Source organism: Mastigoproctus giganteus, chromosome 9, assembly GCF_048544385.1.
Source record: "Mastigoproctus giganteus isolate SK-2022 chromosome 9, ASM4854438v1, whole genome shotgun sequence".
Lineage (NCBI taxonomy): Eukaryota > Metazoa > Arthropoda > Arachnida > Uropygi > Thelyphonidae > Mastigoproctus > Mastigoproctus giganteus.
Genome location: NC_143583.1, coordinates 162,485,619 through 162,557,707, shown reverse-complemented (window position 1 = coordinate 162,557,707; position 72,089 = coordinate 162,485,619). Strand labels below are relative to the sequence as shown.

General features: G+C 38.7%; 1 protein-coding gene across 1 annotated transcript; it reads left to right on the top strand.

The window, feature by feature from the left end:
- The first annotated feature begins 46,512 nt into the window (after nucleotides 1–46,512).
- On the top strand, nucleotides 46,513–47,734 carry LOC150080852 (innexin inx2-like). The gene has a single exon (XM_090380972.1). It carries the CDS (start codon nucleotides 46,513–46,515, stop codon nucleotides 47,596–47,598), a length of 1,086 nt encoding a protein of 361 aa, XP_090237098.1. The 3' UTR covers nucleotides 47,599–47,734.
- The last annotated feature ends 24,355 nt before the right edge of the window (nucleotides 47,735–72,089 follow it).

The following is a 72,089-nucleotide window of genomic DNA, read 5'->3' as shown; positions in this document are numbered from 1 at the left end:
CACCAGAAGCCAGCAAGGAAATACCAGTTCACTAACGAAAGTGTACCGTACTACAAGTACGAACCCCAGGCAGTGCTAGAGACGCCAACCCACAAGCTGTACTGGGACCGCACCAAAATAACGGACAAAACAATCCCGCACAACAGACCGGACATAACCCTTGTGGACCAGAAAGAAAAGGCTAACTATATGATTGACATAGCAGTACCCAACACTGGCAACCAACATAAAACCCATGGGGAAAAAATCAGGAAGTACGCGAACCAAAGACAGGAGATCAAAGAAATGTGGCATATGCAACAATGACCAACCCGATCATTGTGTCAACCACCGGTATGGTGCAAAAGACCCTACATACTGAGCAATAGGTCTCCCAGTTTACCTACAAACAACTAGAAGGTGTCGCAAAACAAGTACAGGTCACTGTTGAACAAAAGCCGAGAATTAGGGTTGAATTTGAAAGTATCTGCAATTCTGCCCAGACAAGATAGGAGGGAGTATATGATGAGAGCCTTGTCGATCAATTCGGCCCTGGAAAGATTGTGCAAGGCTCAAGGGGTAGAATTTTTTTCAGCCTGGACTGTACTTGTTAACAGGAGAGATTGCTTCTACAGGGATGGGATACACTTAAATAGAAAGGGTGCAAGAATATTTGCTGATGCTATCGAGGCAGTGTTAGGTGGGTCGGAAAACTGCTAGCTTGGGGAGAGACAAAGACCAATAGATTGACAGTAGCCACTGGCAGAGGTAAAAGAGATTCTTGCACTGCTTCTATTAGAATGAGCAGAAGCCTGAAAAACAAGATGCATGGTATTTCAGAAACTGCTGGGAGCCATTGCGGTACAAGTAAACACATGGGTTGTGTTAGGGTAGCTAAGAATAGAAACAGGTGCAGGTATACTTGCGTGTACACCAATGCTAGGAGTTTAGTAAATAAATTTGATGAATTTGAGGTATTGCTCAAAACATCAAAGGCAGATATTGTTGATCAGAGACGTGGTGTCACACAGATATAAGGGATGCAGAACTGCAATTTGGGGAGTACAACGTCTACAGAAAGGATAGACAGGATAGGAAGAGGGGAGGGGTTATGCTATTAGTTAAGAAACACATAAAAACCAAGGAAGTGAAGCCAGTCGACATCGCCGGACAGTGCAGTGTTGAGTCAGTTTGGTGTGACATAAGCATTGGGAGATCAAAATTGAGAGTAGGAGTGTGCTATAGGCCTAATGACTCTGATGAGTATAATAAGGAACTGTACAGGGAAATAGAGTGGGCCAGTAAATCAGAGAGTCTTATAATGGGAGATTTTAATTTCCCAGATATTGACTGGAATTTGGGGGCTGGTTACTCACACACTAGCAGGGCTTTTGTGGATTTTTTGGATGATTGTTTTCTACATCAGCATGTTCGGGAGGCAACTAGAGGGAGTAATACTCTTGATTTAATTATCAGCAGTGATTCTTCATGCATTAAGAATCTGCAGATAAATGAACCACTAGGTGGCAGTGATCACAGTGTGCTGAAGTGGGATTTACTCAAAGAGGTAACTACCATTAGGGGTAAAGGGAAGGGTTATTGCTTCCGTAAAGGCGACTACGATGGACTGAGACAGTATTTAAATTATATACAGTGGGACCAACTGATGATGTTACCAACAGCAAATTCAAAATGGGAAGCATTCAAAGAACTTATCATGGAAGCTACTAGGCTTTACATACCAACTAAGAAATATTGTTCAAGGTTTAGGCCAAAATGGATGTCAGATGAACTAATGAGGCATATGGCAGAGAAGAAAAATGCATGGGATACTTACAAATTAACACATGACACAGAAGCCTATGATAGATACAAGTTGATATGCAACCAAGTTACAAAGGAGGTTAGGCAGGCGAAGGCAGGTTACGAGAAATCCTTGGCAAGGGATGCAAAGAAAAACAGCAAAGAGTTCTTTACTTATGTAAACTCTAGAAGGAAGGGGATGAATCAGATTGGTCCACTTGATATTGATGGGTCAACTGTTGATGATCCTGCTCAGGTAGCTAACAAACTAAATGAATATTTTGCATCGACATTCACTCATGAGGAATTATTCAGCAAGGGGAATGCCAGAGGTGTATTCAACTCTAGCAGTAAGCTACAGAATCTTGAAATAACTGGGAGTAAAGTGGAGGAGAAACTGTTGAAGATAAACACAAGAAAGGCACCCGGGGTGGATGGGATCTATCCAGTTATATTAAAGGAGGCAGCAAAGGAAGTAAGCAAACCCTTAGCCATAATTATGAGAGCTTCCTTGGACTCAGGGGAGGTACCCATAGACTGGAAATGTGCAAATGTGACCGCAATTCACAAAGGAGGATCAAAGGCTGACACAAGTAATTATAGACCTGTGAGCTTAACTTCTGTTCCAGGAAAATTAATGGAGGCACTGGTTAAAGAAGCACTGCAGGATCATTTAGACAAGACTTCAGTTATAGCTCAGACACAGCATGGTTTTGGTAAGGGGAAGTCTTGCCTGACCAACTTGATTGGATACTATGATGCAGTCAGAAAAGAACTGGATGCAGGGAATAACTTTGATATTATATACTTGGATCTTAGAAAGGCTTTTGATACTGTTGCACATGGAAGACTGCTACACAAATTGGAGCAGTGTGACATTGGAGGCAAATTGCTGCTATGGATAAAGGGGTGGTTGATGGGGAGAAGACAGAGAGTGGTAATCAATGGACACTGCTCATCGTGGACTAATGTTATTAGTGGAGTCCCTCATGGCTCAGTGTTGGGTCCATTATTGTTTTCTGTATTTATAAATGATATTGATGATGGTATATCAAGCTTAATGTCCAAGTTTGCAGATGATACAAAGGTTGGCAGGGTTGTCAAGGACACTACTGACACTATGCTGCTACAACAGGATCTGGAAAGGTTGAGCAGATGGGCTGAGAGGTGGCAAATGAAGTTTAACATTGACAAATGTAAAGTACTACACATGGGAAACAGCAACCCCAGAGCAACGTATCAACTCTGTGGTACTACACTGACAGTGGTAGAGAATGAAAGGGACTTGGGTGTGGTTGTGCAGGCAGATATGAAGTTCTCTGACAGTGCAGACGGGCTGCAAGAGTAGCTCATGGAGTATTGTCAATGATATACAGGAATTTTTCCAGCAGGGATAAGGAGGTGATTATTCCATTGTATAAGGCAATGGTCAGGCCACACCTAGAGTACTGTATACAGGTCTGGAGGCCTCATTTCAAGAAGGATGTAGAGCTGCTGGAACGAGTACAGAGAAGGGCAACAAGATTAGTGAATGGAACAAAGGGGTGCTCTTACGAAGAAAGGCTTAAGTTTTGCAAATTACAATGTCTGGAGACTAGGCACCAGCGAGGTGATCTGATAGAGGTGTATAAAGCCTTGAATGGTTTAAGCATGCTCAATGCTGATGGGATTCTTCCTCTAGCTCAGAAAAATCACCTGAGAGGGCATAAATTCAAATTGAGGAAAGACAGATGTAGGATAGACGTGCGGAAATTTGCCTTTAGCCAGCGGGTGGTTGGTTGGTGGAACAGACTGCCATCCCTTGTGGTGGAGGTTGATAGCCTAAATAAGTTTAAGGCTCAGCTGGACAGGTATTTTGAACCAACAGAGGGGTGAAGTGGAAGTGGGTTTTTTTTTTTTTTTTTTGGCTGATGCTGCATAAGCTTGCTTTCTTGCATCAAATGCCTCTACTAATACTAATGCTAAAAATGCAATCCTGAGCACCTGAAGAATAGTCAGAGAGTTCCTCGACCAACACCAGACATAACAACAACCACCCTGTGTACTTGGTAGCAATACCTGTCACGAGGTGGAACCCCAATCAGGGAGAAATAATATAGAAGAGCATTAATAATAATAATAATAGTAATACATACATACTTCTTTTAACAATAAAAAGAAGAGAAATTAAATAATATATTTTCCCCCTTAGTGAATTTTTCTTAAAATTTTATTTCTTCGTAAAATTCTTCACAAGAATTAGCAAAATTTCACTTAACTTCTAGTGTTGCTTTCAGGGTTTCTACGGTGAGCTTGTGTATTTGTTGACGTCCACAGCTTTTTTACTATGGAAAAAACTCTGTCCGTTGTACCATTGTTTCTCGGCGAACATAATACAAATAATTTGCATAATGTTTGCCATTATGAAAGCTACATGTCCAATCCGGGACATTTTCCGGGACAGTTTGGAATGTGGAGCAAGCGAGAGAAATCCGAGACGTCTGGTTACTTTAGTTATGAATAAATTTTGTTTATATCCCGGACATAAACAGAAAGTACAAGAATATTACCGAATATTGCGAATTGGAAATTTTTTTTTTTTTAAAGAAAATCCCAAACATTAGAGGTATTAGAACCTATAGTACTTAGTACCGTGCTTGGGTTGGAAGTTGAGAAGACGAAAGAAGATATTTGTTGACATTGGACTTGATCTTCTGTAGACTGTAATTTTCAGGAAATTCGTACGAAGGAAGGTTGTTCCCGAAAACGGCAGTTGAATGAATAAATGAGGAAGATGAAAAGTTGGTTCTGTGAGTTTGAAGTTGGACAGTAAATGGATGTTGGCTGGTGGCGGCACGTGTTCGGACTGTTTTGAAAGAGAGAGCGGGAATTATAGAAGCTAATTCAGAAGAACAGTGACCATGGAAGTATCTGTAGAAGAGGCATGCAGCAGAAACAGTACGTCTATGAGACAGCGAGTGAAGAGATTCTCTTATAGATGAGTCATTAATTAACCTAAGTGTCCTCTTCTTTACAGAATCAAGAAGCCTGAGAAAGCTTTTGGGGGCACCAACCCAGATGTGGGAACAATATTCCATGGTAGGGCGGATTTGCGATTTGTACAAAGTGACCAGCTGTTTGGAAGAAAAGTAACGCCGAGAACGAAAGAGAAAACCAAGTTTTTTAGATGCAGAGGAAGCAATATTTGTAATGTGCTTGTGCCAAGAGAGATTAGAAGTCAGGTTAATCCCCAAAAGAGATATATCATCTTACCTAGAAATCAGTGTGTCACCAAGCGATAAGAATAGGAGCAGAAGAATCCTTTTTGCGAGATATAAGACAAGACTGAGTTTTAGAAGTATTTAAATCAACTAAGTTGTCTTTGCCCGACTGGAGAATTACCTGGAGATCGGCATTTAAGGAATTGGTAGCGGATATTCGAGAAGTTGACGCTGATTGAGTAGGGCAAGGTTCGAAACATGGAAAATGGAATGCAATGTGCTATCAGCAGAACAATGAATAGGATTTCCAGTCAATGGAAGAAGTACATTAATATACAAGAAGAAAAGAGTGGGGGAAACAACTGAACCTTGGGAGATACTAGCATTATTGGAGAAGTTAGAAGATAGAGAGCTATCTACCATCACCCTCAGTGAGCAATCAGAGAGAAATCTGGATAACCAATTACAAAAAACAGTTGTCAAACCATAAGATGGAAGCTTGTTTAGAAGTACTTTATGCTAAACACTTTTCCATTGAATTAGTCCATAAATGGGTAACATTATCCAGAATATCACCAGTGGATCGACACTGACGGAATCCATACAGGTGATCGTTGATCAGACAGAAGGTTTCTGGGTAGTTTGAGTTGGCAGTTAATTGATTTCTCCATTACTTTAGAAAGAGTAGAAGTAATTGCAATGGGACGATAATTGGATGGGAGGGATTTGTCAGCCTTTTTAGGAACTGGCTGGATATGAGCAAATTTCCAAGCAGAAGGAAAAACACCTTTGGAATAAGAAAGTGAAAAAAGGCGGCAAAGAATAGGAGTAAGTTCAGGAGCACAGGTTTTGAGAACAAGTGGAGAAATACCATCAGGTCCTGGAGCTTTCTTAGCATCAAGATGCGTCAAAATCCTTCTGACATCCTTTTGCTCGAAGACCGCAGGAGGCATTGAATGGAGCGCGTTGGGAATGTTGGGAGGTGTTTTATCAAGATCATTAATACATGAGTTAGATGTAAAATGAGATGCTAGCAGGTCAGCATTCTCCTTGGCTGAAGTGACAACAGAACCATCTGGTTTGGACAGAGGTGGGAGCAGAGATGGGCAAAAGTTGCGGCCAATAGCTTTGGCAAGAGACCACAATGCTCGGCTACCATTAGGGCAAGAAGCAAGTTTTCTACTCTTAGCCGGTTCAAACTCTAGTTTCGACTGATTAACAACTGCTTTACAATTGTTGCGAGCTTTGTTGTAGGCAGAAAATGAAACTGAAGAATTGCACAAGCCAATTACGATACGCAACATTCTTCTCTTGAACAGCCTTAGTAAATTTATTGGAAAACCAAGGTTTAGATAAAAGACGAGATTTTAAAGTGAAGTGAGGGATAAAAGATTCCATTCCTACAAGAATAATTTTGCTGACACGATCTGAACAAATGTTGACATCAGAAGTTTTGAAACAGTAATTCTACCAAGGTAAAGAAGTAAAGAAGAAAAGAAATCTCGCAGGTCATCCCATTTTGCATTCTTGTAATGCCAAACAACACGCGGTTGGGAACAGACATGAGATAAATCGGTGCCTAAAGGACCTCTCACTTCGACCTTGTACTTAGAAGGGTTGTTTGTGAGAAAAAGATCAAGCGTATTGGCTGTATGGTTAAGATTGTCCAGTATTCTTGTAGGCAAATGAACAATCTGTGCAAGGTCATTAGTAATTGCAAAAGCCTCAGCATCACGACCAGCTGGGTCGATGTGACTAGAAAACGGAAGCCAGCTGGAGTTGTGAGCATTAAAATCACCAAGGAAATCACTTCACTGTTAGGAAAGTTGGACTGGAGAAAATCAAGCTGCAAAGAGAGGAAGTCAAAGAGCTCCAAGTGATTAGTGGAGTTGGAAGAACGGTAGAGACAACAGATGAGGTTGACAGAATGAGGTAGAGAGATTTTAAGCCAGAGAAGATCGAAAAGAGGACATTCCAAATTACCAAGTCTCTGACAGGGAATATCGGAATTGACATTTTCACTACTACCACCTCTGAGCCAAAAGGAATCATACAGTGAATAATTTGGGCAACTGAGATGAGCAGTGCTTGAATCAACCTATAACTGAGATTCTGGTAGAAAAAGTATATGAGGTTTGGTTTGGTTTGACTGCAAGTGGAAATGGACATCGTTGAGATTAGAATTGAGACCACGTATATTTGTAAAATGAAGTAGGAAGTGTTTAGGAGCTTTAGATCTTTTCGCAGATAAGATTACTTTATTAGTTTGAGAATTCGTGGTGTATTCAATAGTAAGAAAAAGTGGGGGAGACATGCTGTATGAAATAATGAAATTTTTCATATGTCGTACACATGTTAAGCATATACCCAGATCCTTGACATAACGTTGCCTCGACAATGCCCACCGCACACACACACTACTTGGACTCCCTCCCTCCCTCTCGTCACTATCTGGCAGAGTATAGGTAGCAAGATATACACTAGCTGATCCGGAAGCCTCTCGGTCCCTAGTTAGTACACCAGACCGAACCAATAGGTTCGGTCCGGTGTACTAACTAGTGGCCGGCCTGCGAACACCGTTTTAGAACTGTACCCTCGAAATGTAAGGAAGATTGGATCTCGCCATGATGTCCATCCTAACCTCAAAAGTCATTAGTCATACTGCATGATGGAAGAGGTGGGGAAGGGTTAACCAGAACTTAGCTCTCGTGACTAAACATGGGTTCCACCACTTCAAGCCTCCAATAAGCAAAGTGGTGGTATTGCACCGGTTGATGAGAGTCATCTACCACCTAGTATTGCCTGGTAACACAGAGGGGTAGCATTCCTCCATGGTGTGTGGGCGCCACACTTCGACCCCTGCTTACGTTGGTAAGCAGGGGTCGAATGTATGGGGATGCTTGTGCATGGGGTTTTACCCAGAATTACTAACAGTCCCACCATCGTGAAGGTGCAAGCTGTCACAAACCGTCCGTTCTTGTGCGAAATTGGGTCCATCTGACTTGAGTGTCACCCGAATACCAATTCCTTCAGATATGCCAGCTTGTCTGGCATATCTGAGAGAATCTCAAGGACCTAAAAGTGTGTAGCTATGTTAAAGAGTTCGTTATTATGTCTAACACAATAAGCTATCGGTCTGATTTTGAGAAAAAAAAAAAAAAATGTAATTAAACGACATCCGCAATACGTTTTATTCCCGACAAAAGTGCCAGATTTCAAACATGACTGTGAAGGAAAACGTAATGACTAAGGAAACGAGAGTATTCATGCACGCAAACAGCAGCGAGGCATATTTGATTCCTAACTTCATTGTTTCGGTTCTTAACCAATTTCATTGATTCGCTTACATTTTTGAATCCCAGGAGCTAAGAAACTATAACTCCAAATCTTTCTATCTTGCGGTTGTCACTGATGTTACCGTGTTTTCAGGACTATAAGACGCATATTTTTCCTAAAAAATGTAGTCTGAAATTCCGCTACATCTTATGGTCCCAGCGCACACGAGGTGCATGTTTTTTTATATTTAGTCGATCTAGAGACAGTATACTCAAAACGTGCACGCAGCCTTCTAAAAAATCTACCGGTATTTCTTTTATCATGTCAACATTATCTGAATTAAACACGGAGTTTAGCTATAATTACAGAAGTCCTGTAATTATAGCTAGTAAACTGCCGTCACATGACATCCCCTGTAAGAAACCTTTCTAAAGTGTTTATATGTGGTGGGACCAAATAGATATAGGCACCAAATCACGTTTTGACACCAATAGGACGCATGACCCAACTATTTCCAAAGTCTACTAATAATCAGTGGGAATTAGGGAAACATTAGATAGTTAAGTGTTTTAAGAAATAAAACACTTAACTATCTAATGGCTAACGGCACCAGGGGTTTCCCCATCTCCGCGTTGTATACCTCTGTTTGTGTATCTCAGTACTCTGTGGAGACCAGAGATTTAAAAGTGTGGGGAGTGGAATATCGTGTAGTGTTATGTTCGTTGTTCTTCTGACCATTTAGCCGTTGGGCCCCTAGTGGAACCAACCGTTGTCCACACTTTGCCACGAGAAGGCAGGTCAGGCTTCCAGTAGATTAAGTACACTGGCAGGCCCTGCCACCTATTTTCCGAAGATTTCAGTGGCGTGGGCCTATATAAAAAAAGGGGAGCATTGTGGTGAATTTGCAGCTGATTTGGGGTATAGGTTTTAGTGAGAGTGGTTGATCTTAGCCAAAAGGCCGAGAAGGGATATGAGAGAGTGGTTACTGTGGAATCTGCAATCTCCTCGATGGCCCTGAAGACGAAGTTCGGCGCATAAAGCCAATCATGCGCCGTCGCCGTTGTCATTACTGATGTTACACTGGCGACGGCGCATAATTGGCGTTATGCGATAAGTAAAAACTTCGTTTCTTAACTTAAGTTTCTTAAGTGTTTCTTTAGCACTTGTAAATTTGCGTTTCAAATAAATGAAATAATATATTTTTTCCTAAAATTATCCCTCTAAACATGGGTGTGTCTTATCGTCTGTAAAATACGGTATTTCGCTTTGAACGTATTGATGACTACTTTGCATATAAATGATATAATGATAGCTTTTTTTATTAGCTTTAAATTATTGTAAATAAATTATTTAAGAAACAACGCAGAGGTTAATTCTGAACTAAAACAACATTAAACCATTACTTTTACAAAATTTTCCCAATTTATAACGTTACTAGTAAAAAAATAAATAAATGACAAGATAAGTTAAAAGTTACCAAAAATAACTTTTGTAAACAGTTAACGCGTTATTACTTATCATATCTGATTAAAGTACAAGAGATTATATAGTTACCAGTGTCTTACTTTGAACAAAATGTACTACAAATTATGCAAGAGATATTTTTGCAATGCAAAATTAATTTATTCTTTAAAAGACACTGCATATTGAAATGCATTATCTCTATGTTTCTATATCCAATGACTCATGAGATTTTGTTATTGGCGGCTATAACGAACTTGCTAGCAGTAATTTTGCTATACCCACCTTTCATCGTAGAAGGCTGCAAAATACCTTACAATTTTACAAACTAAATATGCCTTGCCTACTTTTGCTAAGACCTATCATCCTATTGTCAAGGTGTCAAGGTCAAGGTGTGTTTGTTTCATTTGCGGTCTCCAGGGTTTCCCCTATATGCCGCTGTAGCATCTGAAAAGGTGAAGGCCGGCAAGTGTATGTATGTATGTAGGTGTGTAAGTATGTGTCTTGTTATGATGAGTGTTGAGTGCCGGCACTGGCGACTTTGCAGCCAGGAGGCAGGGGACACCTGGTCCCCTGCCCTCTGACTCCCAACCTTGGCCACGAGGAGGCGCGCCAGTTTCACTTTCTAGTTGAGACTCTTACTGGGGCTATCAGGCAAGCCTGGGAGCCCCAAGGGAAAGGAAGTGGGGGTAACAATTGAGGTATGGGGAGGTTGCATAGAAGATAAGGGAGAGATAGACCTCACATGAAATAGAAGAGAGAAGTTTACAATAGTGGATAGAGTTAAAAAAAAAAAAAAAAAAAAAAAATATATATATATATATATATAGATATATAAATAAAGTAAATAATAATAATAAAAAAAAAAAAAAAAAAAAAACTATATACAATGTTTACTATTAGCTAAGTGAGTACGATCACCACTCCTGGGGGACTTAATCAGACAACCAAAACTATGAATAACACTTCATTACATTAATTAACACCATTTGAAAAGTATTAGGCCACAGCAACCAGACACACTTGTTCAGTCGTTTTACAGGACTCAACCACTTTACCTCAACTTTTTTTTTTTTTTTCTGGCTGGTGCTATGATTATCTGATCCGACACTACCAGATTTCGCCGTTAAACTCAGAAGGCAAATAGCGAGGCGCTATCCATGGACATACATAAGTAGCACCCTGTCAGCGTTTTACAATTCAATATCATATATTTACAACATGCACAGCCAGTTTTTCCACTGTACACAAAATCGCTATTAATATCGTGGTAGTCTTTACAAGTCACAGTTTGACAGAAACCACACTCGGCTCAAGAACCACTAACACAACCAACAGACAACCTCTGTTAATTCTACTAAATCTAATTTTATATTTATGGCAAATAATCTGCAAAACACAACATTATTACCATCGTGGAATCAACATAATTACTTAAGAAAAGAGAACTAAGGACTTGTTTACAGAAAACATATTTTAAGGGAAAAAAAAAAAAAAAAAAAGTTCTTGTCCTTGAATACAGACTCTGGATTACTTGGCATCACTGTTTACAGATCGACTCCAATTAGTCTCTTCCTACGTGCAAACAATTTATCTGCAAAATTACAAAAAGCTAGGAAATTTTCTTTATCATTGACAAAACATGGTAGGTCATCTTCATTGTACACTTCTGTAAGAAGCTGTAGATTATTTCTTAAGTCTGTATAGAGATAGCAGTTAAATATTAAATGCTCCATGGTTTCAGGAGCACCACACTTACACAATGGAGAGGCAACCAACCCCAGAGAGAACAATTTGGAGTTCAAGCTGCCATGCCCTGTTAGAAGAAAAGATACATTCAGACCTGGGCAGAACCAGGCCAACCGTTGCTTGGTAAATTCTAATATGTTGGGAAAGTATCTAAAAGTAACTCTACCAACTTCTGCATTGGACCAAGTTAATTGCCAACTATTAACAAACTCTCTTCTAATTCTGCAATTATCATCCTTAGTTGGTATGTCTAGATTAATTGAATAGTTGCTCACCCTTGCAGGCAGAGCTTTCCGACGATAATATTGTAAGTAGTGATAAATAACTTCATATTGAATGGGAAGTTTTCCACTCAGTACTTGGAGTGCCATTGTTGACACTGTTCTGCAATTTCTTGTGATTGCAAGAAGAAAGAAACGTTGTGCTTGAGTCAAATACTTCGAGACTAAACAGTTATTAACACGATAACCCCATGCACCTGCAGCATAACAAATTATTGGTATAAAAATACACTCGTAGTATAACTTTAAAGTTGCGGGTTTAATTCCCCAGACATTTTTAGTTATTCTAATGATTTTACTAGTTAAGACTTTTATTTTGTTCAGCATATTTTTTGCGTGGGCTACGAAACTAAATCTATCGTCCATCGTTATTCCAAGATATTTATACGTTCTTACAATTTTAATGGATTGATTATTAATTTTTATACTGGGGGGCCTATTCAGGTTCAAATAACCTTTCAAAAGCATTTGTTTAGTTTTGTCAATAGAAATCTGTAGTTTGTGCATACTACACCAACCATCAAGGTCTTCCAAGATTTCGTTCGCACGTTCTTCAAGTTCCCTACGAGACTCTCCAAAAACCAAAATGGTCAAGTCATCTGCATATGCTGCCTTCAAAATTTTGTCGCGCTGTACCCCAAGCCACCCATCAAGAACCACATTCCAGCAGATCGGTCCTAGGACTGATCCCTGAGGGCAACCCCGAGTAACAGCACGAGTAAGCGAACAGACACCAGAATACACCACTAGGCTACGACCATGGAAATAATCAGAAACTAGTCAATAAAGGGGAGCAGACACCTCGGCCTCCCGGAACCTCGCCAGGACACTTTGCCACCATAAGGTGTCAAAGGCCCCTTGGAAGTCCACAAAAAGGCCGAGGACATACTTGGAATCCGCATTCGAGACCGAATCCATTACAAACTTTATAGCATCAACAGTTGAACAGCCTTTTGTAAAGCCAAATTGAGTGTTTACTTGTAGATTTTTAGCCTTATAATATTTCATAAATCTAGTTACAATAACCTTTTCTAAAACCTTGCCTAGCACTGGTAGTAATGCAATAGGACGATAGGTGGATGGAACATTGAGGGGTTTGTTAGGATTTTTAACCAGAATTTTAAGATTGGCTTGCTTCCAGGGAGTTGGAAAACACCCGTCAGCCAAACAGGAATTAAGAAGATTAACGATTAGTTGTGGTTTGATTGTCCAGATTCTTTTTAATATTGCAACTTCAAGTAAATCTAAGCCTGGACATTTGTTATCCTTCAAAGAGTCAATAGCTGCGCCAATTTCAAGATTAGTAAACGGGTCCTCATCAGTTAATCCAAAATACATCAAGTGCTCCATCCTTAAATTTGTTTGTTCCGTACTCTCTGGTACACAAATGTCTTGGCAAATAATGCCATCCAGTATTGCATTCATCGACTCTGTCCAAGAAAGAGTCTCTTGCCCATCAGCCACGATAGACGAAACGATCTCACCAGGGTGCAATTTCTCCGCCACAATTTTGTAAGCAAGTCCCCACGGTTCATCCTTTAGTGTCGATTTAACCAGTTGTTCCCAAGCATTCTTCTTTTCTCTATAAATTTGATTAAAGTAGGTCCGCCTGGCCAGCTTGTAAAGGTCGCCCAGACGGTCCACCTCAACCCTAGCCCTATTATTTCTCTTGGCACGCTGATAGTTACGCCGAGCACTTTTCAGTTCATTTCTCAGATTTGTGAGATCCTGAGACCACCAGGGCACATGATTCTGTTTTCTCTTTTTCTTTGCGAGAGAGGCATCACAGACCAACCTTATTAGGTCATTTACGGCTCCCACCTGCTCCATTGCCGGTAGTTGCCCAATTCTCTCAATGTTATCAGCCGTGGCTTCTGCGCACAGCCTGTTCTCAAAAGTTTCCCAATTTGCACCCTGAGTCCTGTACCTTGGGAAATCGTATGAGTTCCTTCTTGCCATACAGCCTGAGTCCATAACAACTTCAAACGTTATGGGGTTATGGTCACTTGCTGACCATGCAGTTCTGACTTGCCAGTTTCTTATGTTTTGTCCAAATGTAGAGTTGGACACCGTAATATCTATGAAGGATTGACCAGATGCTGAGACAAAAGTAGGGGGGTGCCCTACGGTGTTCCAAAGATGTAAGTTCTTAGTTAGGATTAACTCCTCTAATAACTCGCCTTTGTGATCTGTGAAGTGACTGTTCCATAATGTAGATGCAGCATTTGCATCCATACACATAATAACTCTTCTACCCGCCAATCTATGGAGAATATCCTCTACATAATTTAGGTAAGACTCGATCTGTTGATGTTGTTGAGAGCATTGAAAATACAATGAAACAAAATACACCTGCCCAAACGTACCCTCCAGACAGGCACAGGCAGAATGTGTGGAGCACAAGCTTGTTATCTTTGTGACAATAATGCCTGGATCAACTATAACTACGGCTGCCCAAACCCTGGCCACAGCGTTCCTGCCACTTCCAGTAGTTTCAGTATTAGATTGTACGATTTTTGATGATGATGGTAATCCTTTTACAACTCCTTTATATGAATACACTTCCTGAAGGGCTAAGATTTGGATATCGTGGTCAGAGATTATTCTAGTTAAGTCATTAGAGACAGCGATCGACCTTTGACAGTTCAATTGCAAAACTTTAATTGGTTCGCTAGTATTATGATTTATATTACGATTGAATGTAGTTAGTTCGCGACTTGGTCACCTCTTGCGCGCGTATATACTCAGGACATCCGTTGTCACGGTAGGAATGATCAGCTTTCTTCTTGCGCATTTTACAGTTGGAACAAGTTGCAGGAGAAGCCTTGTCAGGACAAGACTCAATCTGATGCCCCTGATTGCCACAGTGCCCACAAGTATATTCAGTTTGATGGCAATTACGTGCAGAGTGCCCGTAGCCGAGGCATTTGAAGCATCGTGATGCTATAATAAAATCCTTTACTCCATGTGATGCCCATCCAATGTATACACGATTACCAGTATTCAATAGAATTTTCCTAATGTTGGCAGGGGTTTCAATGACCCAATGAAAGTTATTCTTAATTTTAGACTTAATTTTAAATCTAACCTTGACACATTTTTTGAATTCGTCACCAGTTATACTGTAATCGGCAAGGTTCTTATCGTATAAATCCTCAAGAAGATCATTATCAGTGATCTCTTTATTAACATCATATATTATAAGAGTGGGATTCAATTTCTTAGGAAGGTCCACATTTAAATTGTGATCCTTAAACTTACTACACTTCTTTAGTTTCTCGAGATCATTGTTAGAGGCAGCCTCAATTACAATACCTCTATCTCTAACCTTTCTTATTGATTTTATCTTAATTCTCTTCAATTCTGATTTAAACTCCTTTGTCACCATTTGTTTTATCTCATCACTTGTTTTGAGTTCACTTTTGTCATCAGCACGCACTAATACCGCGTGTCTGGTTTGTGTCCCAGAGGGGATCGCACTCACATTAACCTGTTTGCCTACACCATAAGCAGCTACACCAACATAGCTAGCTGCTGAAATTTGAGCAGGCAATGTTTTACATGCAATTTCAGTTTTTAGCTTTCCATTCTCAATGGTTAGTTCAAGTAACATGCGTTCCATGGAATTCCATACTTTGCCAACCTCGGCAATCATGGAAGGGGTAACCTTAGTCCCATTCTTAAGAAAGTCAAATAAACTATTCTTCAGAGCAAAAACGTAATCAAGAACAGCAGAGTCATCTAAATGGACTGTCTCATTATTCTGACCATTTTCGGTTACTTTTGTCCTTTCTTGGACCAGTGCAAGTGGGGGAAAATGTTGCCCTAAAATATCAACAATATTGATAGAAGGGTCCTGGAGATCGGCCAGTCCAGCCTCCGCCAGTTCCGGGGCAACGGTCAAGTCCCCTTGCATGGAAGATGAGCAATTTTCGTCAGACATAATTACTAAAGTTATTGAGATATACAGTAATTATACATAAGTTATACAACTCTTAATACATCTTCAATAGACAGTAATATAGCTCATTCCAATTATGTATCATTTGAGACATTTATGCTATAATTATTGTATTTATGATGCCATTAGTTAGATCACAACAATATTGTATCCAATTGTTATTTGAGATTAGAGTTAGTAATAAAGTGGCTAACTGCATCAAGGCCGGTGTCGCCAATCAGAGACAGTCGCGGTGGTCACGTGATCGACGATGGCGAACAGAGGCTTTATTTACTACCACGGGGGAGAAGCAATGGCTGCCTCCATAGTTACATAATTATAGGACACTAAATTTACAGCTACGCAGAGACTAGTTTGTAGTGAGCCAATCATCTAAATAATAACATGAATCACTATTACTATTGAGGAATAGTTCACTGCACCACTCAGGTTTTAAAATAAGCAATATCAAGATGATACACAACAGCCAAACCAATATGGCATTTCAGCGCTGTGTCCTGTTGAAAGCAACGACACACAGCCCGAAGTTAAAATTACTCATATTTTCGAAATACCTTAGAAGTTGGGCACAAATAAAAACCATCAACTGACTCACCAACACCTAGAGAACTCGATGGGCACAATTTTAACCCGAAGAGAAGACTTTCAACCACTTTGAAGACAAAATATCAGCGCACCAAATTCATGCAACTGACCCGGAGGGACGCCACCCACGCGTCCCATCATCCTATTGTGCTGCTATTCAGCTTGAGTGTAAAACCCTTGAGCAACTTATTGCTGCCTGTCTAGATTGTTTTTTACTGAACACTTTAAAATCCGCTGAACAGTTTGGTTTTTGTCCAGGGCATGGAACTCAGGAGGCGTTTGTTGAACTTCTTTCTAGGATAAACAGCTGACTTTTAAAAATGCTATAGCTATTTTCGTAGATTTCTCAGGAGCCGCTGACTCCCTTTGGTGGGACAGCTTTTTAGATTGTCTGGTACTCAGAAATTTAGTTGTCCTGTTTCTAGTCGATGCCCAAAAGGTTCAGTGCGTGCTCGGCTTCTCCATTCAACTCCCAATGCTTCCAAAGTCGCATATGTTGATGACCTTACACTTCCAGTTTTTGAAATTCTCGTTCTTCTCTGGAAAGCACTGGCAATAACACCATGAATGAATCTGTGCTCTTGGTACGTTATTAATAAACTTCGTACCATTTCTCCTAACAAGGCTAAACTTCTCTATCTTAAAGGCAAGCTTAACAATTCCAGGCCTCAGACTGTTAAAAATTTTGATCACTCTTTCTCTCTCCATAGTTCACACATTAAATTTTGGGTATTTCTGAAAATTACAGTTTCAGAAACATTTCTTGCACCTTCATGACAAAACAGCTAACCATACGTCTATGCTTGTCCATCTGTTGCATCAATCCCGTGATTATAACCACCATACCTTTTGTCTTTTGTGCAAAGTAAAATAGTGGTGTTGTTCCGATTTGTACTTTTGGCGCTGGGGCCTGGTTTTGGTGTACTAAGAAAGTCGCTGTCCAAGAAAGTTGCTATGCTCTTAATATTGTCACACTATCCCGAAGCCCACACACTCTAACTTTTTTTTTTTACATTGGTCTCTGTCAGGAAGCTTAGGGGACCCTGGCAGAGACTAGCCAGTGAATAATGGGCAGCCTGGCTACCTCCTAGTGGTGTGTGCGGGCAACGTGGGGTCCCACCAGGGGCCCTACGGCCAAATGCCAAGACACCCAACGGAACCCAACACAAAACTACGTATTCAACATAGAAAAATTATCCGGCATTTACAGTAGTTCTGTATTTCTTCACAGTGTACATATGGCGCAGATGTGGGAAACCACAGGCGGCGCCTGACCCTAATTCTATGCACTATCTCGACAGCTGCGTTTCAGGTTTAAATGGCTGCCTACCTTTGGATCTCCAAATTGCTTATCGATATTTTTGCTTCTATCTTAGACATGCCATATCCGTTGACTTCCGGTGTCGACTTCCGTTGATATGCGTTGTTAATAACTTTTAACATCCACTGCGATTCTAAAAGTGAAAAGACTCGTTTCTGGAGCCACCAGGGTCGGACTGAACAGGCCAGATATTGAGAAATTTCTCGGTATCTCGCCTCTTCCTAGGCCCCAAGAGAACTTACTTAGAACTATTTCGATCAAATAAAATTAACATAAATATATATAAATATTAATTAAAAATTATTCTAAATATTTCATTCATATGCAAGTCGAGTATTTATTATTTTATTCTTTATTACTTCAACTTTTCGTGCTCTGCAAGGAAACTTTTGTGTGACAATGAAACAGCATTACTTGACACAGCCAACGTTTTTATGTGGAATCTGCTCAAAGCTGAGAACGTACTGCTAGCAGTTCCGCACGACTGAATCGTAAAGCAAGTACAGTACTGTACAGTATTACCTTTTTTTATTTAAGAACAAGTGGACCTAGCAACAATGCAAGTACCTAAAACTAAATGCCCATAGTTCAGAGAATATAACTATTGAAGGTGAATTATTTAACACGCAATAATTTGCAAATACATTAATAAACATAACCTTACAATATTTACTTGTAAAATTATTTAAAGAATGTAGGTAAAGTGATCTGTCCTTCTGTCGTGCATTTTAAATATTCATTATTTAAATATTCATTAGTGTGTACTGCCGGATAATTTAATATATTTAATGAACGCCATTAAAATTAATCATATATTAATAATAATGTAGGAATAGAATTAAAATATCAAATTTTATTTTCCTTTGGATGACTGGCCAACGCCAAGAAATTAGAAAAGATAAAGTAACGAAAAGAGTTAAATCAGGTAAAGGAAAAAATTATTAGAAATGGTTGCTGAAACAGCAAGGAAACCCATCCTTAATTGTACATTCATTGTACATTAATCTACTTCTACTCCCAGTCCCAGTTGTAGTTTCATAACTAAAGAAAAAGCAACCAATAAAGAAGATATTGTTTTTTTTTTTACTTAATATTTTTTTGTTTTAAAAAATTATTGTTTGGAATTATTTTTGTTTTAGAATTATTGTTTTTTTGGACTTCAAATTTGTTTCTTTATAGTTCCCTTCGCACTAAACTTGCTATGTTTAATCTGTTTGATTCGCCCCTCTGTAACTGTGGCAGCCCAGAAGACTGGCAGCATGTTCTTTTCACATGCTGCCAATTGTTGACATACAGCCTCTGTCTGCTGTATGTTAACTATTTTGAATAAATTTGAATCTTGAATCATCTCTCCTGGACTCCAAAGAAAAAAGTTTAATTTTCTGGAAGACTGTTCATAAAGCCTTCACCAAACGTAGACAAGTCTCTGAAGTGCAGGTTGTTGTTCTACAGTGTCTGTAAATTGCGTGTGTTCTGGGGTCGATTTTCTGTTTTCTGCAAGAAAAACCAGTTTTCGGGAGAGAAAAACTACGCTATCCTCGCCTGGGACCGACTAACTCAGCCACGTTGTGAAAAAGACCCATAAAAATTCCTCCTGCTATCGACGGGAGTCGAACTGAGGTCTTTTCTACCGGGTGGGGGGAGAACGGCGATTCTACCAACCGTGCTACCCATGAGGGCCTGACGTATGGCGGACCAGAAGGTATGGTAGATTCGCCACTCGTTCACATCCACAGTATTTACAGTAGTTCTTAGCGGAATTTCAGAATTGTTTTTGGAATTCTGTATTTAGGCTAACTAAACGAATATGAAGTAAATGAAATAACAATGGATTTCTTAATTTTTTTGAAAAATAATAATATAATAATAAAAAATAAAAACCGATAAAACATGCGAAGGATAAACTAAGAATATGACCGTTACCGCGTCACACTGGTTTTAGTGTATCGCTTTATTGTCGGATGTCCCTCTAAATGGAATCCTTAACTAGCAACTTGAGGATGGCTGCCAATCACAGCTAGTGACCATCCGCAAGTTACAACTACGACTTTCTGCGTACCCTACAAGCGAGGAAGAAAATATATATACTGTAATATTTTTACGCATCTACTCCAGTTGGTCATGAAAGGACTGTCAGGAAACAGGAAATGAATCAATCGAGAGCACGTAAGAAGCTACGCGTACTGATTCACGGTGGCCAGCGCAGATATTTGTGTTTATTCAGTCAACAGCAAGGAGTAATATTCAAGAAAAATATTTTACTGAAATATTCTCAGTTCATTAGATATAATTCATGGCTGGTTGTTTTGGGGATTTTTGACACATCCACTGCTTTGGTCAGTAGATTAATATCTCATGCTCTTTAACAAATAGATTTTCCAATAAATCACGATCGTCAGTTCATGTGAATTCTGAAAAATTCTCGAACTGGTGTTTTTAAATCAGTGGAAAAATATCCTTCTTATACCTTCATGCAGGAGTATAATTAGCAACCTAAACCACTTTAGAGCAATCCAAGGCTCACATATTACGATATTTACCTACTCACTGAAACCTGGCTCTCCACAGATATTGATGATCAGGAGATTATAGATGGACAATATACAATCCATAGAAAGGACAGAGGATCTCGTGGAGGCGGAGTAGCTATTATACATTCTAACCATATACTCTGTGAAATTGCATCAAATTTCACAAATATTGAATCACTATACTGCCTTCTTCATCTTGGCAAGTTAAAAGTTTTAATCGTATTACTTTATTTTCCACCTCCCTTAACTAACATTGACCTTCAGTACTTAGAAAGCTCACTGAAATATATTTTCCCGCTAATTCAATCTGCCGACATAGCAATGCTTTTGGGTGACTTTAACTGTCAACTGGACAATTTAGGATCTTCTTCTCCATCACTGCAGACTAGGGTTCTCTTTAATATGCTTCACAGCTATGGTCTTGAACAGGTTTGTAATTTTCCAACCAGAGAAAATGCTTACCTTGACCTAATATTCTCTTCTACTCATATAGAGGTTCACAATGACAACCCTATATTTCACCCGGATCATTCGCCAATTACTTTTGACATCACTGTAACTTCTCATAACTTCAAATGCAGCTCCCGTTCTCCACGATTCAATTTCAGAATGGCTGACTGGAGTCTGCTAAACCTAGCTCTCAGCATGATAGACAAGCAGCTATTTGACGCTATGGATGACATCAATGTGCTCACCAATAACCTGATCAACTGTGTCCACTCAGTTATATCTGACATTGTTCCTCAATCCCATCTGACCGCATGCTCTACCTACCCGCATTGGTATAACAGCGAACTAATACATAAAATTAAATCCAAAGAATTCTATAGAAACAAATGTAAGCAATCAGGTGACAGTCAATACCATGAAATATTCATCAACTCCGCAAAGAAGTGAAAACGCTCATATTAAACTCTTACAGTATGTATACAGAGTCAGTTCAGGATAGTCTGCTTACTCACAGAGATGTGAAACCATTCTGGAATTTCATGAAGCATAAGAATATAACCAGTAGAAAGTTACAACTCCATAACGCAGATGGAGTTGTAACTTCTCTTCTCTTCATTGTTTTCGTAAATGATCTTCCTTATTTCATCTATACCTCCAGTGTTCAAGTTGCTCTCTATGCAGATGATCTTAAGATCTATTCAGCAGTGAAGGAGATTACCAATTCTCAACAGCTTCAATGTGCTCTTAATAAATTCTCTCTGTGGCTATCTCTGAATGGCTTGTCTGCTAATCCCTCAAAGTGCAAAGTAATCTCTTTCTCATCCGCCAGATCTCCACAACTAATAAATACGGAATACAGTATTAACTCTGTGATCATCGAAAGGTGTGACCAAGTTAACGACTTGGGATTATCTTCTCCAGCAGTGCTAAATTCGATGCCCATGTCCTTAAAATCACCAGCAAAGCATTCAAAACACTGGGATTCATCAAACGGAACACTTACAAATTCAAAAACTACAGAGATGCGGTTATCCTTTATAAAACTATATATATTGTTCTGCCAATCTTTGAATTCAGTTCCCCCATCTGGAATCCTCACACAAAGACTCTAACCAACAAAATTGAAGCAGTCTAAAAAAATTTAGTCCGCTACCTTACGTACCGTAATCCCCTATTCTACCACTCAGTGTATTATGAATCGCTGTGTGATTACTTTCATGTGAGGCCTCTGTGCACTAGAAGAACTACTGCGGACATCACCCTTCTAGCCAAAGTACTCACTGGAACTTATGAAGCATCTGATATCCTTAGCAAAATCAACTTCAATGCTCCTTGTAGACAAGTCAGGAACCTTACACCGTTTCGCCTTGACTCTGTCACCACGGACTTTATGAAGTTCAGTCCACTGAACAGAATCAGCAAATGACTCTCTCATTGACTTCTTTGACAACTCCCAATCACTGATGAACTCCATCCACAAGTTTGCCTCTTCTCTTAAACTGCAAAGTGACTAGTTCCGATCTAATTATTGTAGTTTATTATTATTATTATGTGTTTTATTATTTTTCCATTCTCTAACTGATTAATTATTACTTATTTTACCGGTAACTTAACTTAAGGCAATCCTCTTTTGTACATATGATTTTAATGTTTGAATCTATATCAATGTTTATCTTCCTGTTGGATCTCTTATTATTGTTATTAATTGTGTTCATTGTTCTGCTCTCAGATACACATGTTAATGGTTACCTGATGTGTATCTTTCTGTTAATAAAATAAAATAAAAAAATAACTAATTTCCTCTTTCTCTCATTTCTCACATCATGTAACTAAACACTGGCAACAAGACTATTTATCGTGTAATCACTCACGTCGGCCGCACTGAATCGCCATCTGAAAAATCAAATTAGTTTGGTAAGGTACACAGCATTATATTTTGGTGCGTTCTGTTATTTCCTAGTTGGTTGGTTGTTAAAACATTTTAGACGCATCAGTAATTTAGGTTATACTGCACCGTATACAACACGTCTGTAAATTGCGTGTGTTCTGTGGTCGATTCGCTGTTTTTCTGGATGAAAACCAAGAGTTTCCGGGAATAAAACCATCCTATCCTCGCATGGGACCAACTAACTCAGACATGTGAAAAAGAATCATAAAAATTCCTCATATCACTGACGGGATTTGAACTAAGGTCTTTTCCACACGGCGAGCGGAGGATAGTGATTATGCTGTCCTCGTGGAAGTACCAACTGTGCTACCACCAAGAACGTATTATTATTATTATTACCTCAAGGGTTAAAAACTTCTATTCTGAACTCAAAATGAGTTACCAGGACCTTACTATGTAATGTTTTAGTGACAGGTACCTCGCCTGAGCTTCTTGAACGGAAGCTCAGGCGTGGGGTATAGCCAGAGATGGTTATCTCTACTCCCTTGCTCACTTCCCCGTGGTGGTGGCGGGTAATGTGGGTTACCGACTGGGGGGGGCTGAGTCCAAGTAGCCAAAAGAAAAACATTCTACACTACACAAACCACACATCACACACACTTCTGGCATTTACAGAGTTCTGTAATCTTCACAAGAGTACTGATGGCACAATTGTGGGAAATCACCAGTAGCGCCTTACCTTCAACATTATACCACCACTATGCTGGATACCTCTTTTTTTTTAGGGGGGGTGCACAGGATTCGTAGGTTAACCTATTGATATAGTATTTGATACAAAGGAAGGTCTAGAAATAAGTGCTGACATTTTGAAAGAGGATCAGTGCTGCTATTCCAGATTTAGCACAAGGGTTCCTTGAACAGAGACGCAACTAGAGTACTGTATAGCGAATGCGGCACTGGCCACAGGGGCAAAATGGAGTTGAAGAATTTGATAACGAATTTATAATTTATTTTAAAACTACAACTGTTACCCAAATGATTATCATAAAAGTGCCATTTCATGAATAATGATTTAATAACAATTATTTGTATAATTTAATTATAACTTCAATTATAAAAAAATAATTTAATTATAACTTAAAAATTATAAAAAATATTTAATTATAACTTAATATAATTCAAAAATGGGGACGAAATTGGGTCACTACGAAATTGGAAATGGTGCTTAAACCCATCATAAGCGGCAACTAAACACGTGATGAAAATTTTGTTCCTGTCCTAGTAATAGACAAACTCACGAAAAGTACTTCCATTTATCTACACAAAGAACCCGAAATTTTATAGAAAAACAAAATACAGTAAATTATTGCCGAATTTCTATTGGTCTGATTTTAATGAAATTTTGGGTGGCTCGACAAATCTTTCTAAAAGATCCAAATTAATAAGGTACAGTATATTGTCAAATTATATAATTAAGTAAACATAAAAAAATTTCTGCAAAAAAAAAATTATTGTCTCTCTGGAAATAATATTCTCTTCTCTTCCTGTGGAACAGGAGCTTGCCCAAGAAACTTTACAATAGCTACAAAAAGCATTTCTAAAAATACACTGAGTGGATAGAAATCATCATGAGATACTTAATCTGGTAACGGGTAGGCCCTAGAGGTCTGCCCGGGCTTGGGTCTGGCAACAAGAAGGATGTTCGGACTTGTTTCAGGTATAAATAATTGTAATGAATTGTTATTTCCAAACATTTCGGACTATTTCCTACATATATATATATATTTTTTAAATATTTTGTAATGCATTTAAATTCTTAAAGGTTTTCACTCCAAAATTCACCGAAATTTGTACTCTTTCGTGGAAATAACCCAGTCTGTATTTTTGCTCAGAGAAGTAGCCCCACCCTTAAGCGGGCATTAGGTTGCAATTTACGTTACATCAAGAGTATGATATGAGTCATTATGCCTCCCGGCAATGGGTTCCTCTTTAGTTGTATGTGTACAGTCACAGTATTTATTAAGTGTGATACTTACCGTTAATCCCTAGTTCTACTACATCCCAGATTTTGGGTTGACCTACTTTCAATCAGGCCGCCGTAGCCTACTGGTCAGGCTCGCGGGTGCATAAGTACACGTGTCTTGAGTGACCGGGGTTCAAACCCGTGGCTGCTGAATACGATGCTGTTTCTTGTATTCTGTCTATTTTGTGACCTCGTCTGGTCGTCCCAGAGTATAAACAGAAAATGTATTTATTTATAATTCTAAGAACATTCACTTGTAACACTTTCTAACCGCTTCTTTGTTATATTCAATACTGGCCAATACTAGAAATTCAGATGAATGCTTACCCATCATTCATACAATGAGAATTGCCAGTGACAGTCAGTTCTAATTTTTTAATTTAAGTAGAGGCGGATATCAACATTCGTTTTGGATATCAAATTCGTTATATTTAATATGGGTAAATTGAAAATTTATTACATTCTCTTTTTTATATAATTAATATTGACAATTATTATTGTATTTACTATAATTATTAATACTGAATTTTGAATCTGAAAGTAGTAGTAGTAGTGACACGTGATGCAAGAAAGCAAGTGTATGACCTTACGCAGCATCAGCTAAAAAAAAAAAAAAAAAAAATCCAAATATATGATATCAAAATTATTTTTTGCATCCAGTTCCTTTGTAACCACATCATAATATCCTATCAAATTTGTCAGACAAGACTTTCCCTTAACAAACCCATGCTGTGTCTGAATTATTGCTGCAGTCTTGTCTAGATGATCCTGCAATGCATCTTTATCCAGTGACTCCATTGTTTTACCCGGAACAGAAGTTAAACTAATTGGTCTGTAATTACTCGTGTCATTTATTATTTTTATTATTATGAAACTTCAAAGTAATGCTAGCGATTTTATTTGTATAAAAAGTTTCAATCAGGGTGGGATAAAAATCGGTTCTTTGGGGGGGGGGAATTCGGGCTCGGGTCTTGCCTGGCGGGACTGGCTAGACTTCCGGTTCGAGCCGGGTAAAAATAAAAAATTTAAGCTCGTGCAGACCTCTAGTAGGCCCAACTTTCGCCCGGATAAGAGCAGTCACATGGCAAGGAATTTAGTCCACTAGTTCACAGAAGCGTTCCACAGGTATTTTTTTTTTTTTTTTTGGTAGTTGTTGGCGCATCAGCTTCTGTGGCCATAATGCACCTCCCAAGGTTTTTGCAGTACTTTGATCCAAGCCCGAGGCGGGATTCGAACCCGCGACCTTTGGGTTGCTAGACAGGCACTTTACCCACCCGGCTAGCCCGGTCGGCCAGGTATCTCCATCCATCGCATTCTGAGGTGGAAAATCCAAAGCTCCAACGGACCTTTCCACAACCTACCAAATATGCTCCACAGGGTTCATGTTCGATGAACGGGGAGGCCATTCCACGATGGTACAATCTGCGGAATTCTCTTCGAACCATGTTCTAGTCACCACGGCTCTATGGGGGAAGGCGCTCTGTCCTGCTGGAAGAGTCCATTGCTTTGTGAGCTGAACGATGGCCATGAAGGGATGCAGATGGTCTGAAAGGATGGACACGTTACCTGGACCGTTCAAAGATGCGTCTAGATGTACCAGAGGTCCAAACATGTGCCAGCTGAACACGCCCCAGACCATTACCCACCATCTACCTGCCTCAACAGTTCCCTGTTGATATGACGGGTTGATGTGACGGGTGCATACCTTCAAGCGGTTTCCGTCAGATACGCACCCTCCTGTTCACTCGAAATAACTTGAAACGGGACTCATCGGACCAAGAGACCAGTCTCCAAACATCCAAGGTCCCGTTCCGATGTTCTTTCGCCCAGTTGAGGTGTAGAGTTCTGTGTCATGGTGTTAGCAATGGGAGTATGGTGGGTCGGCGGCTCCCATAACCTATTGCGGCAAATGATCGCCTGATGGTCTTGGTTGAGACGTTTCTGACACCTCCCTCGCTTCAGTCGGCGATGATTTGTCCCCCTTTCGCTCTCCGGTTGGCAAACAATGCGAGACAAACGTCGACGGCTACATTCATCCACCACCTTTCTTCTCCCCCCTCAAGATGAGATGTTAGTCCGGAAATGGCGTATTCCAGCACTCTTGATACTGTCGAACGGGGATAGTACAATTTCTGTATCACCTCCGCGATAGAATGCCCATGCGTCGGGCACCTACTATCATCCCTATTTCAAAGTAAGTTAATTCACGACGTTTATCCATACCGACATCGAATTACCACCTACGTGAATGCAGTGTACCCATATACCTGCCAAAGGGTTGTTTCGTCCACTAGCTAGAGGGGTGACAGCGTCGTGTTACCCAGGAACCAGGTATCCCACGAATTCTGTCCTTTCTGTGCACAACAAATATATTAAAGAAAAGAAGACGTAAAGCACACTACTTCCATTAGTCCGAACCAGGAAATGTTTTGTTCTCACAGAAGATCGATTAAGTTTGGTCTTATGTCCATCTTAGACAAATAGACCATTAGACACAGTTTTGCCTAAGTTTTGAAATCTTTTTAAATCTCATAACATTATCCAAATAAGCGAATCCGTTATGCATTTAAAAATCTCAGACACCAACAACACAGTTATTTCGAAGCGTAATGGCCTCCTATCAGCGCCAACAAAGGACTTAAATCAGCACCCATGAGCAGTAATACAGAAAGACAAATGATACTAAAACTGAAGAATAGTGATGATGTACTTATGAATAGCAGAGAAGGGGTAATTCAAATAGCAGAAGACTACTATAGAGAATTATACAAGGAGCAGGGGAATGATGCCAGCATTGGGGAAGATGGATTGCAAATTAGTGACACATACGACATACCCGATATTCTTCCTGATGAGGTAGAACATGCATTGAAGAAAATGAAGATTTAAAAGAATGCCCCGGGGGAAGATGAAGTTACTGTGGAGTTGCTAAAATTGGGAGGAAGAGACATGACACAAAAACTGACAAGACTCTTCACAAAATGCATTAGAAAAAGTGTGATGCCTAAGGAGTGGAATAATACAATCACAGTTTAGCTCCATTGGGTCCTTGAGGTTGTCACAGACATTCTCTCAGATATGCCAGACAAGCTGTACTTGCTACCTGGGAGTCTAAAACGCTGATGGAACTGATATTCGGGTGACACACAAGTCAAGTGGACCCAATTTCGGCGAAGTCCGGACGGTGTGTGACAGCCAAATACTCTGTTGCACCTTCACGATGGTGGGACTGTTAGTAATCCTGGGTATAACCTTCATGCACAAGTACATGGTGGGTGATCACCCAGGTGTGAACCAATGTAAGCAGGGGTCAAGGTGTGGCGCCCACACCACATGGAGGAACGCCGCACCTCTGTTACCAGGCAGTACTAGGTGGTAGATGACTCTCATCAACCGGTGAAATACCACCACTTTGCTTATTGGAGGCTTGAAGTGGTGGAACCCATGTTTAGTCTCTAGAGCTAAGTTCCGGTCAACCCTCCCCTATCTCTTCCATCATGCAGTATGATTGATGACTTTTGAGGTTATGATGAACGTCGTGGCGAGATCCAATATTCCTTATATTTCGAGGGTACAGCTCTAAAACGGTGTTCGCAGGCCGGCCGCTAGTTAGTACACTGGACCAAACCTATTGGTAACTCTCTAGGAGGCTTCCGGATCAGCTAGTGTATAATCTTGCTACCTCTACTCTGTCAGATAGTGACTGGAGGGGGGTCCGAATAGTGTGTATGCGGGAGGCATTGTCGAGGCCACGTTATGTCAAGGATCTGGGTATATTCTTACCACATGTACGCCATATCCAAAAATTTCATTACTTCATACAGCATGTCCCACCTACTTTTTCTTACTATTGAATACACCATGAATTGTCAAACTAAGAGAGCAAGCTTATCTGCGAAAAGATCTAAACCTCCCAAGGACTTCCTAATTCATTTCACAAATATACGTGGTCTCAATTCTAATCTCAACGATGTCCATTTCCACTTGCAGTGTGTGTGGGACTTGCAGTCTGCCAAACCCCATTTACTTTTTCTGACAGAGTCTCAGTTATCGGTTGATTCATCTACTGCTCATCTCAGATGCCCAAATTATTCGCTGTATGATTCCTTTCGCCTCAAAGGTGGTACTTGTGCATATGTCCGTTCTGATATTCCCTGTCAGAGACATGGCAATTTGGAATCTCCTCTCTTTGATCTTCTCTGGCTTAAAATCTCTCTACCTCATTGTGTCAAATTCTTCTGTTGTCTCTACCGTTCTCCCAACTCCACTAATCACTTGGAGCTCTTTGACCCTAGTCTCCAGGTTCTGAAATTTGCATAACTGAAGCCTTTCTAAAGGCTTTTCTTTTGGGGATTACCCTGACTTCTAATCTCTCTTGGCACTAGCACATTACAAATATTGCTTCCTCTGCATCTAAAAAACTTGGTTTTTCCTTTCGCTCTCGGCGTTACTTTTCTTCCAAACAGCTGCTCACTCTGTATAAATCGCAAATCCGCCCTGCAATGGAATATTGTTCCCACAACTGGGGTGGTGCCCCCAAAACCTCTCTCAGGCTTCTTGATTCCATTCAGAAGAGGGCAGTTAGGTTAATTAATTAATGATTAATCTCTAATAGAGTCTCTCCACTCGCTTTCTCATAGACGCACTGTTTCTGCTGCATGCCTCTTCTACAGATACTTCCATGGGCACTGTTCTTCCGAATTGGCTTCTATAATTCCCGCTCTCTCTTTCAAAACAGTCCGAACACGTGCCGTCACTAGCCAACATCCATTTACTGTCCAACTTCAAACCCACAGAACCAACTTTTCATCTTACTTCGTTTATTCATTAAACTGCCGTTTTCTGAAACAACCTTCCATCATACGTATTTCCTGAAAATTAGTCTACAGAAGTTCAAGTCTAATGTCAACAAATATCTTCTTTCGTCTTCTTAACCTCAAACCCAAGCACAGTACTAAGTACTATAGGTTCTAATACCTCTCGTGTTTGGGGTTCACATAAAAAAAATAGTAATAATAATAAGAAATGAGGTAAATCAGAAATCGGAAATTATAGACCAATTAGCTTGTTATCCCACAACTGCAAATTGTTCACAAGGGTCATTACTAACAGATTAGAAAGAATACTTGATGAGAATCAACCGAAAGAGCAAGCTTGCTTTAGGACAGGATTCTCAATCCTGTCCTAAAGTGGATCACCTTCACGTAATATCACAGCTAATGGAGAAAGCAAATGAATATAAAACACCATTACGCCTGGCATTTGTGGATTATGAAAAGGCATTTGACTCCATACAGCATAAGGCAATGTTTCGGGCACTGGAAAGACAAGACATAGATACCCCACATATTATGATTTTGAAGGAAATATATGAGAATGCTGCCTCCCCACCACCACCGCCTCAACACTGGCTCTCTGTACCTCCTTGTCGGGACAACTCCATCTTTGAAAATTGTTAAAAAAACTTCTCGTCGCAAAATTTGTAAATGACCTTTATAAAATTATTAACTAACTATTTAGCAACCTTTTTTGTCACCAAAAGGAGAGTGTCTTAGTACAAAGAATCGAAGTGCAATAAAAAAATGTTTTTTTAATTTTAACACAAAAATAACCGATAGATTTCAATCGGAATAGTTTTTCCTTGATAATGCATAGCAAATGTGATTTTTAAATTTTTAGCTCCATTAGCGACGGAAATAGGTTGGGACACGAAAATTACTCACATTTTCCTGTCTGACGCCGCCATTTTTAATTTTAAAAATATTTTTAAATTATATTTGAAACCTACACGTTGAGCTCTTTCCAACGCTGTATATGGGTTGTCGACATTTTTTGTCACCCCGCGTTTTACCCCTCCATTTCTCAGACAAATTTTTGTCAACAACGATCAATATGGCATTATGTCGGCCCACATGACTATACAAACACGTGCAAAATTTCGAGTCAATAGGTTGAGTGGTTCCAGAGGTACAATGCTGTGACAGACGGATGGACAGACAGACAACCGAATGACATTCTAAGGGTCCTTCGTTCGACTACGGACCCTAAAAATAATAAGTAAAAGTAAATAACAAGTAAAAATAATTTCATAATAAAGTTTTTGTAGAATATTCCAAATTTTTATTAGGTTTTCATCCGACAGGCACCCTATGCCGACTTCTTTTCTTCCACTTTGTGTGTCGGTTGCTTAATGACATTTCCGAAGCAGCCACGAATCGACATATTTTGCTGGATCGAAGCGGGTCAGCGGTGGGCCTGAAAGTTTAAGAAACAGTAGTGAACAAACTGTTTTTGTCATCGACGAAGTTCTGCTTGGCCTGGCGATCAGATTCATTTGTGAAAATCCTCGTTCAAATTCACTCGATGAAATTTCCGAAACCATCTTTTCAATTAGGTACCCCCGAAATCCACGAATTGTATCTCTTTTATTTAACTGTAATTTTCTAACTTTATTTTCACCAAATGCGAACAATTCATGTTTAGAAGGTTTAAAATGTCAGTGTCATTCGGATATTCAGGTACTGTGACCATGTAAACAGAGATAGGGAAAATTTACGGAAAATGTGGATAACACACTTCCGCGAAATAATTTTTCGGGGTACAAGAAAATCACTCTCTCCTAATTCTCGAACGGAGCGCTTACAGTTGATTCACAGCGGGGTCTAACCTACGGCCCGCCTGGAAAGTGAACTAAAACAGCATAAAGAAATCTAACTTTGAAATTTTTTTTTAATATGGGTCCTGTACGGGAAAAGTCTGGACACCACAGCAGTAGAAGGTGGGCCATTGGGAATACCCCTTGATCTGCTCACTGTTGACCAGCGCGATTTCTCCGTATGTGGGACAGGCGGTCGGATAACTTTTACTGGGTACCAATAAGTTGAAGAATGGTAATCCCTTTAGCTCTCTTCAGCACTATTTGCCTAAATTGCCTGAAGGCCAGAAATTCTCTGGCCTTCAGGAAATTTCCGAGTTAATTCTCTCCTAATCAGTTCGCTATATGAAAATTTTCTTCGCTCAATGGAAAGAATTTTAAAAATGTAACTTCCAAGGGAGATTCAAAATAATTCGCTATAAAAGGACTTCGTTAAACAGAGGACCGACTGAGTAATTTAGAATTATAAAAATGGTTATACAGTTTTATGTAGAAAATATCTTAACAAAAGACAGTGAAAAATGCAAATTTAGTTAAATAATTTTAAGCTTATTTGAATAGTAGATAAACATGTGAAAAAAAAATTTACGGAATATTACAAATTTCGACGTGCACTGCATCCAAATGTCACCGTTAATAAAGATGCCTGTACGCCGTACCGTTGCATGCCGTCCCAAAAAAAGCTGCTTATACTTATCTGGGACAAGTCATCGGCTGTAATAATGATAAATGACTGGAAGTCAAGAGAAGAATAAATTTTGGATGGATAGCATTCAGGAAATATAGTCACATACTGAAGAGAAATATCCCAGTTTGTCTGAAACGTAAAATAATGAATCAATGTATACTCCCCACCATGATTTACGGAAGTGAAACTTGGGCACTCACAAAAAGAATGGAAGAGAAGCTGAGAAATACACAGCGAAGAATGGAACGAATCATATTGGAAATCAGACTGTTAGATAAGAGAAACACATGGATTAAGCAGCAAACTCAAGTAAAGGACATTCTTATCAAAACTAAAGAACTAAAATAGTCTTGGGCAGGACACATAGCTCGAAGACATGATGACAGATGGACTAAGAAAATAACAGAATGGTACCCAAGAGGAGCTAGAAGGAAACCTGGAAGGCAATGGCGGAGATGGATAGATGAAATTCATGAGTTTGTGGGTAGTAAATGGATGGGCAGTGCTCAAAACAGAAGGAACTGGAAAGGCCTTCTTCATCCTGCAGTGGATTGAAAGTGGCTGATGATAATGATGATCAGCCGGCATGTGGTCTCTACTGGTACAGAACATTCCCCGTAAATTCGACTGATGTTTCTTAACATCTTATATTCATTCATTTAATTTCTGCATTAAATATTCCCGGAAATGTTATGTATATAACACAGATAGATTTATCATTACGATTTATATTTAAGAAAAATTGGTGATTACACAATGACCTATTTTTCTTAAATATAAATTCAGGATAATGATTCAGAGATCTTAGCGGCAAGCATTCTGGCCTCAGAGTAAACGAAACAGCCGATGCTGTTAAAAAGTCTAACGCTTTTCTGCGCCACACTATAAGCGAAGGTAAGGTGCATCACGAATACATATAAAAAAGTACATTTTATATGTATACCGTAATAGAAATGCGCAAGTTCGCGGTGAAGGGCTAAGACTTGATAAAATCAGCACACATTATACTGGCAATAGCAAAAAATCTTTAAAACCTGCTTTGGAAATGAGCAAACTGTAAGTCCCATGAAGGGCATCAGAGGGTATAAGCTATATTTGTATTTTCTTTCTGTTCTTAATTAATCGGGAACATGCAGTGTAGTTCCTGTAGGTGGCGCCATGTACCCCCTGAAAACAAATCCTTGTCCTTGTGTAATCAGTCAGCATAGCTCAAAGGGGATACAGTATCCGGTTTGTACAAGTGGTGCGCACCAGAATTTTCGTTTGGAGGCTCACAAGTTTCCCACTGGCTAATTTTTTTTTTTTTTTTTACAAGTGTCAACAGTTGTAATTATAATATAAAATACGTTATATATAAAAATAAAATATGAATATAAAATAAAAAATATGCAATATAATATAAAAATGTTCTTGGAGGGCCTTTACCCCATCCCTCCATGCAGGGCTAGGTACTTATTTTGCAGTTCATAATCATACAAGAAAATATGTCAATTATCGTATACAGGCCTTATAGGAACACAAAACTGAGCAGTTTAAAACTACAGTTAAAAAATATAATTATTGTTATATTTCTAATAATATATTTTAACTGTAGTTTTAAACTGCTTAGTTCTACGATAATTATCTTCAGGCTTCTTAAAAATATTAGCTAATTTTACATATTAGGTTTTACGATTATTTCGTAATGTAAATACCATACAAATATACCAATATTTAAACATTCTTTCATGAAGGGTGTACACAGTTGTTCTAAATATCAGCAAACAGCAAGACCTGGTGAAGAGCAAGTCCTAAGTAAGTTCCCTATATTCCGCATGTCAAATCAGAAGCTGTGTTTTATGATATTCAGTTGTTGTATGGTAACCATTCACGTTGTGTATATGTAGCCGAGTGGTCAGAACGAGGGTGCATCGCACGCGTTCCTTGAGTGGACCGGGGTTCAAACCCGTGACTACTAAATACGATAAATATTTGTATTGACGATTTATTGTAAATTCTACTGACTTGGTTGTCGTGCCGGAGTATAAACAGAAAATTTATATTAAGACTGGTTAAAAATTTAGATAAATTCGACCTAAATTTTCAATTATCATCAATCGCACATATCATTATCGTTATAAGAGTACTGCCCCCTCTCCAAGAAAAACAGTCCTGAGCCAGGATTTATAATATTATTATGTTATATGATTTCGTATTATTATTAGAGCTGACTGTGGCCGAGCCTGGGCCAAAATTTAGGACATGTGGGCCCTAGGCAAAAGATTTTTGGGGCCCCTCAGGGACTATCTTTGGAGCATTTGGTCCCTAGGCTCTACTTTAATACTTAAAAAAATAGGGCATGGGGCCCTCAGAAAATTAGGCTTAGTGAACAATAGTCCAAAATTTACAGGCAATAAAATGAGGATTACACAGTCAATATAAAAATGTAAAACAAATAAATTTGCATTATTGCTAAGGAAATATATACAAATATGAATATACAGCGGCACGCGCATTTTGACTAGAAGCTACATTACAATTTGAAAGTATATTTTATTTCCAAATTTTATAAGGAACACGAACACTCATGCATTTATGTGCCACTCAAAGTACGGGCCCTAGGCACTTGCGTAGGCCTAAGAAGGCCCTGGGCCCAAGGGTAGCGGACACTAGCACGCACGATTGGCCTATTGCGATAAAATTGTTACAATGAAATGGGTATAAACTCCTCTGGCCTTACAGAGTTTAAGCGGAATTTTTTTTACAATTTTTCATATTTATCCATTTAAGGTACCTCAGCCAGTGGGCACCCAAAAATTTTGTTTGGGGGTCTCTACATTCCATACCGATAGCTTTTACAAGTCTCAACGCGTCACGGCATAATTATATAATACAAAAGAAAGAGTTCTGGGATAGGGCGCGCGCCTACGCTTTGTACTGAATGAAATTCATATCATTAGCTTCGAAATTTAATGTTTTATCTATTAAATACAGTATAAGAAACTGTGCTATTTATTCTTTTATTTTAGACAATTAGAGGCTTTTAAAGGTATTTACATATTATTGATTTCAACGAGATGCGTGGGGGTATTTTCGCATTTTGAAAGATTGAAGCGCTCTGTGGAAATTTAAACGGCCAATAGAGCACGTATATTTCTTACCAAGAACGACGGTAATGCTTCCACTTTTGCTTTTTTGTAGGGAGAATATAACTTGGACTACTGAAACGATTCAATTAAAGTGTAAATAGTAAAAAAAAATAATAATAATAAATAAATAATAACTTTCCGCTTTTCACAGGCATCCGGATTTTATATTTACAAAAGCTGGGCACCGCGTTACAACGGGACCACGCTATAATGAGGTGATCTGCTATAAAGACACCACACAACAATCACAAAACTTTTTTCTTTCGCAAGCGGTTGAAGCTAGAGGACATACACAGTAAATTGAGGAAGAACTTGAAATAAGAAAATTTAAAAATATATGACTTTTTTCTTTTTCGTTTTATTTATTATTATTCTTTTTTATTTTAATAGTCATGCTGAATAAGCCTCGATTCTTAACATCGATCTGCCTGTACTAAAGCTAATGCTTTATAGTATAGACAGCATAGACTCAATCGAAAAGCTGTGAATAGGATGATCGGTGGCATATGTTCGCCCCCCCCCCTACAAAGAGCCAACGAATATAACTGTTGAAAGGAGTCTAGCGTGGACAATTCGTGCAACAGCGTTCTCTAGGGATGTTGTGATTTCTCGTGGTGTCAGGTGACATTCAAGGACGCCAGTACGACCTTAGGTGGCCCCTGATAACACTGAAAAGCATCTGGTTGGAGCGTTTCGTCACGTGGTCTAACTTCCCGGCAGTAAACAGGAGGAGCTGATTCCACCGAAGGTCACCGATCGTCCTTTAACCTTCTAACATTGGTGATTACTACGAAAAGCAAAACGCCACCAAAATAACATTACTATTGATACGAAGTTCGTTTTTTTTTTTAAAATTAACAACGTCATCAATATGTTTTTACATAATCAGTAGTCCGATAAGTTACCTTTCTGTAAAACAAAATTATATAGTCATAAACCATGCACTTCGTTAGTGCAAATGCATCATTTTAACACAGCTATCTACCAAAGTAGTTAAATTAATTAATTAAATTGGCATCGTTTTGATTATATCTCACATTGTGAATGCCTTCACAACGAGTTGCCACGGTATTGTACTACATCGAATAAATAACACTTCACCAGTGGAGAAGACTATTGTTATTCATTCTCAGCAGATACCACCACCCAATTATAAATGAGGCCTTTGCCCTTAAATACTTTATATTTTGTAAAATATTAAATAACTGTGTACCATCTCTGTAACAGCTCAGTAATACTACAACTATTGACAACATAAAATGATTATTTGCACAATTGATGATTAAGAATCAGTTCGTAATCATGTAAGAACGTACATCAATAATCACACAGGTTTAGTGTGGTATGCACTGTAGTACAGGCAAGGGTGGGCTGCCAATCGTTAAAGCGGCTCGATCGAGAAGGGCCATTCCCGTTTCAAACAGGCTATTAAATTTTATCAAATCATTTTTCTTAACAGGGACTCACGCCGATCCCTTGTTTCAGCGCACAACTGGTTTTTTTTTTTTTTTTTCATGTAGAGCAAACAAAGAAACTGAAACATTATTTGTAGGAGAATGAACCCCGAGTACCACTTCCAATTTCCATTACAACAGAACCAAAAGGTGCATTTTCACAATAAATCATAATCATACACTAAATCAAATAATAAGGTATAAAAATGATATTCACACTGCGCCAAATAACTAATTATAATGAACGGTTCCCATTGATATTACTGTGAACTACGAGGGTAGGTTGAAAGTAATGCTTATTAGTTCATAACCTCAGCGCCAAATGGTGCAGATACCTATGGCATCAAGCTTTGGGGTACAGCTAGAAATTCAAACTACAATGCTTTCAATCAAAGATGCTGAGAACCGTTACCAACTCGCCCTGGTACCATGACACCAATAAAATGATACATAGAGACATGAACATGCCAACGGTAAAAGAAGAAATACGCAATTACAGAGAGAAATGCCAACAACGACTAGAAGTGCATCAAAATTACCTGGCGATGAACCTTTTGGATAACAGCGAAGTTACCAGAAGACTAAAACGCCAACATCCGCTGGACTTAGTGTAGTGCTTAAATGTTTTAATTAAACTAATCCATTCAGTGTGAATGCAGTCGCCAGTGATTAAGTAAACTCAACAGAAGTGTCGTTGCTGGACGTCTCCTTCATTCAAGAAAATTCTACTGACATTTGTCATACATCAGATTTACTTAATGTTTGTTATCTCGAACAAATTGTAAATAAGCATTATAGTAAAAAAAAAAGGGGGGGGGGAGAAAGTTTCAGCAAAGTTCTCCATGACTCCAGGAGCTCGCATCTGGTGAGAATGGGCTTGGAACCCCCCGCAGTATATCAGCATTCTTCTCTTTCTTGGCGATTTCCTTCTACTTCTCTCTCTCTCTCTCTCTCTCTCTCTCTCTCTCTCTCTCTCTCTCTCTCTTTCACAGGATTTTTTTTTACCTGAAACAGTAGACAAGCTCAATCGATTTAATCAAGCAGACAAGCTCAAAAATAAATAAATAAATTGTTAATAATAAAGTATCAAACGATTAATGCATGGCAGTACTGCTTCAAAACGACCACGCGCGACTTCATTGCAGCCGTACACGGCAAGAATTTCGTTGCTGAGATTTGAAGTTGTTCTGCATCCTCCCTGTACTTCACACTTAGCACGAAGCGACTTTTTTAGTTGTGTGTGTGTGTGTGTGTGTGTTCCTGAAACTTAAAGAACATTTCTGAGGTAACAAACATTGACTTCGATGAAGAAGTTGAAAGCAATCGGGAAGAGATGGTTTGCCTCTCAACCTAAAGAATTTTACTTGGATGACATAAAAGCATATTTAGGAGTCGAAGAAATGTCTCGAGTTATTCAAAAATATCTCGACATAAGCAGAAAAATTATACATCAAATAAAGGATAAAGTTTTTATCTGCTAGTGCGTTTTTTTTTCTTTTTTCTGTTTAATTTATCTACATTCCTTCAAATGTTATGCAATAAGAAACATTAATTTTCAATAAAACCTCATTTAAATCACATATTAATGTTTCTTAAAATATCAAATCACTACCTAAAGTCCATTAATCTAAAAAAACAATGTGTGCTTGAAGGTCAGAAACGGATACCATGTACTCTCTCTTTCTCAGTCACATTAATACTGTACTGTATGTGCAGTATTGCGTAAAACACAGAATACGCTGTATATTATACACTAATATATACATTTGGCTTATAGACAGATCCTAGTTCTGTGTGTTGAGATGATTCTTTGGAACAAGCGAAAAAATAAATTAAAAAATCAGAGAACATAAGGTACCTGGGTGGGAGACAAATTTATATCGCGCCCGTAGTGACCTTATTTCTTGAGCATCGTGGGAACTTAGGGGTTAAACACCCCGTGGGTCTACATCTGCCAGCTTTTTTCGCGTTTTTTTTTAATACTGCAAAAAGAAAATTTGCTCCAGGTGTACAGCGAACCACCTGGAACTGGTGCGAACAAAAGCCATCTACATCCGTCAGGAAGAGTAAGGGGACGAGCGACGGAGGGCCTACGGAGAACTCCTTGTTCTGATGTAACACGTCGAGAACCACCTGTCTTGCTGTTTTCAGAACTCAGCTAGTTGCCTCCATTGAACAAAACAAGCCATTCGGCCATTGCTGCCTTAAAATATGGCGGCTTTCCACAGCAACCTGTGCGCACTTCTTCCTTATTTATCAAAGTCTGCATAGCGGTTACTGTGTCGTCTCCGGAGTGGTCGGGGGATAAACGTCGATTATTCTTGTTCGCTAAACAGAGTGATCTATTTCTGTGTTTCTTCACAATCTGGCGCATCACTTGACATGTGGAACTCAGCAGGACATGCTAAAAGGTGCAGAAAACGTGTGTTACAGAAATTGCACACACTGTCCTATACATCCAATATGACAACAATGCAGTATTTGGTGGTAGTTTCTGCACTGTTTATCCCGAATATGATTGGTCAAAAGCTATAAGCTGATTTCTGATTACCACAGTTTTCGTGGTATATCAGCTGTTTTCAAATCAATGTTTATTCATTCTATTCTATTTATTTGTTTGTTTGTTTAGTAAGAAATGCCACAAACTTTGTCGCTCAATGCAAGTTGTTCCTTCCTATTAAATTCGTTTTAATAAATAAATAAATTTTCTGTTTATAATCCTGGACGACCAAACGATCAGAGGAGTTCGCAAGATAGAGAGAAGACATGAAACAGCACCGTAGTTAGTAGTCACGGTGCTCGAACCCCGGTTATTCCAGGCACGTGTACTTATGCACGCGCGTGCCTGACCACTCGGCTACGGCGGCCTTTTATATGAACGATCAAAATGTTATGCGCCATCTTATTTTCTCTAAAATGCATGTCATTAATTAAGAGCATTTTCACTTAAAAGAGTACACAAAGGGAACTCAGTGCAGTGACTGCACTGATTTTTCTTCGTGTATTTTTTCTAATAATAAATGCACACTTGAGACGGTAGCTAAAACGCACTTGCAATAAATACAGTTCAAAACTAAGTTATTGACAAAGCTTTCGTTTAAAACACTCTTGGCGTCCCCAAAGCCAGACTGTACTTCACGGAACGTGTTGATCTGGTGACAGGACTAAGGAGACACGAAGAGTGCTTCAGGAGTGTCCGAAAGAAGTTGTCAAACTACACTCTGAATTGATGGTCGCCTTCGAATGAGGAGGAGGGTCTTTCTCTAAATATGTTGGCCGGATGAACAGCGACGTACGGTCATCAGGAAGGTCAAAACCAAGGCTCCTTTGTGTGGAATGAATTTCTATAAAGTTCAGGAATACAAAAACTGGTTTCGGTACTTGTTAGAACGGCCTAACTGCACGTCGTACTCGTTGGCCTACATACCGAGATAATCGGGGTGGGTGTTGCGCCACCTACACATACCTGAGGCAACAGTCAGTCTGGGTATGCATTAACCCTTCGGAGACAGACATGCATTTAACGGAAGGAGCCCACGGACAATCGTGATTCCGGTTGTCAGAGTAGACATCACGTCATCCCCGTGCATGGACATCCCAGGAAGAAACACGCGTCACTAACAGTCATTAGCTAACGTCTAAATAGAGACGAAGATATACCCAAAAATGGTTGAAGATATAAAGACAATGAATGGCAGAAGAGCTGTGCTGATACGGACAGTGAATAAATGGAGTTGCACTGTAACAAGAATTCATGCTGCAAAAGAAATGCAAATAAGAAGGAAAAAAACACAGATTGAGTGGCTGAACGGTGTTCGCATCTATGCGTGACCAAATAACTAGTAATATTCGCTGTCCGTAATGACTTTTTTTGTTTCCAAAAAATCCCATATCAAAAGAGCGCAACACTCAAGAACCGCGATGGACTGAGAACAGGACGCTCATATAAATACATTTAGCAACATGCGGTTGTCAATATAACTGCGACTTCACGAGCGTTTTCTTAAAATGCAATTTTTTTATCTTAAGCATACGTAATAGTTATGACCACCACTTAGAAAATGTGGTTCTATTACCAAAGGAGTAAATAAATAAATAACCAGTTATAAAAAACAACAAATTAATCTTTTCCAGTAAGTGGCACTGAAAAAACGAATCCATCTCAGCAGTGTTTTTCAAAAACCGATTTGGCTGAAGATCAGGGCCGGCCCTGCTGATGATGCATAAGTTTGCTTTCTTGCATCATTTGTTAGTACTAATACTAATACTACTAACCTTTTCTGCACTGTTTTCCTCTAATTTATACCAATTTCTTCTTTTGTATCATCCTTTTTGAATTGGTATTCGTTTTTTTTTTTAAGAACATCCCAAGCACGAAAAGTATTAGAACCTACAGTACTTAGTACCATGCATGGTTGATGGTTGAGAATTTGATAAAAGATGCTTGTTAATATTAGACTTGAATTTCTGTAGATTGTAATTTTCAGGAAATACGTGTTAATGGAGGTTGTTCCGGAAATCGGAAGTTGGAGGAATAAATGAGGAAGAAAAAAAGTTCGTTCTGTAAACACGTGCCGCAACGAGTCAACATCCTTTTACTGACCAACCTCAAGTCGGACAGTAAAAGATGTTCACTGGTTGCAGCACAGGTTCGGACTGGTTTGGAAGAGAGAGAGAATTATAGAGGAGCAGTCCCCATGGAAGTATCTATAACACAGAGAATGAAGAAACTTTGTAAGAGAGGAATCATTAATTAACCTAACATCTATATTTTGAACGGAGTCTAGAATCCGAAGAGTGAGGTTATGCGGGCATGTCTCAGATGTGGGAACAATATTCCATGGTATGTCGGAGTTGAGATTTGTACAGTGTGAGCAGCTGTTTGGAAGAAAACAGCAAAAGAGAAAAGCCAGTGTTTTAAGATGCAGAGGAAGCAATATTTGTGATGTACTTGTGACAAGAGAGATTAGAAGTCACAGCAATCCCAAATAAAAATATGTAATCTTGTCTAGAAACATGAGTGTCATTGCAAATAAGCTAGAAGCAGTAGACTCCTTTTTTGTGAGATATAAGAGAGGACTGAGTTTTAGAAAGATTGAAATTAACTAGGTTATCTTTGCCCCAATAGAGAATAACTGGATATCAGCATCCAAGGAATTGGTAGTGAACATTCTCAAACTGGAAGGTGGAATGCAATGTGCTAAAACAGGGGTGGCGAACTTTTTTAAGGGTGCGTGCCAAAATTGGCTAAAATGCTTAAAAAAACTACCCTCGCGTGCCGCTCGCAATTTTGCAAAGTATAGTAGAACGTCGATCGTCCGAATCTTCAATTATCCAAACCACCGTCGCCCCCTCCTCCACCAAAAAATTACAGTATCTACTTCTAGTACACTGGTTGTTATGCCGAAATATTACCCCTGTATTTGAAGGCCCACTCGTGGCCTTCGCTGCGCTAGAAACTGCAATGGCATGGTGTGAGTAGCAATCTGAATGAAGTTCTATGGAGATACTGCTATTAAAGAGGATGAGAGACCTCGCCAAGAAATAAAGACAATCTTGCATGGTTCAAAGGAAAATTCAAATTACATTTTTAAAAAAATAAATCTTCCCAAGATTCATTATACACTTATTTGTGTGCACTTGTGTTTGTTTATTTCTTTTTATGTAAAAAAGTGCAATTTATAGTTGAAACCATGTAAAACAATTAGGTAAGTTTAAAATAATATACATTGTTTTTTCAAAACGTTTCGGTTATTATTTACAAACCATTTCCTAAATCAATTATTTTTTATAGTACTTCATATTTCAAAATACAGTAGCAATAACCTTGCGTACAATAAGTTAATTGTAGGCTTAATTGCACTTTGTTTCGTATAAACTGGGTATTCTCATGTATGTTTGATTATCCGAACCAGCCTTGGTCCCAATTAGTTCGGATAATCGACGTTCTACTGTATTGTTATTTTTCTCATGCACGTTTTACTTGACAAAAGCGTAAAAAAAAAAAAAGAAAAAAAGAATGAAATAAAAGACATTATTCTTAAGATGCTTTAATAAAGGTATTAAAATAAAATCATAAAAAAATGTAACTTAGCTTACAGAACAAATTTAAGATAGAATGATAATCCTCTCTTATATTATAAATATAAAACATCAGTGACACTTCTGTTGCTGCGCGATTGACGATACTTTACATCAGGTTTACACTTTGTAGCTTTTACTCGTTTTATCTGTAAGACTAACTCCCACGACTAGACTTCAAGTTCAGAACGACTCACAAGAATATGTTGATGAGAAAATTGTTAGCAATGCTGTTGTCAGATTTTTTAAACAGACAAAAGTTTCAGCAATGGAATTTCAAACTTTTAATATCTCATTTTCTGCAGTTTTCTTTGCTAATCGTTCCCTTTAAATATTTTATAAATTAGCTCTGAGGTCAATAAATGTTTGCATCTCAAAATCACCCACTGAAACATTTCCAGGTTAGTTCAGGTTTAAGCTAGTTTTATACTGTCTGCAAACTTAATGAATTTTGCAGTTTCTTCCAATTCCCTGAACTTGACAAATCTTCAAGAAAACTGTTCAATAGTTGACTCAATTTTTTGGGACGCTCTGAATTCCGTGTGCCCAAAAAATTTGTACGCGTGTCATAGGTTCGCCACCCCTGTTATAGGCATACCTGTATCTTCCACCACTGTTAACAGGATTGTTGCCTGCCGCAAAAAAAAAAGTTCTCTTATTGTCAGTCCAGCTTCACAAGTTATAAGGATCACAGGTTGAGCAATACTCTCTTACAGAATACTTTATTACATTAAATATACAGTGCACATCGCTTAATGCAATTTCTAAGGATAATGCGAAGACCCAGTCAATCGTATACATAGAAAAAATGCCGTTTATCGTAATTAGGCTTCGGTTTAAATTTTCACTTTTTTGCCTTATTACGGTCTAAGCATGTGCAGTGGAAGTGATTGCCTAACAGCCAAATCTTGAGTACTGCACACAGGTCTTGAGGCCGCATTTTAGGAAGGATAGGGATCTCTTGGAAAGGGGGCAGAGAAGAGAAACGACATTAGTGAGGGGACCAAAGGGGTATCGTTACCAAGAAAGACTTCAGTTCTGAAAATTGCAGCGTCTGAAGACTAGGTACCTGAGAGATCTGACCGAGGTATTTAAGGTTCTGAATGGATTCAGTAGGCGTAATTTTGATGGCATCCAAATTGAGGAAGGATGGTTGCAGGGGCGTTCCTAGGGTATGTGGTGTCCGGGTACCAACTAAAATTCGGCGCCCCTTTAAAATTTTCTTCATATGTGAATGTAAGTTTCAGGTTTTCAGGCGCCCGTTGAACGTGGGCACTCGGGTGCAGTGCACCCCTTCACTCTCGGGACGGCCCGCCCCTGGATGGTTGCAGTACAGATGTGCAGAAGTTTGCCTTCAGTAGTTGATTGTTGGACAAACTTCTATCTGGTGCTGTGGAAATGTATAGTGTGAATTATTTTTAAAAAAATTTAGACAAATTAATTATTAAATAGGACCGATAGGGTTGTTTTTTTTTTTTTTTTTAAACTGATGGTGTCTAAGCTTGCTTCGTTGCATCATTTGTCAATACCAATACTAAACGTATCTCAGAAAAAAATTACTATTTATTAAATTATTAATTAATCTTTACAATTATGAATTAAATACTTCCTTGTAAGAAGTATGAATTTAAATTTAATTATTTTCTTGTAGGAATTATATATTATATAATGTCAAATACTTTCACACTTTTCAGTTACACATTGAATACTTCATCCACTCTACTTTTATATGCAGTACAATAATTTTTTTACATTTTTTACAAGAGTTTTTTTTTTTTTTCAAAGTATCAACAAAATCGAAAATATGAAGATTAATTGCAAAAAAATGAATGTTAAACATTCATAAATACCGCATTTCAAATCTCGCGCGTTGGATACAGTGTACCCAGTTTTACGATATTAATCCGTTTCAGAGATACCATCGTACCTTGAAAATATCGTAATGTGAACCCGGGTTTACCAAACCCGAGTTCATTACGGTATTACCAAACGAACGAATTACCAAAAAAACAATGTGAACACATTGTTTTTTGGTAATTCGTTCCACGACCTCTGAAGTTGAAATTTTCGCTACATATAACTCTCTAAAATGTCGTTTTTATAGTGCAAATTGTATTAGTTACCAATTCAAATCACTAAAATGCGCTACACTTTCATCGTTATCATATGTTCATCATCGTTATAAAAATCAATTTTAAACGCCTTTGTGATATTTTTCTAAAGCACATTTCTGGAAGTCACGACCATAAAACAAGAAAAACAATTTTCACTTTCCAGTTTATTGGGCTTTTCTGTTACTGCAAGCAAATATAAACGGGTAGTAAACTCGATGTTTTCGCATTTGCGAAAATACCGATAGCTGGAATTGTGTGGATTTTTGCGTTATTATGGTGAAATGTGTTTCCCCCTTTACTGAAATCTTCAATCATATAAAAAACATAAATACATTTTCAGAATCTTGTCTTCATTCCTTTTTTTTTTAAGCTTCGTAAACTTGTTACTCCGTGCAAATCGTATTAGTTCCAATTTGTGCGTTCCGTTTGCATGCAATCGTGAAATTTATAAAGAAACGAGATTATCTTGGAAAAAAGCGCCTCCTGAAACATTTCTGAAGAAGACGACTCCATGTCAATTAAAATAAAATACAAATAAAATATAATGTGTTGTAATGGATACAACACATTCTGTACACACGTTATTATATATTCATAAAGATTACTATTTTTCTGTACTCTCATTGCTGTACAGTCTTAATTTTTGTGCTATATTTAATACGTTAATCAAAGTAGCGGTAAATTAAATTAAATTTTAACCACAAACGTTAAAAGTGATATTTTATAAGTAATTCATATTTTTTCAGAAATGGAACCGAACCCAATTTTCTCTGTAGGTTTCATGACACAATGTCCGTATAGCATTCGCGGTAGCTTTCATAAACGTCAACACAAAATGTTCTTGGGAAGGCTTCTATCCCCCCCCCCCCTCCATGAGTTGGCGTATGAAGCCTCCCAACTTATCGTTTATTTTTTATAATTATCCACTTTCAGTTTTCTGTACAATCATATTTTCATTGAATGCATTACACTCAGTGAGTAATGTATACTTCGGAGTACTTGTGGCGCCCCCTCCCCACTATATGCACTGGGTTTACACTTATGCTAAACATGGACAAACTCTCGATTATGGAATCAAAGGTGCTTTTTTATGTTTTTTTTATTTTTATTTTTGTAAGACACTAGTCTCTCCCAGCAAACGTCTGTACATAGAAAAGATTCTAATTTTTTTAGAGGCAATACCACAAACATCTGTAGCCAGAATTTCTTTTGTGATTCAGGCAACATTTATTTTAAAGGGATTCACTCCATTATTTTGCATTTTCTGCAATTTTGTGCTTTTTAACAAAGACTCAAAGATTATCTAAATGAATTCAGGGCCCGCTACTCCTACCCCCTACCCCCACAGCCTTCCTCCCAGAGAGTTTGCTTTTAAGCATCATAGCCTAGAACTGCATTTGAACGAAAGACATGCCTAACGTAACTTTCTATGCACGTGGCGTCAACCACCCCGTAGCTTCGTTGTTCTTACGGCACAGAACAGACCGGAAGCTCGTGCGCATCAACCCGCACTTTAGTTGCAACCGATTATTTTAAAATATCCTTCCTCCCGTTGTCTACAGAAATCTTCCCCCACCCCCTCCTTTTGTGACTGTTTCCCCTAAAGGGGACGGAGGTAACCACGCGTGCCAACCATTTCGACCGTTCCGCCGTTGCCCTTAGCAACGACACACTAAGGGGAAAAGAGAGAGTCGGACAAAACAAAAGCGCCTCTCAACAGCGAAGCTCGAGTCTCGATTGGTGCATTACAAGACTTGCAACCAATCAGCACGTTTCAACGGCTAACGTGACATCAACCATGTTTTACCAGAGGTCACTGCATGCATTCGTCGTGTGACAGAGGAGTTCTGTTAGCCACAATTTTTGTTCCTGGTTGCGGTCATCATGGATAAAGTGTTCGGGTCGTTACGTAGCCTTCTTAAAATTGACACTGTGACTGTTGACAACAATGTATTTCGACTGCATTATAAGGCAACCGTCATTATTCTGATTGCCTTCAGTATTCTAGTGACGTCACGTCAGTATATTGGCGACCCCATTGACTGCATCTCTCGAGATGACATTCCAAACAATCTCCTGGACGCTTTCTGTTGGATACATTCTACATTCAGTGTCGAAAGTGCTTGGTTCAAGAAAGTGGGATCCGAAGTGCCGTACCCGGGTGTAGACAAGTTCACTCCTGGAGAAAAGAGGGTTTATCACGCCTACTACCAGTGGGTGTGTTTCGTTTTGTTTCTGCAAGCTATCCTTTTCTACATTCCAAGGTATCTGTGGAAGCTATGGGAAGGAGGAAGAGTGAGGGCGTTGCTCCTGGGTCTCAATTCTCCCATCATGACTAAGGACAAGAAGATCGAAGCAAGAACAGCCCTGGTGGACTACTGGGTTGCTAACTTTCATAACCACGGTTTATACGCGGCAGAATTCTTTTTCTGTGAAGCGCTGAACTTTGCCAATGTCGTTGGTCAGATGTATCTCATGGACAAATTTCTCGGAGGAGAGTTTTCGACTTACGGATCTAAAGTTCTTCACTTCACCGAATGGGACTGGTCTGTCCGATACGATCCAATGATCAGAGTCTTTCCACGTATCACCAAATGTACCTTCCACCGATATGGGTCATCCGGAGATGTCCAACGTCATGACGCTATGTGCATTCTACCCATCAACATCATCAATGAGAAGATCTACGTCTTCTTGTGGTTTTGGTTTGTTATCCTCGCAGTTCTGACAGGTATGTTCTTAATCTACCGCCTTGTTGTGCTTTTCTGGCCTCAGTCCCGCTTTCTGGTATTGCGGTCCCGAGCTAGACTTTCCCATGCAGATCACCTCGATTTTGTCATCAAGAAATGTAAGTTAGGCGATTGGTTCCTGCTGGACTTGTTGTGCAAAAACATGGACAGTCTCAATTATAGAGACTTTATCACGGACCTTGCCATGGCCTTAGAAAAAAAGCCAAGAGACATACCATGACATTTATCAGAATCATGGTCTCTTTCCGTCCCAAATATCTTATGGTCAATTTTTTTATTGCGTATATTTTAATTTTGTTTAAGTAAATCAAACACTTAGCGTTTTAATGTGTTGTATAATTTACAGTATTATTTTACAATCCTAAAAATGCTCATTTTTTGTATGCCATGATGAGTGGCAAGATAGCTAAAGTGCTACTTAAAGTTTAATATGTAAGAACCAACTTTACAGCAATAAGCATTATACGTGCCCATATTTATCATTTGCTCTTACTTCAGTCATTAAACGAGGGCAGATCATTAAACGTAACTAATTCCTTGCTTTTATGCATCATTCCACATGTGTGGCATATTTATTCTCTAGTCTGCTGTCCTTTATGAGTTGAGAATCAGCTGGTTTAAACATATCATTACAGAGACATTTTGCAAATGGGGATTCAGTTCTGCAGGGTTTTTTTTTCTTTTTTGAGAATTAGTTAATTCCAACTGTTTCCTATGTTTCTGTGGCAAATCTGAACAAAAATGCCTATTTTTCTAGTTAAAATGTTTTTTATTTGGGCTTTTGGGATACTTTTAACTTCCTGAAAACCGAAATTTATTTATTTTTTTTAATTGGATGATATTCTAGCAAATTAACATCCTTTTCAAATTTTGTTCTTCAATTGCTAGTTACTACTACACTAAAATCTAATATCAGTTGATAACTAAAACTCTGTTAGGCTTTATTAGCGGAATCTGTAGTGTTCTGATTAGATAACCAGGGTGTAATGTGAAATCTGGACTTAATCTTTTAAAAGGTTCGTAAAAGCCAAAATGAAATCTTATTATTTCCTACGAAAATCTCCACAGAGTTAACATTCAAAATAGCGTGCTCATTCGAAAAAAAAAAAAAAAAAAATTAATTACATTGTTTCTATAGAGAATCTGCTAGCATTACAGTCAAAGATGAACTGCATAGTCATTGTGATGTATTCTAACTCTTAAATTATACAGTTTTGAAGGTGCACCGAATCGGTAAGTTATAAATCATCCTGGCAGCTCTTTTTTCATATTAAATATTGCAGTAATTGTCTTCATTTTTATTATTTGTTACTTGCTGGTGAGGTAGTGTAATTCCATGCATTTCTTCGGAGACAGACTACCTGTTTCACAGGAGGAGCAGACTGGCCACTGAAACTGAAATTCGCTTTCACTTTTTATGGTAAAACAAGGCCGACTCTTTCCTCTATGAATATAACGTTGTACATCCAATAAAATAAAGCACATCAAAAGATTTTGAAAAGTTTTAATAAATGAAAGCAAATGATCCGTGGTTTTGACTTTTGTTCATGCCATGGTCACACCATCAAGCCTGTGCATGTGGCTAACAGTGTTGAATCAATGTACTTTGCTGTCGCCATTTTCAGTCTAAGTATCGCAAATGCATGCAAGGCAGAAGCAGCTAAAATATTCCCCCACCTCACACACGTCCAGATAAAGTGTCGCCAATCTGCCTAATCTTTGTTAGGGACGTTTATTTTGTGCAGCCCTAGTTCCAATTGCTTTCGTGGCTATAAATAATATTAAGTGGGATTCTATTCCTATCCAGGTATTCGCAACAGTGGATTCCAGTAAGTTCTTTGTTTCGGTAGGTAAAAATTTTCAGCTGGAACAGCATTTTGATAATTTATTTTCTTTTTGAAATCTCTCAAGTGTTTCTCAAGGCCTTCCACCGATCTAATCCAATCCAATTCTCCACGCTCTAAATTCACTATCTGACTAAAGATATCCGGTAGGAGAGTCAACTTCTCTTTTGTATTTGAGTAAGAAAACGTGACAATTGTCTTTTGTGCAAGAACCTTATCGGTGCACTGTAACAAAGCTTTCATGACATTAACTGTTATTCCTGATAGGATGTGAAAGTGGGCACAGAAGCAACCGAACACTTAGCTTTAACTGCGAACTTTTTTTTTTTTTTTGTGTGTGTGTGAGATGGCATCATATTTTATGCTGATATCAAGTTCATGTGCCTTTTTATAAACAAAACATTCCAAAGACATGCTTTAAACTTTTTCTTCAAAGGAACAAAGGACTATAGAGCTGTAGAACACATCAACGAACATTGATTTTTTTTTCTTTCTTTTTTTTTAACCCCTTCCACTCCCACCTATCTGAGGGGAGAGACGTGCTAATACAAAAATCAATTCTAATTACATTTTAGATCCAAAGCTCGCGAAAATCTCCTGTGACCTTGAGAGTTACAATGAAATAGGAGTTCGCATCCCGCTTCCTGCGTCCTTTGTTGTGGCCCCAATGGGGACCGGAAGTTATACTCGACTGCAACGAAGTTTTAGCTGTACTGTCTGGTCGTTTCCTCTCTGTGCTGGTTTTGCGTGCGCGAGTTCGGTCATTGGCAAATCAGTTCTTGTTACTCAGGAGTGTGTGGAAGGGGGAAAAGCCGAATGAAAGAGGTAAGAAAATTAAAGTGTAAAGAGGAAGAAAGAACACAGTATTTTATTGCATACATTTTCCAATCTACCTGTAAGTGCTATTTCAGTTGTCAGGAACATTCCACCTCCTGGAAAGACCAAGTGATAATCCCCTGTTTAGGGACTATTCGGACTGCCAGTTTTTACCATTCCATCGTCAACTTCTTCCCCTCCCCTTGTTACAAACATCTCAAGCTTGTGACGAGTGGCGACAGTTGTGTGTTCGAGGCAAGTCACATGCCGTCTGTGATCGCACGTGTTCCTGGTGTGTCCAGGCTCCGTGTAACTCTATCCCTCATTTCAGAAGAGAGAGGATGAGAAAAACTTGCGTATAAAGAAATAAAAATTTCTTTTCATCTCTAAGGTCTTGTTATTTTTAAGTATTTCACTTTTTAGCGAATATTTTAATTTCCAATTCAAACAGCGAATTGCGTACTCCACTATTCCAAGCAGCTCAAAATGCAATATTTCCTCTAACAAAATGGAAGTTCTTCCCAATACAGAAGAACGATGCATTTGCGTCGTTAAATATTATCTCAGCAATGCTGTGCATTTTTTCCCTCTCGTCCACCATGCTGACTGACAACGAAATGATTTTTGTAATAATTTAAAAATTATTTTTATAAATATGCTTTATTTCTTATGTTTCTGGAAAATATTTCCAGTTACACAGTCGCATAAGTGGTTACTGTCTATATTTGTCGTGTAAATGATCTCAATGTGAAGGACCAAATACTACTGGGGCCAAATAATGTTCACTGCCAATATTCTGAGAGATTTTTTACCTATTTTGTATACGAATGAATTTATTTTTAAACGGTTCTGTCTTGTTATGGAGAACCGCATTTTATCGCGTCTTTTGCTACATGCCTCTATACAGTGTGCAAAAAGTGTAGTGTTGTCAAATTTTATAAGCATTTTGTATCAACATTTTTTGAAACAATAAAAGATTTTTAGTTAATATCTGTTGTTTTTATTTACTATAAATCACACATTAATGAAAAAAAGAATATTTTCCTTGTTTGATTACAGTCGTATATTCTTAGAAATCAAATCAATATTACTTCACTAGGAGTCGCTGTTTATTTTGGAATAGAAAACTTGCTGGAAGCTGCGCTGCAGGTTTCTTACACTAAACAGGCAGAGTTGAGGTCTTATGTCGCTCTCTTGCTTACTTCAGCGTCTTGTTTTGACAGCAGAGAAAAGAAAACACGTGAACAAAGCCGATCAGGTTTCACAAGGGTGATTGAAGCCCTGGTGAGAATTGCCCAGTGAATCGGCTCTTATAATCACACTAGTGTTGACCTTCTGAACTTTCTTCTGCATTCAATAAATGAATGCAACATTTGTATCAAGCGTTCTTAGTCTGTTGGCCGAAACGAAGAAGAAACACAACCAGACGCCAGTTTTAAGAAGAAAAAATATATATATATATATTGCGGCTAGAATAATAAGTGTTAGCTGCTGTTGGGTTTCAGGCGCATCAACATCTAATGCCATATTGCTCTGTATGCACATATAAGGGCCGATTTGCATGTTGTGCTACTGGAGGATCCAGACAATTTTTCTATGGGAAGGGATGATGTAACTATGATGGATATGTGATCAATTAAATTAACCTCTCAGAGTTTTCTCCGATTTATTAAGGCCCCGGGGAAGGGGGGTCGATAACTCACTACTGAATCTGCCACTGTTTTGTGAGGGTGAAAAAGTGGGAATAACTGACTGGAAGAAACCTCCACCTGAGATTATTAATTATACAGCCTTTTAGGATCCACCCAGTCACTGAGATTTCAGCCCAGGCACTCTCCAAATGAGTGACATTGCCGGATCACTATACTAAGCGCGCACTCTTAATTAAAGCGGTAAGAATGCTATGCTGTGGAATCCATCGAAAACATGAGGGGGAAACATTTAATTCAATTAATAACTTGTTGCATCGTTAGATTTTAGCTTCTTCTGGGACAGTCGAAACTAAAGAAATTCCTGAAGTAGTTGAAACGAATAATATGATCCTAACTACAAAGAGCACGTGTTTGAGAGATTCGGAACTGCGATGAGTGCAGTCCACTCGATTACCACGCACCTGCAAACTTGAATAGAAAACTCTCGCTCCGTAACTCAAGGACATCGGACTTTTCCCTCTACTGCAAGATGAAGGTTTTCGAGAAAGGACTGTTGTGTTATTAACGAACAATTTCGAACTATACAATTAAAGATAATCTCTTGATGCTCACGTCAATGGGTATTATACAGCACTCTACTCAGAAGATGTGCATTTCTTAAAATTAACATTAAAAATTAAATCAAAATTAATAATATTACTTATCTCTTTACAACAACACTCCCTGAGCAAACCACTTAAGACTGTAGGCAGAATATTACATTGAAACATGATATGTGTATGAACAAATGCTGAAAACCTCCCCACAAAGCCAATGCACTTTCATCCTGGATTGTTTGTCACAGTTAAAAATAGAATAGCCATGATGTCAGTAATTGAAAAGAAGTTTTTGTCCAAGGAACTGCTCCAGACCTTAACAGGCAGCAAATCTGCCATTATATAGAAACTTCTGAAATTAATTTTGTCATCACTCCAAAGAGGGCTAACTGAAGTAGCTATTGACTCTAGAGCCTGCTGTTTGCTCAGCTAGGATCTTTATTGGGTATATTCGATTCAACATCTTATGGAAAAACTTGTTAACGTTGATTAAGCATGTGGTCTATACAAATTTTTATGTGTGGGGGATACTAAAAACTACTTATTTTTTCCAGGTTTCGGGCGGGGATCGACTGCATTCAGGGGGATAAATTCTCCCTGCATGTAGTCGATCCCCGCCCAAAACAACCCAAAGTTTTTGTGTTTTACAAATTTTATTTATACATTAATATTAAATATTGTATTTTTTTAAACTAATTTTTGTTCGTAAAACGTGGGTAAAGTTGTACTAGAAATTTAAGAAAAAAAAAGTGATAAGTCGATCGAGACAGTGTTTTAAGAAGCGTCACACAGTTCTTCTGTATACCATTAAATTGAAACCAGTACGTTCTTGAAGTGTGGGCTATTATTCGAGCATTTCCTGAGAAGCCGGTATACACCTGCGAATATTACCTGCCCTCAAATTGCTTCATTCGTAAGGGTTGTGTGGAGATGTCGGAAAAGATCATAAATTCTGCACGAGCATTCGCTGTGCTTCTTTATCCATTGTGAAACTTTCCAAAAACAAGTGCGTGGAAAATTACTGCCGAGGGATCACGTGATTTCATGCACACAGTTGAAACGAATAATGAGATCCTAACTACAAAGAGCACGTGTTTGAGAACTTCGAAATAGATTCGGAACACGTTCGCTCACCGTGCAAAATTGCCGTTTCCCCCGTTTGTTGGGAGAACAGCAAAAATCTGGTGGCCTTGAAAGGGTGTTCAAGCACAACGCAGAACCTACTTGGTCAATGGCTCGAGAGGTACCCACCACAACATTTCCACTTTAATGAGTAACTTCGAGAGGGGGGAGCGATGGTAGGGAAGGGGACCTTGTCTGTTTGTAATCGACCAGCGATTTTATAAGTAACCAGACAACAAAGAGGAAATTCAGGACCATCGCAGCACTAACACCATCTACATTGAAGCGGAATGATTATAATTTGGATTTAATTTACGGGATTCATGCTGGGACGTATTAAGTTTATTTTTATCCCTTGTTTGTGGACAGGTTGCAGGGGATCGAGATTGAAAATTTCACGTGACAGAACATTCGTTAATAAAATATTTTATTTTTAAATAATTAAGTATATGACTTTACCATGTTACGAGCCGCATGGCTTTCGGTGCGCTAAGGTCCATTCCACGCCTGGGAAAGGTATTCATGTGTTTTACGAATACGGTACACCTATATTTCTGGGATTAGTGGCCAAGTGCTTTCCACTTTTTAGACTCCGAAACACTGAACGCGCCAAAAATCATTCAATGTCTCACCAAGAATTTTGTAATTATTTGACACTACTGTTTTTGTTTGATATGTTTAAGTTGATGATACTTGCAACGGTACGCAACTTCCTTTGTTTCGTGTCATTACAGACAAGAATCAAGGCTATACAGTAGCAAATAGACTATATCAGTTGTTAATTTTCAAAGAGAAAGCGCGTGCCCAGAAGTAAGCGATGGCCGAGTACGAAACACGTGAAGAAATAAATGTCCTAAATTTTTAATGTATTATTCAATAATATCATTTTAATCAACAAATAACATGGTTAATTCTAGGACAAAAACCTCAAGCTATGAACGCTATATAGTGTGCATGTCGAGCATAGCTTCTTTCTGAACATAACTATGAGCAAACTAGGTTTGCTACTTACTGCGTCGATTACATAATGTAGAGAGTAATTGGTCAGTAGATAAATAAAAAGGCACTGATCCAATGGAGGAGTATATTCTTATTTAAAGTGTATGCCAGGGATTCGACTCTCATTGGAGACCGTGTGGAACAGGCCTCACTAGCCAAGTGGTCGCGTTCGAGGGAAAAGTGATTCAAGCTCAAATGCCTACTAAATACCATACAATGTTTTTGTATTATTCACTCTATCTTATTATCGCCTCAGACCTTATGTGGCCCTTCAGAAGTATAAATAGAAAATTTATTTATTTATAGTACTGTATATACATCAGTGCTTCTCAAACTTTTTTGGATCACAGCCCCCTAAAAAAAAAGCCCTCGCCAGAGCTTTTTTTTAGCCCACCAATATAAAGTGAAGCTAAATAACCGACACGAACATTTGTCTGTTTGCAGCTTGGTGGAGATTTATTAGCTTATCAATATTAGGTTTTAATATCAGTAAGTAGAAGTTGTAAATCGTCACGTTTAACAACATCCCGACAATTTCTTTGTTTTGTCAGCGATTGGGATACTGCACTGAAACCAGTTTCGACTAGATATGATGTTGGAAAAGAAATAAGTATTTTTTTTACAATTCCCCACAATGCAGGATAATGGTCAGATTTTCTTTTGTAACCAAAATTCCTGATATGAATTTTGAAATTTTGGCTTCAGTTCAACTTCATTTTGTAACTCAATCAATTCTTCTACAAAACGTTCACCATCATCATTATTTAAAAAAGGATTTATAACCAATCTGGAATTTTCAAATTAAGGTGATCTTCGAACTTTTCCTGCATATCTCTGTGCAACATTTCTAGATGATTTACAAAAAATTAGTAGAGTTTCATCAGCTAGTTTTTCTTTTTTCTCTATTTCCAACAGATTTGGAAATTGATACAATTCACGTCGTCCTATGTTGCGCATAAAAAGCTTTAATTTTGAAATAAATGCTGAAATTTGAGTTTTCGTCTTAATAAGAGTTATCTTGTCCTTGCAAATGTTAGTTCATTAAGCTGAATCTAGTAAATAAATTCACCACCAAATACGGAGGATGCGGAAAGGTCAGGGAATGACCACCACATATCCCGGAGCAGTATGGCCTTAGTTGCTAATGCTCCTAAAAACCAAATAACAACAACAGTAAATAAATCTGCAAGATTAGCAATTTTCTTTTTCTTGAGATCATTAATAAGGTCGTTGTTCCTATCTTCAAAACCCTCGACAACAGTATCAAAGAGTTCATAAAATCTGTTGAGACAGTTGCCTTTTGACAGCCACTGAACCTCGGAGTGAAGTTGCAATCGTTCAAAATCTTCACTGTTTTGATCACAAAGCTTTCGAAATATACCATCATTCAAAAAATGTGCTTTAATTTTGTTTATAGCAGAAATAACAGTTTGTAGAGAATTGTGCAGTTGATCACCAAGTTTTTCGCAACTAAATGCTGACGGTGAATGACACAATGAACAATAATAATATTTGGCACAGCATTTTTTAAATAAGCCATAAAACCATTGTAACGGCCAATCATTAATCATCCGCCCCCTTTCATGCCTAACGCCCCCTAGGGGGCGATATCGCCCACTTTGAGAAGCACCGATATACATTTATAGTATGTAATGTATATCTCGCCAACGTTGCTCAGGTCTTCAGTGTCTACCTGCCCACCAATGAGACTCCAATCAGAATTGAAACCCGGATCTGGATAGTGGCATACGCTTTGAATAGGAAAGATCAAAATACTTTTCCATTACGGTAGTGCAATACCAAGGCAACCCGTGGTGAAGTTCTTTAACAATATGAACTTAGTAGCTAATCCAGTTTTCTTATAGCTATGTACAGAAAGGGACTATGTCTGACATGCACAATGACTTCAATCAATTAAGGGCACCGTAGTCTGACCAAGCGTGAGGGTGAACGCAGTTTGAGTGTAGGTGGCAACTAAATATAATAATATTCTTGTATCTCTTTATCTTGTGAACTCCTCTGACCTTATGTGGTCGTCCGGAGTATAAATAGAAAATGTGGTAGTAGTTGTTGTTGTTGTAGAGCATTAGGGGAAAAAAAAACTATTTCATACATCCATTCTCTCTAAACGTTTGTTTCTCCAGTTCCTCCTTGAATTTATTTAAGCTATGAACTTCCACAACGACAGATGAAAGTTTGTTCCAGCAATCAACCACTCGCTAGCTAAAGGCAAATGTTCGCACATCTATTCTACAACTGTCTTTCCTCAATTTGAATTCATGCCCCCTCAGGTTCGTAATCTGAGCATGAGGAAGAATCCCATCAGAATTGAATCCGCTCAAACCATTCAAGGCGCCTGATAGCCCGGTGGGTAAAGTGCCTACCTAGCAACCCAAAGGTCGCAGGTTCGATTCCCGTCTCGGGCTTGGTTATCACGATGGTGGCGTACTATCCGGTTGGATCTCACAGCCACTATACACGAAGGAAGCAGGAAAAAAACTGGTTCCTTCGTGTATTGCTCACATCATACGATAAATAAATAGAAAATAAAGGCGTTGTATCCCTCAATCAAATCACCTCGCAGGTGCCTAGTCTCCAAATGATGCAATTTGCAGAACTTAAACCTTTCTTGGTAAGAGGATCCCTTCGCTCCCCTCACCAATCTTGTCCTTCCGTGTACTCGTTCAAGCAACTCTACATCCTTCTTAAAATGAGGCCTCCAGGCCGGTACGCAGTACTCAAGGCGTGGCCTGACCATTGCCTCCTTTTCCCTTTTCCCTACTAGCAAAATTCCTGTATATCATTGACAAAACCCCATGGCCTGCTCTTGCAGCTTGTCTACATTGCTCAGAAAAATTCATATCTGACTGCACAAATATTCCCAGGTCTTTTTCATTTTCTACCGCCCTGAGTGTAGTACCGCACAGTTGGTATATTTCTCTGCGGTTACTTCTACCCATATGCAGTACCTTGCATTTGTCAATGCTAGACTTCAGTCGACATTTCTCAGCCCATCTACCCAACTTTTCTAGATCCTGTTGCAGTAGCACACTGCCAGTACTGAGATCAACTACCTTGCCAATCTTTGTATCATCTACAAACTTGGACATTAAGCCTGATATACCTTCTTCAATATCATTGATAAATATACAACACAACAGTGGGTACAACACCGAACCCTGGGGTATGATAAATGCACCAAAACGCGCAAAGCAGCAGTAAAGAATGCAAAGGTATATAAGAATGTAAAAATAGATAAGTCTGATAAAGTGTGCATAGATTAAGGTGAAAATTACACAAAGTGCCAACGACTAGAAGGGTAAGGATAGTAGAAAAAAGAAGTATCATAGATTGGAAAAAGACAAAAGAATGTTAATATATGAAAGGTTATGATGAATGAAGAAAATTATGGGCTGAATTGCAAAGCCAATTGGAAGGTGAAGGATCTGTAAACTAAAATTATCAATACCAAACGAGTTGCCATGATATTGCACTACCTCGAATAAGTAACGCTTCACCATAGGAGAAGACTTGTTACTTATCTCAGTGGATACTATCACCCATGCAGCACCGTTTGAAATATGTTATGCATACTATACCTATTAGACTTAGGAAAGCAAAAAAGATGTAGGAAAGTGATAGTAGAAGAGGAAGATAAAGAAATGCCATCAGGGGGATGAAAGGGACAGTTACTCCTTCAACTCACACCACTCAAAAACAATTCCTCGAATAGGCAACGCTTCACTAGTAGTAGTAGTAGTAGTAGTTATGGTCCTTGAGGTTGCCAGAGACATTCTCTCAGATATGCCAGACAAGCTGTACTTGCTACCTGGAAGTCAAAAACGCTGATGGAACTGATATTCGGGTGACACTCAAGTCAAGTGGACCCAATTTCGGCAAAGTCCGGACGGTCTGTGACAGCCAAATCCTTGCGCCTTCACGATGGTGGGACTGTTAGTAATCCTGGGTATAACCTCCATGCACAAGTACATGGTGGGTAACCACCCAGGTGTGAACCAACATAAGCAGGGGTCGAGGCGTGGCGTCCACACCACATGGAGGAGTGCCGCCCCCTCTATGTTACCAGGCAGTACTAGGTGGTAGAAGACTCTCATCAACCGGCGCAATATCAGCACTTTGCTTATTGGAGGCTTGAAATGTAGGAACCCAAGTTTAGTCTCTAGAGCTAAGTTCCGGTCAATCCTTCCGCATCTCTTCCATCATGCAGTATGATTGATGACTTTTCAGGTTATGATGAACATCGTGGCGATATCCAATATTCCTTACATTTCGAGGGTACAGCTCTAAAACGGTGTTCGCAGGCCGGCCGCTAGTTAGTACACCGGACCGAACCTATTGGTAACTCTAGGAGGCTTCCGGATCAGCTAGTGTATAATCTTACTACCTCTACTCTGCCACATAATGATTGGAGGGAGTCCGAGTAGTGTGTATGCGGGGGGCATTTTCAAGGCCACGTTATGCCAAGGATCTGGGTATATTCTTACCATGTGTACGCCATATCCAAAAATTCCATTACTTCATACAGCATGCCCCATCCACTTTTTCTTACCATTGAATACACCATGAATTGTCAAACTAATAGAGCAAGCCTATCTGCGAAAAGATCTAAACCTCCCAAATACTTCCTAATTCATTTCACAAATATATGTGTTCTCAATTCAAATCTCAACGATGTCCACTTCCACTTGCAGTCTGCCAAACTCCATGTACTTTTTCTGACAGAATCTCAGTTATCGGTAGTACTTGTGCATATGTCCGTTCTGATATTCCCTGTCAGACTTTTTACAATCTCCTCTCTTTGATCTTCTCTGGCTTAAAATCTCTCTACCTCATTGTGTCAAATTCATCTGTTGTCTCTACCGTTCACCCAACTCCACTAATCACTTGGAGCTCTTTGACGTCCTCTCTTTGCAACTTGACTTTCTCCAGTCCAACTTTTTCTAACAGTGAGGTAATTTTCCTTGGTGATTTTAACGTTCACAACTCCAGCTGGCTTCCGTTTTCTAGTCACACCGACCCAGCTGGTCGAGATGCTGAGGCTTTTTGCAATTACTAATGACCTTGCACAGATTGTTCATTTACCTACAAGATTACCAGACAATCCTATCCGGTATTCTTGTACATTCTCGAAAAATATTCTCGATCTTTTTCTCACAAACAACCCTTCTAAGTACACGGTCGAAGTTATAGGTCCTTTAGGCACTTCAGATCACAACTTGGTGATTGTCTTTTCTCCAATGGAGCCTTTATCTCATGGCTATTCCCAACCTCGTGTTGTTGGCATTACAAGAATGCAAAATGGGATGACCTGCGAGATTTCTTTTCCTTGGTCGGATTACTGTTTTAAAACATCAGATGTCAACGTTTGCTCAGATCGTGTCAGTGAAATTATTCTTGCAGGAATGGAATCCCTTATCCCACAATCCACTTTAAAATCTCGTCCCTTATCTAAACCTTGGTTTTCCAATAAATGTGCTAAGGCTGTTCAAGAGAAGAATGTTGGCTTGTTTCTAATTCTTCAGTGTCATTTTCTGCCTACACCAAAGTTCGCAACAATTGTAAAGCAGTTATTAATCAGTCCAAATTAGAGTTTGAACAGGCTAAGAGTAGAAAACCTGCTTGTTGCCCTAATGGTGGCCGAGCATTCTGGTCTCTTGCCAAAGCTATTGGCCGCAACTTTTGCCCATCACTGCTCCCACCTCTGTCCAAACCAGATGGTTCTGTTGTCACTTCAACCAAGGATAAAGCTGACCTGCTAGCATCCCATTTTTCTTCCAGCTCATGTATTAATGATCTTGGTAAAACACCTCCCACCATTCCCAACACACTCCATTCAATGCCTCCTGTGGTCTTCCGTCAAAAGGATATTAGAAGGATTTTGACGAATCTTGATGCTAAGAAAGCTCCAGGTCCCGATGGTATTTCTCCACTTGTTCTCAAAACTTGTGCTCCCGAACTTACTCCTGTTCTATGTCACCTTTATTCATTTTCTTATTCCAAAGGTGTTTTTCCTTCTGCTTGGAAATTTGCTCATATCCAGCTAGTTCCAAAAAAGGGTGACATATCCCTCCCATCCAATTATCGTCCCATTGTAATTACTTCTACTCTTTCTAAAGTAATGGAGAAATCAATTAACCGCCAACTCTTAAACTACCTAGAAACCTTCCGTCTGATCAACGATCGTCAGTATGGATTCCGTCAGTGTCGATCCATTGGTGATATTCTGGCTTATGTTACTCATTTATAGACTAATTCAATGGAAAGGTTAGGTGAAACTCAAGTAGTTGCTCTTGACATCTCAAAGGCTTTCGATCATGTCTGGCATAAAGGTCTTCTAAACAAGCTTCCATCTTATGGTTTGCCAACTGTTTTTTTTATAATTGGTTATCCAGTTTTCTCTCTGATCGCTCACTGAGGATGATGGTAGATGGCTCTCTGTCTTCTAACTTCTCCACTAATGCTGGCGTCCCCCAAGGTTCAGTTCTTTCCCCCACTCTTTTCCTCTTGTATATTAATGACCTTCCATTGACCGGAAATCCTATCCGTAGTTTGGTCGATGATAGCACATTGCAATCCACTTTCCATTTTGAGAAACTGTGCCCTGCTCAATCAGCTTCAACCTTTAGAAAATCTGCTACCAATTCGTTAAATGCTGATCTTCAGGTAATTCTCCAGTGGGACAAAGACAACTTAGTTGATTTCAACCCTTCTAAAACTCAATCTTGTCTTATATCTCGCAAAAAGGATTCTTCTGCTCCTATGCTTATCTTTAGTGACACTCCGATTTCTAGGCAAAAGGATATATCTCTTTTGGGGATTACTCTGACTTATAATCTCTCTTGGCACAAGCACATTACAAATATTGCTTCCTCTGCATCCAAAAAACTTGGTTTTCTCTTTCGCTCTCGGCGTTATTTTTCTTCCAAACAGCTGCTCACTCTGTATAAATCGCAAATCCGCCCTACCAAGGAATTCCCACATCTGGCGTGGTGGCCCCAAAACCTCTCTCAGGCCTCTTGATTCCATTCAGAAGAGGGCAGTTAGGTTAATTAATGATTCATCTCTAACAGAGGCTCTCCATAAGGAATTATCGCTTTCTCATAGACGTACTGTTTCTGCTGCATGCCTCTTCTACAGATATTTCCGTGGGCACTGTTCTTCTGAATTGGGTTCTATAATTCTCGCTCTCTCTTTCAAAACAGTTCGAACACGTGCAGCCACCAGCCAACATCCATTTACTGTCCAACTTCAAACTCACAGAACCAACTTTTCTTCTTCCTCGTTTATTCATTCAACTGCCGTTTTCTGGAACAACCTTCCTTCATAAATATTTCCTGAAAATTACAATCTACAGAAGTTCAAGTCCAATGTCAACAAATATCTTCTTTCGTCTTCTCAACCACCAACCCAAGCACGGTACTAAGTACTATAGGTTGTAATACCTCTTGTGTTTGGGATTTACATTAAAAAAAAAAAAAAAAAAAAAGATTGTTGTTACCTATTCTCGGAAGCTCCTTGGCCATCAGCTCCCCCCCCACCCACATATTTCACCGTTCAAAGCTGTTGGCCTCTCATCGGTGGGTGAGCAGGTACCCTGGCGTTGCAATGATGACCACCCAGTGGCGAAGTATAAATCCACAATATGAGAGATGCCTGACGTGTGGAGTAATTTAGATTACTGCATAGTTTAGGGCTAAAGTATCAGATTATGCAACTAATATACATGTTAGTGCAATTGTATCATTTCAGTACATAGCCAACTACTTAAGTAGTTATAAATTGGCATCATTAAGTATATTTCATATTGTGAATAAAATAATCTAAATTACTCCACACCACCATCAGGCATCTGTCATATTGTCGATTTATACTTCGCAACTGGGTTATCATCAATGGAACACCAGGGTAGCGCCCACCCACTGATGAGGAGGAGCCAATAAGCTCCGAAACGGTGCCGTATGAGTGATGGTATCCGCTGAAAATAAACGACAATAGTCTTCTCCTATAGCGAAGCGTTACTTATTCGAAGTAGTGCAATATCATGGCAACTCGTTGTGAAGGTATTCACAGTATGAGATATAACCACAACGATGCCAATTTATAACTACTTAAGCAGTTGGCTATGTACTGAAATGATGCAATTGCACTAACTTGTACATTAGTTAAACTCTTTACATAACCCGAGGCTTTAGCCCTAAACTATACCGTAATAAAAATAATGATTAATAATTTGCAAAAAGAAATAGCCAGCGTCAAATTGAAGGTGGGAAAAAAATATAATGAAATAAAACGCTAACGGAAAGAAAATGTTTGATGCAAGCTATAAAAGGTTAATAAATAATGCAGGTATCTCTGACGCATGTTTCTAATTAAATTAAAGTATTTTAAAAAGTAATTTTGCGTATCAAAAAGGAAAAATATTGAGAGAGGATAGGTCACATGAAAAAATTTCGAATGAAAATTTTGGTGAAGACGTAAGTTTGGGAGTCAAAAAAGGAAAAATGAAAAATAGTAAGAGAAACAGGCAAATGCAGCATAGAGACAGGAGAGTACGAATGTCTATATTGCCCTCGTGTTGCACTAATAGCTCGATGGAAAGAAGAAAAGAGTAGAACGTGAAAAAAAATAAAGCAAAGAAAAGAGTTTAAAGTATACTTTGGCAAACTAGCGGCGTAAAAACGCAACCTCTTAGAGAGGACCCTGACTAAGAGAGTGTAGTAGAAGAAGAAACTAATAACATATGCCTGAAAGATGTTTTAGAAAAAAAGTTTTTGAAATGTGAAAAATGTGGCCAAAATACATAAAGTATAAATATTGGAAAATATTCAAATGTTGAAAAGAAAAGTAAAAATAATGAATTTTTAAAATTCTAAATTTCAAATTTTATTCTGAAACGACACACATGCATGAATCTTAAATAACACACATGAAGCGTGCACGGACCGTAGCCTAGTGGTTAGGCGCGCGAGTGCATAAGTACACGTGCCTTGAGTGACCGGGTTTCAAGCCCGTGACTGCTGAATACGGTGCTGTTTTTTGTACTCTGTCTATCTTGTGAACTCCTCTGACCGTTTGGTCGTCCCGGAGTATAAACAGAAAATTTATTTTTTATTTAATCTATGAATTTCTTTTTTCCATACATTATAACTGCGGGATTTCCAATTTTCCTATTTGTCTATCTATACCAAATGATATTTGATATGGATAGACAAATGGTTTCATTTTAATTAAAAAAGTTACTAGCTTATTGAATTAAATTATTAAACTAACCTCAAAGTTTAACTAGAATTTAAATTATGTAATTTTGTTTAGTTATTAAACTAAACAAAATTACATAATTTAAAACTCATAATGTGTTCCTCACTATTGACACACGGACAGTCCAACACCCCAGAAGATCACAGTGGTGAACCCCAACCCGATCCAAGAAATATTAAACCCCCGTGCAACCTTTAGTGAAGGAAGCCATTTTGTCATAAACGCGAATTTGGAATACGAATAAAATGCTATTAAAATGAGATAAAAGTACCATAAAACAATGAAATTAAAGAATTCCTCCATAGGGGGGGGATTATTTAATTTCATTGTTTTATCGCATCATCTTGCAGGTCTTTCCAGTTTTAACTAGTGAGATGAGGATGATTTCTGCATTAATATACTTCATGGAGAAGAAATACTTACTTTTCCAGTTCGTGTGTGTGTATTTACCCTGCATGTATTTATTGATCTTCAGTGCTACTTCTCCTTCAACGGGGTTGTGGTCCGACTTAAATTTTATAAAGTTTTGAATTAGCTTTATGTCTAACGAACTATGGTATAACAGGTCAAGTTGCTGCATTCACCTTGGTGTCGGAAGCTGCGTTAAATACAATGCGCCTGGTGTAGCATCCAGCTACTTTTTGGCCTCTGTGTTTCGGAAGAGGCATATTAAAATCTCCCGCTATTATTGTGTCCACTGATGGGTTTAGATTTGCAGCAAGCCACGCATAAAGCTCATTTCTTGTCTCTTTTGTGTGCTCAGGTGGAAGGTATATCATGCATAACTGTATTTTCACGTACTCTTTTAAAAATGTAACGCAAATCCCTTCAAAATTACAGTATTTGAATTGGTTGTTCGTTCTCTTATAGACTGGTATTTATTTTGATAGCAAATTATAACTCCCCCCCCTCCTCGTCTATCTGTTCTTCCGATTCCAACACATTTGTAGTTTGAGGCCGTAGTTAGACTTTTCCTAACTAGGTTTCGATTAAGCAAATGAAATCCAAAAGTCCTGCATCATCATTATTCGTAAGGTGTGAGAGCTTATTCGTAAAGTGTGGAGCTCGTTTGCACAAAACGTGCTCCTCACGTTTTGTGCAAACAACTGGACGTGATGTTCCGCATCCCTAGCTGGGGGTAGTTTTCTGATTGCTATTGAGCCCGATTCCTTGCATCATTTTTAACCAGCGATCTGGCCCATCTGTCTCTGTAAGGCTTGACTTACTAGCCAGGCGCTTATGTCTAGTAGGCGAGTTGCTTTATTTGGTGGACAAGAGATTTTAAAGGAGGGGTAAGCTGGGTGTCATGTTTTCACTTGCTAGTCACAAGTTATTAAGTCGGGTTAGATTATAGATAAAGTTACTGGCCATGAAACGATGTAAGGGTACTAAAGGGATAAAGAATGAAAAATATATAAGGGAATTAATAATAGAATAAATCAGGGGCGTATTCAGGGGTGAGCAGAGAGGGCATATGCCCCTTTAACTAAAAATTCGAAATTAAAGAAAATGAACGCAGGAGGCTTTATATATATATAAAGTTTGGTTGCTATGCCTCCCCCCTTACGATGATACCTGGATACGCCAATGGAATAAATCATAGGCGTAGTAAGATGAGGATGTGGTAACCTATATTATTATTTTAGACAAAGTGTTAACAGATGATAATATAACAGATAAGATTCTAGGTAATGTGTTAAGGGAAAAAATGTATTTTATTCAGAGATCTTGAGGGAAAAGGGGAACCCCGCCCTGTATTAGAAAATGGGAATAACCAAGACGCTAACTAAGGATATAAATTAAGATATAAATAAGTGATTTGCAGAAAGTATTACTGATGTAAGGGTATGAAAAATAGTAATTAATCTGAGAGATGGGTGAAATGATACACATTGGTGATTTGTAGTAGTAAAGAGACAACCGATGTAAAGTGATATGTGTAAACCTGTAAAGGAAGAGAAGCCCCATTTCCAAACAATAATTGGAATTTATAAAATATGTGAGAGATTACCACTAAGGAAAAAGGAAAGGAAGGGTTGTGTTAACCAACGTAAATTATATATACATATGAGGAATAATTGAGGAATAGTTGATGATGATGTGTGTGAGATGGTGAATTGTCTTGTATCATAGTTCCTATTTACATGTAAATTCAAAATTTGGAATTTGTATGTATATATGTAAATTTTGTTTATATAAGTCTAAAAAAATTGTTATTCATGTAAATTTTGTTATATAATGCTCATTAAAAGTTTGTTATTTATGAAAATAATTTGTGTCGTCTTCATGCTCTGCTAACTTACCCTTTACACACCCTAGAATTTGAAATTTTCTGACAATTGCAGTGAGAGTTGTGATTTTGATTTGTTATTTTGGTTTTTAGGAGCATTAGCAACTAAGGCCATATTGCTCCGGGGATATGCGATGATCATGGGCTCGAACCCCGTTCTAATCAAGAAGCGTGTGCTGCGCACTGCTGCTCCTTTCCACCTGGATACGGAGGCGCCGATTTGTGTCTGCCCAGTACGGTGGAAGTCAACAACACCAAACAATAACAATTATTCACCAATTAAAAAAAGAATTAAATATAAAATAAACGCGCGACATCAAAATTGCACTTTGGAAGAGACACTCCTTAAAATAAATTTTCGTTAAAACTAAAATATGAAAAAAACTAAATTTATTTAAAGTATCTACCCCGTCATTTTATGACAAGTCAGAGGCAAGTTAATAATACTTTTTATAGCTACGGCTTGTTATTTTTATTATTATTATAATATACGAGTATTTTTTATTATTGTTTTCAGGCAATCACGTAGTCAATAATGTGACTGTGGTTATATCTATGCAGTTACTGTTTTCTTTCTCACGAAATGTCCACTAGTAACCATCTTTGTAGAGATGCCGTACAGATAAGATGCTAATCATTGGTTTCCACGGCAGCTTACAGAGGCAAGACAGAGGATGGGAGCTTTACCTGTCACGCATAAATGCATCCCTCTCCCAAAACTGTTGCACTGATTGGCGGTCACTGAGTTTTTTACGACGGGGGGGGGGAGGAAAACAATAAGAAGAAGAAGCAGACGGCTAGAAAATGTGCGTCATGATGGTCAGGAGTTCGGTGAACCTCTTTATAGCATTCTAATCTGAACCTGCATAGCACAGTACAGTAGTGTCTGAAGGCATATAAGCGTGTGTTTCGCAGGGGATTATTAATATTAGCAGGCCGAAATGGCCATAAATACATGGCAACAGAGAAGCCGCTCAGGAAGCATTATTTCAGTTCAAAAATAATCAGTAGAATAAGGCTTTTGAAAGTCGTCCACATCTATCGCTTGAAGAAAGTCACTTCCGTCCACCTAGTCTAATATAATGAACTGGTCCAAGAAAGAGAAGAAGCAAACATCTGAAAACCCAATGAATTACTTTCTTGTCCATACAAAACCGTACGGACTAGTTCCTGCACGCATAGCAAACATCTCCTTCACTCGGATGGGGCGGGGGGGGATCACGCTATGGACCTGCGGTTGGCAATTCGGGGCGCTGGAGCCTGCAGGAAATATATATATATATGTGCTATAATTTGGTAAGTACGGCCCCCTGCTATCACATGCAAGCAACACGTTGTCTACTGCATTCATGTTGGCGTGCTGAATTTTGCATCTTCCCTCTTTCTCTCTCCATGTGATAAAGTTCGTCTCTCGGGTACCAGATAAATACAGTGGACCCTTGATTATGCGAGCTGAATGGGACAGAGACTGTTACGTGGATAACTGGTACTTCGAGATTTCTGTTAGCCGAGATTTCTATTACTCGGATAAAAAGACATCTCTGAGAATAGAAACCCAACCCAATTCGTCAGTGTTTTATGCACGTACGTAATAAATACTGTAAGCTGATTACCGTACAAGATTTATTACAAACAGTAACTACAACAACAAGTATGTACGAGTATTTTTTTTTTTTAAAGATGCTAATGTGTTATTTATTTAAAACATTAGCATGTAAGTCCATATGCCTCCGAATATGGGTTCCCAAAATCCAGTACTGCACTGCACCACTCTTTTGTTTGTTTTCTTTCTTTCTTTCTTTTTTTTTTTTTTTATGTACAGTCGGCTGGTTAATAAAACTCTGATAATCGACGACCTACAGTATTTTCAATTGCACTGCCAAAAATCGTATTTCGTAGAGTACCAGAAAATTGCTGAATAACGAGATTCATTCAAGAACCATCCTTAATCTGTAAGACAGACTAAAGAAGGTTTTTTCTCTTTGAAAACGGGGTGGGGACTCGAAATGTTTAACCGGAGAAATGCAAACTGACCTTTTCTCAGGAGAACGGAACAGGTTATTAATTTATGATATTTGTTTAACTTTTTTCCTTCACTGTAGTATATTATGAGCACTTATAATGCAACGTTTTTCTTTCACTTAATGTTATCGAGATATATGGGTATCATTTGGGAAAATACAAATTGTCTGGTATTTAGTACCTAGCCTATTAAATAAAACTGTTTCTCTTGGGAATTTTACATGTTCTGCTATGATCTGCCGACTCCTATACAATGCCTCCCTCACGTTGATATGTATCCAATTCCGCTCATCAGAAACAGAAGCCTAGAAGGTCATCGGAAATTTGAACTCGTACATTTGAACTCCTCTGACCGTTTGGTCGTCCCGGAGTATAAACAGAAAATTTATTTATTATTTATTACATAATTCGTGTGTGTGCAAAAGCAGATCCAGCTTTTATGCAAACAGCAGTAGCCAGCAGAACGAGAAAAAAACATTTTGCTTTGGGAATGATCCTATGGAGGATCATACAGTTACCTCCTATCTAAAACTTCAATTTGGCGATTGTTTTTCACAGCGGATACGATGGATATCATTAATGGATGTCTGTCACAATGGATAGGTGAAGACTCAAGGGACCGGATGCAAACATGAAAATTCCCCCTCTCCCCACTGCAAGCATTTATTAGTAAGCGGCCCCTAACTAGGGTGCCATATGTCTCGTATATACGGGAATGTCACCGTATTGAGGTCTTGTGTCCCGTATGCCATGCAAATTGTCCCGTATTTATTAAAAAAAGGCGATAAAATGTAAGATAATTAGCGTAAAAGTAATTGAACACTCATTGGCGTGGCCCAAGTCACGCGAATGAGCCTAATAAAGGAATATCCGCTAAGTTCGCTCTAACTAGCCTAACTTCTAACTTAGCAACAGTGCGGCAGCGGCATCTTCCCTTGTGACAGTTTAGTCTGACACAGACAATGGTAAGGATATAACGTCCACTAGCGCTGCCTATTCTAGTTACAAGTGCAGTATACTTTCTTTTGTGTCATTAAAGACACTGTAAAGCAAGAATCTTGTCTTTCGTTTCAACCAACTACCCCTCCCCCGAGGTCCAAGGACACCACATGTCCCGTATTGGGTCGGAAATCTTATGGCGACCCTACCCCACTGCAAGCATTTATTAGCGAGCGGCCCCTACCCCACCCACTACAAGCAGAGGTTCCAGTACAGTAATACAATTTTTTTTATTTCACAACCGATGAAACCATCTCATTGATACTCAACTGTTCGTCCTGCCGCCCCTCAGAGCTGACGCCTTGATGCGATCGGTTCCAAGCATTCCCTGAATGCATCAACAACAAAAAAAAAAAAAATAATAATAATAAAATAAAGAATATAAATATATATACAGTATATTTAAGACTAAATGCACAAGGCATAATATGTTAGGGGTGGAAAATGAACTATATAATATCGGTGTAAATACACCACAGTTTACCCATAAATTTAACTACATAAGTAGTGTAACGGCATCGTTTGATTATATCCAGTGGGGAGCTGTAGTGGGCTCGCGACAGCCCGTTGTCCAACGATCATTTATTTTTCAAATGAAATCCTGAATGCAATTATTGAGTATCCAGAACAGAAACTAGGGTGGGGCGAGCGGGGGCCCATCAACGGCATTTTAATAGTGCAATCGACCAGTTATGTACTTTAAAATTACTTCATTTTTGATTTAATTATAGTCGGACTTCTGTTTAACGAACTTCTTTACAGCGATTTTTTTCTGAATTCCCCCTTGGTAATTACATTTAAAATAGTTCCTGTTGAACGAAGAAAATTTCCTTGTAACGAACGGATTAGGAGAGACAACTTTGTATGCATTGCTCTCACCTTTGGCCTTTAGGAAAATTAGAAAATGCGAATTAAGGATGAAAGGGATTACCGTTTCACAGTGTTAGTGGTGTCAGTAAAACCTATGCAGTCACATACAGTACCGAGAAGTCGCGCTACTCAATGTGCTTTCCATAGCCAGTCAGAGGATTAAGAAGATTCCCGACACGGATAATAGCCTCTGGTCAACCTGTGTTGTGGTTCCCCTTTACTCCGACAAACGGGCGTATGTTTTTCGGAGAAGTGAGTGATCGACGCCTTCCAGTAAATTTCTCCGTCTATGTTTACTTGGTCACAGTAGCTGAATATCCGTGCGATTCCGACATTTTGCACTGTATTCAAAGAACTAGTGAGGATAGCAATGTAGAGGAGGGGGATTGAGGTAACTAAGATATTATATACACTTTACGAAGATGAAATGTTGGCAGATTTTGAAACTTCGTCGAGGCTTTCACTGTGCAGAAAATGTTCTAAAATATAATGGCATACAGGCAATAATTAATAAAAAAATAAAAATAAAAACTGTATGCATTATATCTCCAATCTCCAAAAAACCAGTGTGAATTTTAAGGACGATTGCTAAAGAACTTGATGTGGAAACTATAAAGATCGGTCGTGTGCTTGGGTCACGATGTATCTTGGGGACGGCAATTGCGGGTTGGAAGAATAATCCCGCTCTGTGAAAAACATTTTGAATCAGAAATATTCGGGATTATTAAACCGACTTTTAAGCTGGAATTTCTTAACGATTTAGCAGTAATGATCGACATCCTGCAGGAGCTCTCTTAACTTTCGGAAGCTTTACAGAATCACAACGGTAAAAGCCGACAAATTAATTATTCGAACTATCAATGCTATTTCTAATTTGAAAAATTCTGAAGGAAATTACGAAGATAAATTTGAGAGCGTGTTGAAGTGGATAGAATTTGAAGGAGTCAAAATCGAAAGTAAGAACACATTTTAAAAAATTATCACGTGACAAGTTATTAAATGCATTGGTTCATCCTTAAAGGATAAGCTATTAATGCAACAGAGAGATGTTAAATTAAATAAAGAAAATAATGATACTATTGAAAGAAATTTTAAACATATGCTACTGGAAATCGTGGAATGTGAAAGAACTTTCGTCTTGGTGGCAAAACGGTGAAAATCCAATAAGAAATTTAAGTTTTCTGATAAAATATGAAATAAAAATTAATGATTTTAGAGATTTTGTCTAAGCCAGTTTATTTTTAAACTCGAGTGAAATTCCCTTTTCAATTAAGAAAGCCAGAAAATATATTTGAAATCATTGCGATTAGCAGTGATGAAGCTGAGTGAGTTTGAGCGTAATGAATAATATTGTATAAATGAATGAATAACGTTGACAATTAAACACGTTGCAGATTGTGCTGACCATACATCTAAATGGAAAACCATTGCAAAAAATAATTTTGATATCATATATTTGGATTTCAGCAAAGCTTTTGACACTGTTGGGCATAGAAGACTTTTGTACAAATTGGAGCAGAATGGTATTAAGGGTAAGTTGCTACAATGGATAAAAGGATGGTTAAGTGGGAGAAGACAGAGGGTGGTAATCAATGGGTGCTGCTCTTCTTGGACTAATGTTATTAGTCGAGTCCCACAGGGTTCGGTGTTAGGTCCACTGTTGTTTTGTATATTTATCAATGATATTGATGAAGGTATATCAGGCTTAATGTCGAAGTTTGTAGATGATACAAAGGTTGGCAGGGTTGTTAATGACAGTAATGGCAGTGTGCTACTGCAACAGGATCTAGATAATTTGGGCAGATGGGCTAAGAAGTGGCAACTGAAGTTTAACCTTGACAAATGCAAAGTACTGCATATGGGTAGAAGTAACCCCAGAGAAACATACCAACTGTGCGGTACTACACTTAAGGTGGTAGAAAATGAAAAAGACCTGGGAGTAATTGTGCAGGCAGATATGAAGTTTTCTGGTTTTCTGAGCAATGCAGACAGGCTGCCAGGGCAGGTCATGGGGTTTTGTCAATGATATATAGGAATTTTGCTAGCAGGGAAAAGGAAGTGATTATCCCTCTGTATAAGGCAATGGTCAGGCCACGCCTTGAGTACTGCGTACAGGTCTGGAGGCCTCATTTTAGGAAGGATGTAGATTTACTTGAGCGTGTACAGAGAAGGGCAACAAGATTAGTGAGAGGAATGAAGGGATCCTCTTACCAAGAGAGGCT

Excerpts from the sequence above, each read along its gene's own strand:
- LOC150080852 (XM_090380972.1), top strand. The coding sequence starts at position 46,513 with ATGGATAAAGTGTTCGGGTCGTTACGTAGCCTTCTTAAAATTGACACT.